Here is a 60,948-nt window from a genome sequence, read left to right as displayed (position 1 = left end):
CTCTAAACAAATAAGCTTTCTGTGCCACTGTCAGTCATTATGTTAATTCACTAATGCAGATTAAAAAGTAATTGTTAACAATGTTTACACATAATAATCTGCCTTGGCTGACTGCTGTGGAGCAGATAAGAATAGGCTGTAAAGATGTCCAGTGTAGGGCTTTATATGCTTCATTACACACTTTTGTTCCCAGTGAGTTAATTTAAATAGATTCTGTGGGCACAAAACCAACTGTAACCTTATTTTCCCCTTTCATTTTCTCTCACCCGCTCCACACTCACCTTGTGTTCAGTAATGAGGTGTCGGTTTAACCTGCAACTTTTTGTGGAAGTTGACTTTGTGTTGATCAGAGAAAAACCTGAAAGTTTTCTGTGAATGCTCACACAAGCTGTATGTTGCTCAAATATACAGTCTTAGAAAATACTAGCATTCAGAGCAAAGCTTCACTTTACCTTGGCTCGATAAAACTCAAAAACCACACACGACTGTTGTAGAAAGCTTGGGAAAAACGGCAGCCTCAAAAATAATCATGCATTATGAAAGTTTTACGTTTTGTTCCAGAGGTAAGAAAACCTATTACACAACCCAAATGAAATTTGTTATGCTAATAACTAAAAATCCAACCACTGAACTGAAGTTCCTCATTAGTATGTCACACAGTGCACTTGGCTAAGTGTTCATTTTATTTACTTATTTAATATTTTTCAGCTTAGATGCCTCCACTCAACAATTTTCCTCATAACCTCTGGATGTTCAGTGGATAAATGTCACGACGCAAGAGTCGTGCCCACGAACTAACGGAGAGAAGAGAAATCTGTTGAAGGTTTTAGATTAACGATTATGGGTGTTGTGTTGTCTTAAAGTCAAGCGCAAGGACAGGCTTCATTTTTCAATACTGACAAAGGAAATGCTACATTAGATACTGCATTGAGTTGCAGATACTCGTGGAGTCCATCCCTGGATAGACGTGACATTACGACTTCCACTCTCTTCACGTCCTTTCATTCAATAGTGACTTGAGGATAAATGACGCTTCAAAGAACTTAAAGGACACTTTGCTCACAATTTATTCAAGGGACATATTTGTGGTACTGACTCTCGACAAACCTCAGAGCAGTTCACGCTCCAACAAAGAGAGGTTGAGTAAAAATGGAAGGTGAAACAAAAGCTTAGTCTATTTTGTAATCTCAGAAATTCCTGCTCTCCCTCAAAGATTGGCACTGACAAGCTGATACTAGTCAATACTAGTGTTCGACTTTATGACTGAATGTGGTAAATTTGACTTCTAATCTCTGAACGAAATAATCAATTGGCCTAATCATCGTTTCTCCTTAAGAATGAGTCAAAACTGAAACCAGATGCAGTGACTTTACAATGGCAGTCAAATGAGGCGTTTTCAGAAGTGGGATTTATTAACATTGCAAGAGAAGCACTTTTGTCATAAATGCTCACCTGGCAGTTGTTTCTGTATCTATATCACATTGCCTGCACCTTCTGCATCCCCATTTAAGTGATGATTTGTACTTCTCGAGTTACTTTAATGATGCCTAAAAATCTAGGGACAGCAATGCCGTTCTACAAGGAGACCACATCTGTTTCTTACATATGCCACGTGAAAGTACAGGCGACACAGCTGACAAAATGATATGAGAAATGTTTGTTATTCGGGTGGGCAACCAGTGAAATTAGTGATGAAATCCATCATAGAGCAGGAACAGCAGAACAGAACGAAACAGATCACTGTGGCGTCGATCCGTAAGCTGCCGACATTGTGTGGAGAAGGAAAACATCCATAAAGCTTTTCATAGTGTACAATGGTTTCTTTAGGATACCAGTAAAACACTGTTTTATTCTTTCCATTTATGTGCAAGGTATGAGTTCATGGCAGAAATTACAATATAAACACTTCGTGTGCGTATCGTAGTTGAAATAATCGGGGTTTACAGACACTGTAGGGGCATATCCACCTCCAGACTCAGGCTGCTCATCTCAATTTCGAGGCAGGGGGTAAGAGGTCAGCTGCCTTCTTACGCAACTTACAACATCTTCCTCTTCTCAAACTCCTGCAGAGATGGACAACACAGAGGAAGAAGAAAAGAAACAACGTGACATGAAGTGAGACAGACGTGAATGATTTATTCATGCAGAATTCACTCAGCTCTGTTTTGATCCCATGTATCAGATCTGCTGTTGAAGGGGGAAAACAAAGGCGGCTAGAGCTGTGGAGTGCCTGTTTTTTTTTTTTTCTTTCCTGGAGAGTGCAAATCATGTAGCACGCACATCTCACTAAGTTCCAGTTGCCAGCATTAAAACAGCACACTTCCTCTGATTGATAGGGACTACCCATCTGCAAAAATCTGATTTATGCGTGGTTATGGTTGTTCTGTTTATCAGCACGGTCCAACCATGTGACTATAAATGAGAAAGCATTATGTTAGCCATTAAAAAGGATGTTGCTATTTACATATTCAATTTGGGAAATATCACACAAATCATAGGATGATAGAATACGTCGTTCCCAGAGAATTTTCCATTCCACAGGAGGAAAGTAACTTAATGCAAAAGTCATTTATCAGGTCTACAGAACACACAAGTAGTCATGCACATGTTGGCCTATTCCTCTGTGGCGTCTGGATACCTGAAGGTCTACTGCCACCTTCAGGAGGAAACAGGCTTGTGTTTGAATAATGTAAAATGCTCGGTAGCCAACGCAAGCGCATTCTTTGAAGCAACAATTAGATGGAGTGGGAGGAGGGAATTGGGGAGCCATGATCTTGTTCACCAAGTTTGTGCTTTACAGATGAGGTACAATTAGAAGAGGGGAGGAGGTTAGGCTTTTGGCTAAAAAAAAGGAAAAAAAATAAAAAAAATTAGAGGACACAAAAAAAGGGTAATGGGTTGGAAAGAGTGGCAAGAAAGACAAGAGGGGGTGTTTGTGACAAGCAGACAGATGCTTTGTTGGTCCGTGTCAACAGACACTAACTCAAAGGTAGGAATCATAGCACTAAGGTAAGAAAGCAGAGCCGTCTGTGAGGGAGGGGGAGGAGAAAAAAAAAAAAGGAAGAAGAAAAAAAGAAGCCTTCTTTGTGAGACAGCGTCTAATGGTTGACAAGTCAAGAGCAAGAGGGGGAGTAAAAATGAGCAAAGTAGAGGTTGCCACTCAAAAGCGACAGGTGAGAACACGCCTGGATTGAAACTGGGGAGAGCAGACGAACATGTAATGTGAAAGAAAAGCAAAACCTTTACAAGCGAGCAATGACAGCTGTGACACTTGGGCGCGGATACATGAAGAAAGCAGGCATTGTAAATATGGTCAGCACGCCTGCTTTAACTTTTAAATATATTACAAAAACAAAATCCAGATTCGATATTTTTGTGTCTCCATAAACCTTTGCAGCTTTATCAGCGGGATAAGATAATACTGTGATTTTGTAAACAAGTAAAAGGTCATAATTATTCTTCCTTTGCATATAAATTAAGTTGTTCTCAGATAAATATAGGTTTACTGATTTCTTCTCCTTGCACCCAGCGCAACTAAATTTTGCCTTTGTTTATCATTGCGAGTGTGTTACTACTAATTTTTGGCTTTGTGTGGGACGTGGAAACCTACAGGAGCTTATTGTATTTTTTGCATTTCTTGCTGGTCTGCAGTGGGCAGAGATTGTTTTGAAATGGATGTCACACACATAGTTCAGCAACAAAGGAATCTCATGACATTTGTAAGGTTGTTTGCTTATAACTAATACTGCATGATAAAAACCACATCCATGCAGCTCTGTTGAAGATTTTTTTTGTAGTGGGGTGCACATAAGATTTTCTTTTCCCCCTTAATTTGGGCGTTTAATGTTATTTGGAGATTCAACAGTTTAGAAGTTGTACTGTAACAAAAACATACAGTACATGCAAAGAAAATGTTTTTAGTTAACTTGAATAAGAAATAAAAAGGGTGTCCTAGCACTGCTGAAACAATAAAAATGGCACAAACACTAAAAGGATGATCACAATCCTGAGATCTGTGGGAAAGAAGGTGCAGCAAACAAATTGTAAAGATGAATAAAATATTCCACAATAAATATCAGGAAAAAAGAGAAAACTTCAGGCTTTAAATCTTTTAAGGCTATGACTTTATATCTAGTTAAAAATGAGCCATGAACTGGTCGTTGTCTAATCTTCATCCTGTTACCCCCCGTCTGATAGAAAAAAAGCCGCTGATTCAGTGCGTTAGTGCAGCTTGATGCTGAAGATGTACACCTTGTTCAGTTTCATTTTCCTGTCTAACATGCATTAGACAACAAAGGACCAAAGTTACACCCGAGGAATAAATATTCCTCATTCTGCTGCATTTTATTATTAATATTATTTTTTTTACTTTTACTAAATTTTCAAATGGCTACACACAGAATGACAGAAGGAGGCACTATTAGTATACTGTGTCCTACTTACAAGTGAGCTCTCAGTCTGAACTTGATTATTCTTATGATGAACATGGTGCAAGGATTGGAGTGGGAACAAAAAGCAGTCATGTTCCATTAAGATGTTTAAGAGGTTAAATTATTATTAACACTTGGAATTAGAGATTTTACTGAAACCTTGGCCCTTCTGAAATGTCAAAGTTTTCTCGAGCTCACAAAATACTGTTATAACATCTGATTGCATTTGATGACGCATGTATAGATTTCTGCAGATGCACGTTTGGACTCCTGATGTTCAGGTTCATGCAGGTCAGCTGACACAGTAATTCCCCGGTTGTTGTTCCTGCCTGCGGAGATAGCATTATTTCTACTTTCTTCTCTTACATGTTATTACTCCGATTAAGGCGGTCAATGAGATTAACAGAGATGTATGAACACAACGTGCAGCAATATGAGCAACCACGCAGCACGTTTTTCATCATTACACGCAATGATTATGAATTAAACTTTGGGAAAGAAAGTCATGTAAATCTATATCTGCGTGCAGTTGTGCCAGCAGTGGTAATGAAAGTATAAGATGATGAATGGGTGTAATACATGCTTTCACTTTTTATACATCTTGTTAACAGTTCTTCCCTAGAGATAAACTGAAATAAAGAGGCAATGCCAGCAACTCTGCCACAGTAAACACACATTTATTAATTTCTGCCCTTCTCTTCTGCCTTTCTTTATAGCATATTAAAAGTTCAATCTCAGCCTTTGCTACTCAGAAGAGATAAATAACTAAATAAACCTCCTTACATGAGTACATTAACTGTGATAAGAGATACAAGTGAGCAGGATCACAAGATATTTTGGTCTGCAAACTAAAGAGAAGAATTATCACAATTTCACTTACATGTAATTATGCTTAAAATATGTTTATTCATTAGTTGATACATTGCATAAACTTTAAAAATAAAATAAATGCAAACAAGTATATTTTATAGTTCTACATTAAACAATGAACCACATATTTATGCATGGGGTAGATATCATAATTTTTTGCTTTCTATGCATTTCTTGTCCTAATTTTTAAATTGCATGTATCTGAAAAAACATAAGTGTGACATAAATTGTTTGGGATATAGTTAAATTAATAAGAATTCTGCTTGCTTCTGTTTAAAGCGAAGCATTTTTAACACCGTTCCCACCAATGACTAAATATTCCAGCAATAAGTATTTTCATATCATGCGATACTGTTAAATTTAACTATCAATCAGCTCTGATCCACACACAGACACATGGGGGGGATTAATTATTTATTGGATCACCTGCTGAATTTGTAACTTCGCCCATGACATTAATAGTCTCTAATTGTTTTGTTTTAATAGAGAGAGAACAACTAAAAAAAATGCATTTTTCACTCAATGAAATTCAAATAGATTTGTATATATGTATGCATGTACAGTATGTAGGTAAAGTATTTAAAACCCAGCCAGAATTCCCAAAGCAACGGATTGCAGTTTGTGTGCCTCATGGGGACACATGCCAATGAATTACAGATACCCCTGATCACAATTCAGTATGTTTAGAAATCACACTTGTTCACAGAATCTCTTCCTTCTATTCCAACCTTTCCACCACCACAGGTGAGACCAAAGAGCTGTCAAAAGACTGCAGAAGACTACTGGTTTAAGCCAGGGCCTCCTCGCGGTAGGATATCCCAGACCGGAAAACCTTACCCAAGAAGCAGCCGTCTCCCTTCGATGTGGAGGAGTAGCAGTTCTACTCTGAACCCCTCGCAAAGCACTGAACTCTTCACCCTATCGCTCAGGGAGAGACCATCCACCTTTCGGAGAAAGCTAGATTAACAGATTGATGGCTTTCTCATCAACAATGCGCCATTGGTGACAGACTGTTGCATAACATTTAAGACAGTTTACAGACATAAGCCATCAATTCAATTTTACCAATTAGATTAAACGTCAGCTAGTCGACTAATTACACACATACCTAGTCGTGGGTTTTCCAGTATGACAATGTCCCAAATCATATATAACAAAGACGCCAACAAAGGAGTGCCTAAAGAAGCACATTAAAGTCATGGAGGAACCTATCCAGTCTCCAGACCTCAGTCCTATTGAAATACTGTGAAGATTCAAGCTGCCAAGTATCATTTAGAGAGTGTCAGTAAAGAGGGGTGAACCAAAATCCCTCCTGTAATCTTGCAAACCTGGTGATCACCTTAGAAAGCATCTTACCACTGTGCTTTCCAACAAGGGTTTCTCCACCAACTACTAAGTCACATCAAATACTTATTTCAATCAATGACAAGCAAAATTAATTAAAAATAATTTTGCAGTGATTTTCTGTCTCCCTCCATTAAAACAAAGCTATAACAATAAGAATTTCTTTATGTGACCAAACTTAAAAATTCAGGAGGGATCAAAATTATATCCCTTACTATAGAGACTTTTTTTTTTCTTTTTCAGGGCTGTCAACACTAACGGGTAAACGCCATCATCACAATTAACGAGATTAAAAATTTTAACGCAATCAACCCATCTGGAGCGTAGAATGACTCTGAATGTCTCTGCCAACGCATTTTGGGCAGTTTATTCAAAGTTTGTCCGTTCTGCGGTCCAGATGCGCTCCAAAAATTTTAATCCCGATGACGGCGTAACACGTTAACGTTGGCAGCCCTAGTTTTTTTTTTTTCTTATAAGAATCTTACTGAATTTAGGTTTAAAAAAAAAAAAAAAAAAAAGAAAAAAGAAAAATGTGCTCCTTACACAAAATAAACCTTTTGCAAAAGTTAATGTACGTCACTGGACTCCCTGAGCATTTTACTGCTGTAGGTGGATGAAGCAGAACTTGTTGATCAATGGTTTAGCAGTTTAATATATAGCACTGAATCATAATTTTTCAGGCCAATTCAGGCCAACCAACAGCAGGGGAGCTGAGGGAGGTGAGAATAGAGCCGACGAGTTGAATCTGTTTTTCAATAGATTCGACACCACAGTGTCTGCTCCCACCCCCACAACCTCACCTGCAGTCAGCCTGGAATCCAGAGCCACACCACTGTGCCAGCCTCTCTCTTCACATGTTGCCTCCTGTGAGATTCCTGACACCCCTCCCCCACCCATCACCTTCACTCAATACCAGGTTGAGATGCAAATGAGGAGACTTCACTCAGGCAAGTCTGCTGGACCAGACGGAGTGAGTCCCCTTGTCCTCAAGGCCTGTGCCCCCCAGCTGTGTGGAGTCTTTCATAAACTGTTTATGCTGAGTCTGAGTCTGCAGAGGGTCCCGGTGATGTGGAAGACATCATGCCTCGTCCCTGTACCAAAGACGCCTCGTCCCAGTGGCCCCCAGGATTACAGGCCCGTGGCACTGACCTCCCACATCATGAAGACCCTGGAAAGGCTCATCCTGGACCAGCTGCGACCCATAGTAAGACCACATCTGGATCCCCTTCAGTTCGCTTATCAGCCTCGTCTCGGAACAGAGGACGCCATCATCTACCTGCTCAATCATGTCTACACCCATCTGGACCAGCCGGCGAGCACTGTGAGGGTCATGTTTTTTGACTTTTCCAGTGCTTTCAACACCATCAGGCCGACCCTCCTGGGTGATAAGTTAGCAGCGATGCAGGTGGATGCTTCTCTGGTGTCCTGGATTGTTGATTACCTGACAGGAAGACCACAATATGTACGTCTCCCACAGTGTGTGTCTGACAAGGTGATTAGCAACACAGGGGCACCACAGGGGACTGTCCTCTCCCCCTTCCTCTTCACCCTCTACACCACAGACTTCAGCCACTGCACAGAGACCTGCCATCTTCAGAAGTTTTCTGATGACTCTGCGGTGGTTGGATGCATCAGCAGGGATGATGAGACAGAGTACCGGGCTGTGGTCGACTCCTTTGTCACGTGGTGTGAGCAGAATCATCTGCAGCTCAACGTGGCAAAGACCAAGGAACTGATCGTGGACTTCAGGAAGACCAGGAAACACTTGACCCCTGTTTCAATCCAGGGGGTCAGTGTTGACATTGTGGAGGACTATAAATACCTTGGAGTACACATTGACAATAAACTGGACTGGGCTAAAAACACCACAGCACTTTACAGGAAGGGCCAGAGTCGTCTCTATTTTTTGAGGCAACTGAGGTCCTTCAACATCTGCCAGAAAATGCTGAGGATTTTCTATGAGTCTGTGGTGGCCAGTGCGATCCTCTATGCTGTTGCATGCTGGGGGAGCAGGCTGAGGGTCGCAGATGCCAACAGACTTAATAAACTGATCCGTAAGGCCAGCAATGTTGTGGGGATGGAGCTGGACTCCCTCAAGGTGGTGTCGGAGAGGCGGATTCTGTCCAAGATAAAGACAATGTTGGATAACACCTCCCACCCACTCCATGACATGTTGGTCAGTCACAGGAGCTCGTTCAGTGAGAGACTGAGATTACCGAAAAGCACCACTGAACGACACAGGAAATCATTCCTGCCTGTGGCCATCTCCCTGTACAACACATCCACTTAACACACTGTTTGCTGCTACAACTACACATGTTTCTTTTCCAAATATTTATTTATAAGTGACTTATGTATGTATGTATGTATATATATGTATATATTGTACTATTCTTAGTTAGCGTATTGTCTGTCTTGTCTTAATGTTGGTTTAAAATGGAGCACTGTAACAAAAAATAATTTCCCCCAGGGATCAATAAAGTATTCTGATTCTGATTCTGATTCTAATTTATGAACTCATCATACATTTCATTTAAAGTTTTTAATCTGAATAATACTGATAATGATAATAGATGCGGACAGATAATTTTTTTCTAAAAAAAGAAAGAAAGAAAGAAAGAATAACTATGGCTTTTTCTCTAAAACAGACTCTCATTAACCAACTAGTTTGCAAACACAGAACAGTAGAAAAATGTTTAAAATGTGGATTCATGATCAATTTAAAAAATAGAGATATAGATAAAGAGAAAACTCCAGACAGTCAAGAGAATTCGGTTTGAAATGTTTGTATATATAATGTGTGTATACGTGTTTGGAAGGTGTGTGTGTGTGTGTGTGTGTGTGTGTGTGCGCGCGCGCGCACGGGCAAACTATTGATGTGGTTTTTGCCCTTTATTGCAACTTAGAGACAACACTGTTAAACTAACTTCTTAAAGACTACAACCACAAAAACATGACAATGTAATTTCACCTTTCATTTTCAGCAAGACTGATTTTAGGCGACAAAATTGGGTTACTCTAACAAATACCAGCTCTGGATCAAGCTTAATTTCACCATGACAAAACCATGCAAATACACCCACCTGGGCATTTGTTATTTATGGCACTGCTAGCTAAAAAGCTTGCTGTTCTCAACTGATCTAAAGTTGCCTGCAGTCATTTCTGACAGTTATCAACCACTGACACATTGGAGCCGTACTTTCCATCACTGTTCATGATTACTAATCTTTGAGCCTTTGAATATTTACTGGTCCAAGTGACTCACCTTGAACATAGTGCTGCCCAACTGAGCAGGGGACATGCTGACTACAACTCCAGCTGACTGGAGGGCTGCAATCTTCTCTTTGGCTCCACCCTTTCCGCCAGCGATGATGGCACCAGCATGGCCCATTCTACGGCCAGGAGGAGCAGTTAGACCAGCGATGAAGGATACCACAGGCTTTGAATTATCACCCTGGAAAAGGAGGAAAAGGAAAATCGGAACATAAAAATGGGGTGAAGATGCACAGAAAAGGGGAAACTGCTCAAGAGAAAGTGTCAGATGCAAATAGCATCAGAAAGCACAAGAAGAGAAAAGTTGAATCCTCTTTCTGCACCTGCATTTTATTCATTCATTCATTAGAAATGAAACACCCCTTGTCCTCCTATTAGAGAATCCCATGATAACAGGCTTGTCTAACCTGCCATCTCTGTCTCAGTCTGCAATATTAAAACAAAAGGGTCAATCAAGCCATTTAATTGCATGGGTTGGTGTATGACCAGATAGGGGTTCAGGCTCCCGCCGTTTCATATCATCTCATTTCTAAAATGGTAATTAGTCATGTAGGCACTGATTAGCTCAGCACCCATCTATACTGCTTTCTCACTGATGGATGATACATTCAACAGTTAAGATCATTTCCAAGGTGAAGAGAGCTAATATTTCATCTTCACCAATAACACAACTAGCAAGGGGGACTGTGTGTGTGTGTGTGTGTGTGTGTGTGTGTGTGTGTGTGTGTGTGTGTGTGTGCGCGCGCGCGCTAATACAGCAGCTAATATTTCATACTTAGGAATAACAACATAATTGCAGAGGACTGCTTGGTGCGTGTGCGCATGCACAAATTTAAACTAGCGCACAAACAAACAAGTGCACGCACGCAGCCTTAGTCCTGTGCTTTCAACAGAGGCTGTGGCTCATCCGGTGAGCTGCTTTCAGAGGGTGAATGTAGCATGCTTTACAGCCTTTACAGCAATATAGTGAGGTCCTTCAAAGACACCCACTTCAAACTGCCATTTCAGCTTCAGATTCAAACCTGACACTGGCAGGAACAAAATGGCAGCTACTAATATATACTAGAGATGACTTCTGATAATTAAGACTCACAGGACATATACCAGCCGGGGAAATGCTGAGGACCTTGGCTCAGAAATGCACCACTAATGAGGCATTAACACTTGAATAGTTAACAGGGAAATGAAAATAGGGAGGGAACATCATTTTAAAGTGCTCTAAATATGTTGGAAGCATCTGCTCTATGCATCGAAAATGTATGCATAAAAACAAATTAGCACAAACAGCCCATTCAGTATTCAGGAGTCAAATCACGTTCTAAATAAACAAACCAACCTCGTGTGGATCAAGTCTTAAATCTAACTCAAACGCAAGAGGTTTAATTACTCCATTAATCCCTGCTTCCCCGGGCTCCAAGTAACAACTCATACAGGGAAGGGTGTCATATTACAATATCCCTTTACCCGTCTTTTGTCTTCCACTGTTAGCTGTACAGATTTATTACCTTAATTATGAGACCAATCGCATAATATAACGTTCTAACACCTCCTCTGTGCCAACATGACTGGAAAACGCCTTTGTTCTATAAACACAAAATACCCTGCTCTAAATTGAGGAATTGTTTTCATAAGCTTAAAAGTAAAACTGGGACACGCAGGTGGCCTCACCAACATGATGAGGGCGGGGTGTAAATAACATGTGCCAGCGCTTCAACTTCAGACTTCATCCAAACTACAGCCTTCCTTCATTTTCAGGGTTTTTTTTTTTTCCTCACAGAATAAAATGTTTATTTAAAAGGTCAGTGGAGATGGGGTGAGGACATTTTATTTATACATACCCACCACAGTAGTCGAGGCGCCAAATACTATGACGTATTTGGCATGCATGACCCAAATTTTAATATGGCGGGGAAAGCCTTTTTCTGTTAGAAAGCCTGTGAGACTCTTGTATTGATAAACCGCTGATACAGGTGATGTTATAAAACCACTTTTTACTTGGCAATAGAGGGCATCAACACCAATGAAGGCTTAATGCTGACATATGCCCTACATCATAAAATCTGACAGCAGAACCTAGTGGGAAGTATGAGTTTGTTTTCTTGCATTTCACTGAATTAAAGCAGCGGTAGACAAAATAGTGTGCAGTAACTCAGCTGTAACACTGATGGATACTGAAATCAATACTTTCTCCCCTTTTGGTCTAATATGTCGTTCGCACGTCAGGAGATCAATTTATTAAATGTTGCATAACATAAATCAATCATGACACTCAACCTTTAATTTCAATGGGCATTGAATACACAACGTGTCCAATGTGGCACAATTTGTCAAGCTAATGCGAAACGGGGCATTTAAGAAACAGTTTTGGGTTTAACGTCTTGAAATGAGTAATGTGGCCCTCTGTGAATACATACTGAAAAAGCTCAGCACAAAACTGTTTATTTCACATGAGATATTTTAATCTTTCCTGTACTGGCTGTGTTGTGCCAGGTTCAGCCAAGGCTCAGCTGGGAAAAATAATAATTTGCTAAAAATAAAACGCATCCCTTCAATAAAACCCAGTTATTATGGAGTATGAACCTGTTTTTGAAAGATGTCGAATCAGTTCGGAGGTCTGGTTATATAAAAAGAGAGTGGATGATGTAACCACGCTAAAAGACCAGAGAATAGTAGATTTGTGGTGGTGCTGGTGTGTCGAAATTTTAGCAAATAAAAAAAAAAAAAAAAAAAAAAACTGATCGATTTATACTGTAAAAAAACAAACAGAAACAAGAATGACCTCCATGATTTATGAAGTCTGCTACATGTGCTGCGCTCTAGGGACGGCCATATCGTTTTAATCTTTGAGCGTTTGTTGAATTACACAGAAGTTGATAGTTTATGTGACGACATGTTGGTCTGGTAGTGAGCATATCTACAGCTGCTGGTAGAAGGTGATGGCAAGGCACCGTTGATACTAAAAGATGGAAATCCAAAGACTATGCCAGCTCTGTGTTCAAATCCAAAATAAGATTAATAAAAATAAGAGCCTTTTTGAAAAATCACAAATCTATCAGAGGAGATCAAACCAAATACCAGAATATCAAACAATGACCATTAGAGAGATGTGTAAGATTAATGCTTAAATGTGGGATTTCGTTTGGAACAAGACATAAGGTGGGTTGATCGCTTATATCACTGCTGTCAATCAAATTTAATCAAATCACACCTACGCTACCCTGATGACGCACATTGCCTGTTTTATAATGTGCTTGACACTAAACAATAATATTTGATATGTTCTTTTTCCCTCCACTCACCTTAGACCTTATTTTAGATAAATCCAAGTTTCAAATCAAACTGAAAGTTTACTGGACCAGGTTTTGGAGTTTTCCACCCTGCGATTAAAACCAAGAAGATACTGACAGAAGCAAAACATACTTACGTGTATTAACATTTTATTTTAAGGTAGCCTACTGCTTATTCCAGACACTGCCATTTTCACTTATGGGAGCACACCGCTGGCAGTGCATCAGTGACTTGAATTTGAATGTATCCAAATCTAGAAAAGTTGAGTTAAAGTAAAAACAATGTCTTCAGATATCCTTCTACCCTTTTTCAACTATTACAGTTAAAGAATGCCATTTTATGTACGATGTTCTACACAACTAACTTTCAACATGAGATCTGCAGCTTACTCCCACGCTCTGCTGGGCTTTTTCTTGCATGTGTTTCATTTGAACTGTCCCTTCCTGTCAACACTCTGGGTGATTGGGTGGCGGGTGTTTGTACTTTATTTGTAGAGTGTGAGAAGTTATTCTCCTGAGACGCCAGGAGGAGATTTGCATGCATTAGAGAAGCTGAGGGCAAATCAAATTCATTTCTTAGCTCGAGAGCACCATAAGCGCGCACGTGGACACAGAAGCAAACACATGCACACGGAAAAATTAACAGGCTAAAAGTATTCAGACCCCGAACAAAAAATTATTTTTTAAATATATACAAGTTCACAGCCACTGGGATACACAAGTCAATCCTCACCCGACTCTTTATCATATGTGGTCTCACAAAAGGTTCACTGTTCATCAGCACTGCTGATTTCAGAACATGTCCTGTGAATCATACCTTCATCCCATCTGTCAGCTTATCTTGATCACACAAATCACACTGACACAGAGAAGTAAGAAAGCCAGCCTGAAGATACGATCACGCTCATAGCTCATATGATGGCTTCCAGTCTTCACTTGAGCTGACATATTTTGAAAGGGCATAACTGAGAGCTAATTCAGAAAAGGATACATTTTTTATAAGAACAGATATATGTGTTAAGGTGAAGCGCTGTGTGAGGGGATATTAGCAGGAGAGTGAAGTGAGATTATGGGTGTCCAGTGTGTCATTTCCTTACAGAGTTGTGCTGTTTCAGGTACTCTGCTGCATTCTCCTCTGCATTTCCTCCAATTTCTCCAATAAGAATAATGCCCTCCGTCTTGGGATCCTGCAGGAACACCTCCAGACAGTCTATGAAGTTTGTGCCATTAAATGGATCCCCGCCAATACCTTGCAGGAGACAAAGCAAACACTTGATAATGATAATGCCTGTGAAGGAGGATCACATGGCTGTTCAGGCTTCATCAAATAAGCAGCCGCTGGAAGCCAGCTTCACGTCAACAACATCCGATAACCACTACCAAGATAATCTGGGGATGCTTTGCCCGGACTGTTTCACACAACAATTAATATTAACTGATTTAATTTCCCTGTAAATCTGGTCTCATTTTCATTGAGCAGTGCCTTGATTAGCAAATGATGTACAATATACTGTATATCAAGTGACTTTTAAGCTCTAGTTTAGCATTTCAGCAGGGCAAAATTGACTCTGCACAACAAATAAACATTGGACACAGATCCTTTAAATGTCCTACTACTTGCAATGCCAGTGCTGACCAGTGACAGAGAGCTAAAGCAATGAGCTGGAAACGCTGTACAGCTCTATAAAATTAACTGCAGAGTCATTTCTGAGACATTTTGTTAGGGGAGAAAAAAAAAAGTTCAACTGGACAGAGTCAAAAAAACCAAACATTCTCAATCATTTTTCAGTTTTACCTCAATTGTCCCAAATCATCTGCATCTCTGCGTGGTACTTTAATGTCTTTTGTTTCATATCCAGGAAACAAAAATTACAAAGCTTTTGAAAACCACAAGGGTGCAATAATCATTTTTAACAATACTTTCCATCAGGATCTACAAAAGCATGGGCAAATATCCACAAGACAAATCTCCACAGACTCAATGTCTTCTTAATTTATATTCGCACCATTAGAAAACCTGGCAACACCAAGAAAAAAAAATTACATGCATACTAATCAAAGCGCACCCACATTAACAGCAACAAAGATGACAGTGATATTAAATATTGCATTAACTGTAATTTGTTGTAGCCCCTAGGTCATACTCAAACTTCAGAAGTCACGAGCAGACCCACCAATAAACTCCGTTTAATGAACTCTACAATATTTAATACTGTTGCGGCACTAGCTTTATGAAGTCTGGCTAGAGGACACTCCATAATTAAAATGTCTAAATAATGATGAAGCCAAGTTGTTTTTCATTTAATTCCAGAGTCCAAGTAGCTCTTTGATATGGATTTTCTGGTGGCACACAAGTTGGCCAAAAGAATTTGTTTTTGTAAAACAGTTAATCTTTTGATGTTTTGCCAAGATGTAACAGAGCTGGATGTGATTGTGTCGTTACTGAATGTCAAGATGTTCTAATAAAATCTAAACAGATATTCTGAGCTGCCTCCTAGAAAGCAAACATGCTGATGCTCATACTGTGAATAACAATAGGGAGCGATACAAAATTGACGAATGAATACACTGGGTTTTTAAACAGCGGGAAACAGAGTTTGGGAAAATGTCACAGGTTGTGCTATCAAGCAGCATGTGTTGTTAATCCATGCTGTAAATCAATGAATTATTAAAACAAGGCTATGAGACACTGTAGAGAAAGTAGGGTAATAAACAGATGGGTGGGTTAATGGAAAGTCCCACATAAACATGTGAGATATGCAGAAAATATGATATTACCTGCAATCCTTTATCTGCTTTTATTTACCAGCTACATTTGTAATAAATGTGCCATTATTTTACAGAATGTGTAAAAGCTAGTATTGTCTTTTTTGAGATGTACCTAAAAAAAACAAAAGAAGCATGAATTTAAGAGAAAAAAGGATATATTTAAGATATATGGTACACAATCACATTTTATGTACGGCTATAGATGAGCGAGTGAGATGAAAAACACTATCCTTAAGATTTTCAGGACAAAGACTTTTGAAAGTAAGTTTCTATATCCATCTGAGCCACTCAATGGATCTGTCCGATCTCAATAGGGCTCTTCAAAGATAGCAGCACCTTTAATGCTCAGATCTGAGAGGAATATTCTGAGCACTGATCAGAAAAGTGCCTTTTTATTAGAAAACGTCTGAGCTATTTGCTGAAATGTATTAGCATCTGATGAGTTTTAGAGCAAGGTGATCTTCCAAGTTCACCTTCCTATTTCTACAGAGTCCTGTAAAATATTCTTTTTTTTTTTAAATTTAATCTCTGGAGTAATTATTAAAGATGAAAGTCTAATATCTTATCACGTCTAAGGTCCTGCCAACATTCACAGTGAGGTTTAAATTAAATATAAGGCTGTGATGTTGAGTGCTTGGTAATAAGTGACCAGCATGTCTTCAAACCAAATGCAGCACATACTAATATAAAATTCTCTCTGTTCATGCCTACAAAATCTCCCTGGCATCTACTTCGAGCAGTTAAAAGCTTGTTTTATGTTGCACAGATATAAAAATGCATTCAACAGCACTGCGTGTTCAATTTAAACTTAATATGCCAAAAGTCATTGGTAGCTTACCAACACAGAGTGACTGGCCCAGGCCTACTTGCGTAGTTTGATGCACAGCTTCATATGTCAGGGTACCCGATCTAGAAACAATGCCTGAAAGAAAGAACTTCTTAGGTTTCTTTGCTTACAGTTAAACATCATTAAAAGAAATATTGGTCAAAGGTGATATAATAAAATAAAATGCAGCTGCCATTTTTTTGTCAACATCTTTTCACCAAGACATAAAATACAAAACGGATCACCATCATAACAGCTGCTCCCTCTATGCTGCGGTAAAAAAATAAAAATATAATAATAAATGGCAGGCGATTTACTACATATATAACAGACTTCCTGTAAAGGTTCACTAGCCGGGAGCACATGCTGCACGTCAAGCTGTCAACAGCAGGAGCTCGATGTAAGATCTAAATAGTGCTGTGTTTAAAAATAAAAAAAAAGGAAAAAAATTTCAACCTGGAAAGAAAGGCAGCGTGTTTTTCTTCAGCCATTTAATGACTGTGGTTGGAGAAGCCTGAACCAACAGGTGAGTGTTATTCATTTTGAATTTTGACCCCTTTATTGAGTGTCCCTGTTCAACTACTAGTTAGCACCAGAGATGGGCAATAACGCGTTACTTGAAAAAAGTAATCAGATTACAGTAACGAGTAAAGTAAGGGATTACTATTGCAAAATCAGTAATTAGATTACCGTTACTTTCCCATAGGAACGCTGCGTTACTGCAACCATGATTTTTTTGCGAGAATGTCTCATGACAGTGACGTAAGCGAGTGCGACGTTCGTGACAACAGCTGTGTGCAGATCAACAATGGATCATATATCGAGTGCGGGAGAGAGTATGAGCGTGCAGCGTTTAAAGCGTGGAAGTACTGACCTTACTTTGAGTTTGATTCCATAAAAAGTGACAAAAACATTAGTGTCCGTTGTGCGTAGGAAGAAAACTTTTTACAGCGAAAAAACCCCCTAAACTTCCAAGCAAGCACCGAGTGCGCAACGACGTAATGGGAAACTCACAGAGAAACTCGCGGATTCATCAACTGACCGCAGCACACCTGCACCAGGGTAAACCTCCGCCTACCCCCAGTCCTGCTTTACAGGTGAAAATAGAGCAACAGGACCGCTAGTCTTTGACTTTATTTATTTTCTGCTGTGTTTTACTTGCATCTGTTTGAAAGAGTGAGTGTAAACACAAAAAATATTTTATTTTATGTGCTGGAATGTGCAGAAAATAGGTTTAAATGTTAAACTAATTTATTCAAGTCAGAGAATGTTGCAGATAATTACATTTTTGCTTGATGCATAAAGTTAAAAGATTAAAACTAATAAAACAAGTAAAAAAAAAAGAGACTTTTCCATTTGATTACATTTTGTATGATGGATTATGCAGAAAAAGTAGAATTGGGCTGAAAGATCTATTGCTTTATCACCTCTTCAGGTTGTAAATCGTGTTTTTAAAAACTAACTAAGTAACTAAGTAATTAATTACTTTTTAAAATAAGTAATCAGTAAAGTAATGTGATTACTTTTTGGGGGAAGTAATCAGTAATTAGTTACTGATTACTTTTTTCAAGTAACTTGACCAACACTGGTTAGCACAAATATCTAGTGAGCCAATCACACGGCAGCAACTCAGTCATTAGAATGAGAAAAGAAAGGTGATTTTAAGTATCTGAGCGATCCATGGTTTTTAAATAGCCTGATGTACTGACCTGAGTATTAAAAAAAAAAAAAAAAAAAAAAAAAAAGCTGTTGATCTGCTGGGATTCCCATCTTTAGGGCTTACAAAGAATGGTGTAAAAAAGAGAGAATATCCAATGACAGGCAGGTCTCCAGGTGAAAATGCCTTGTTGATGTCAGAGGAGAATGGCCAGACTGCCTTAGGTTAATAGGAAGGCAACAGTAACTCAAATTACCACTCGTTACAACCAAGGTATGCAGAAGAGTATCTCTTACACAACTCTTCAAACGTTGAAGCAAAAGGGCTACAGCAGCAGCAGATACCACTCATGAACAGAAAAAAGGAAACTGTGGTGACAATTTGCACTGGACCACAGAAGACTGGGGAAAAAAGGTTGACTGGTCTGAGAAGTCTTGACTTCTGTTACAGCAGTCGAATCTCTAAGAAATGTTTCTAGCATCTTGTTAAATTTGTGCCATGAAGAATTAAGAAGGTTCTGAAGTTGAAAGGGAGTCCAACCTGATACTGGCAAGGTGTGCCCATTTAAAGTAGCCAGTGAGGGCATACAACACCATGTAAGCTCTCTAGATTTCACACATTCTTAAATACATTAACTTTTGGCATTTTAAAGTTATATTCAATTATGCTTAATGTTTAAAGCTTTTGCCTGTGTGACCTTAGACACATCACCACTCACCGATTCTTCCTTTCTTGTGAATGTGGCCTGGCATGATGCCAATCTTACATTCCCCAGGCTGAGAAAACAAATAAAACCCACATATTTCAGTGTATATCTAAAACAAAACACATTGTTTTTTGCAGTTCACATTTGCAGTTCATTATTACTTCATTGTAATTTTTTACAATTTAAAAACCTGTTTTTAAACTCTTTCTTCTATAACAATAAGTAATAATAATATAATAAATAACAATTTTTAAAAAGACAGTCATTTGTCATTTTCTCCATTTTATCTACTGGATAAACTCCCATGATATTAAAAAGGAAAAAAATCACTGTTATTATTAATGCATTAAATCTCAGGGAGTCCATGAGAAGGAATTTGGGCTTTCAACCCTCTCAGCCACCCCCACTCACAAAAAAAAAAAAAGGAAATAGAAGTAAGTATATTTGTCCTCCGCTGTGTATTTATGTATGCACTTACATTAATGACTCCTGGGCAGTTTGGGCCTATGAGGCGAGTAGCGCTCTGGCGCAGAAGCTTATGTTTGACTTTAACCATGTCCTGCTGGGGGATGCCCTCAGTGATGCACACCACCAGAGGTATCTCTGCGTCAATGGCCTCAATGATGGCTGCTGCCGCGAATGGAGGAGGTACATAAATCACAGAGGCGTCTGCCCCTGTGCCCTGCTTTGCCTGAAGCAAAGAATAAAAGGCATTGGCATTGCATCAAAAAAAAAAAAAAAAAAAAAAAAAAAGGGACATTCTCAAGTTATGAAACAGTGCCACCTAATGTTACGTTACAAAAATCCATCTGCAAAGGATCACAGTAGGAAGAATACAAACTACATATTTTAGTTCTTGTTTTTAAAAAAGAATTACAACAGCAATAAGCACAATTACAACACAATTAGACAAGGAGTCACACACACCTCCTTCACAGAGTTAAAAACTGGCAGGCCAAGGTGGGTCTTGCCACCCTTGCCAGGGGAAACTCCTCCAACTAACTGGGAGCCATAGTCGAGAGACTGCTGACTGTGAAACGTCCCCTACAAGTGAAGAGGAAGAGAGCGCAATCAGTTTGTGTACACATGTGTAATGAAATGGGTACAGCCACTTCTACTGCACCAACATTGAGATATCATTGCAGACAGAGTGGAAGTAGGAAATATGATGCCATCCAAGATTAATCACCGGTGCTGCTGAGAAAAAGGATAAATACAGAAACTAGGCTGGATTCTAGCAGGGGGTGAAGGCACCGGTAAATATATTCAATGAGAAGGAATCTAAATGATCTTGACAAATAAGTAATGATGTAAGCTAAGTTTAATCTCCTAGCAGAACATTTGAAAAACAAATCAAAAGCAGCGTTGGATAGTCGCCAGCGCAGAGTGTGAAATATCTCCCAAGAAAGTTAGTTTACAAAATATTTCACACACTGTCACTTCCATGTGGGCCACGGAGAACATGTCGTGCTGCACTGCCAAGGTTTGTGCATTTTATTCTAGACACGCAGGAAAGCGATTCACCACTTTGCTTCAACCCTGCCCATAGAAACGCGTAAAATATGATAATCTCAGACATCCTAGCTCAAGCATCGGGTTAAGCATAGTTAAATCTCAAGAGTATACACATTATGATGCACTAATACTTGATCTGCAAACACAAATGGGCTGTTTATAACAGTCTGTGAATGCTGTAACTTTAGTAAGACACTTAACTTCCACGCCTACACGTAAACAGAACATTTAGAATATTTCACATGATCAAACTACAGTTTCAATAAAGAGCTGAAAGCAACTGGCAAACAATATATGTGCCGTACACATGCTTTAAGACTTACTTCAATGAACAGGATACAGCCGCAGTAACACTAAGGGATCACAATGCATTTTGTAGATCTGTGAAAGAATAATTTAACTGAACCTCAGTTGCACCTTCGCAGAAAATGAGCTCATGAATTCAGACCGAACTGATTTTCTGCTGAACGAATCCTATCTGCGTGCAGTCAGTTAATTATCACTCGAGAGGCTGAAACAATGTAGATGGAGCAGCACAGACCGTAACTACAAGCGCAAATAAATGACCTTAATGTAAAAATTATAACCAGCCTATTAAGAGGAATTAGAAGCTATGAATCAGCATTTTCCCGCCCATTTGTAATATAGTTCTTCACCCTGCTAACTTTGCTGTTTTTGCCGGTCATTATTATCGCAAATGTTGGTACAATAATTTTGAAAAATGACTTGCTTATCAAGCCAGGAAGACACGGCAATGTGCACTCAATAGCACTTGCTTCATTTCTCATCCTTTTCTAATTACCCAGAGTGTTCACTAGAACTATATTTAACAACCTTTTATTATGTTGAAGAGAAAATGGAAGATGAAAAATGAAATGTGAGGAAGGACGCGGGGCGGGGGGAATATAAATCTGTGAAGTCCACGTTTCTGGCTTGTTGAACACACTTGCCAAGAAGATTGTAATTCTCCTTCACTGCCACTTTTCAAAGCAAATCACATAAGGTTTTTCATGCACGGAAAAAATAATAAATGAATCAAAGGCTCAACAATCTGCCAAGCAGAGTTAAGCTTGGTTAAAACCATGATAAAGGGTAGTTGTTGGGGGGAGGGGGGAGGGGGGGAGACAAGTCAAATTAAAAATGAAAATTATTTTCTATTTAAGAATAAGCTGGAAAAATTAAAGGATCAAACTTGATTTATAAGGCTGAAACAAATCCACAAAATCCACAGCAAACAGCAGAATCACAGCAGTATCAAGTGTTCCAGCATTTACACAAACTTAGCATCAGGGACTTTTTACCAAACACTTTTACATTTTGCTAACTTTAACTATTTAAATTATTACAGTGCCGCAAAGCCTTGAGCCACCCCTTATTTCTTTGTACTTTACTTCAAAGGAGCCAGGCTTTCTTGTATTTTTAAGGTGCTCTTGAACAATACTTCTCTGAGCTTTTTGAAGGTCTTTCAAAGCTGTTCTTTGGACACTGAATGTTTTTTCACTCATTTATAGCCCAGTTCTTGACACTGACCTATGAACAAAGCTCAAGGGACAAACCAGCGTTGTGTTTACATAGCATTGAAAAAAAAGGTTTTTAAAAAACTGTTTTAAATTGTAGTGATGGCAAAGCTTAAAGCTCTACAGCATATGAAGAGTATCCGAAAGTCTGGATGTAAAAAATCCAGGAAAGACATGCACCAGCCCTTCAGCTGATCCTCAACTGATCACTGATGCCTCATCAGAAATAGACTCGCTGGAAGTCATGTCCCACAGGTACACAAGAATTGGATTGAAAGTCAAATGTAAAAGAGTCCTATGGAGTGATGAATCCACGTGTGAAATTTTTGGTTTAAGGCAGGTGCAGGCTGTGTCATGGTTTGGGGCTGCATTTCAGCCAGTGGTGTTGGAAATCTTGCCAACAATTCATAAGTGTTGGACTTATGAACACAGGAAAATCCTCAGAGTCTGGACCTTAACTCTATTAAGAACAGAACAAAAAGCAGTTAACATCAGAAGGTCATTCAAAACAGCTTTGAATAACCTTCGAGAAGCCTGGAGAACTATTCCTGATTATTCCCTGAATGTTTGCACATGTTTTAATAAAGCTCTGCACTTACTTTCCGTTTTCCCAACAAAACAAAACAAAATGACCAGCAGACCAAGGCTTTTGCACAGTACAGTATTTGATTCCATTTTAAACCTTTTAAACAACTTTCAAATTGTTAGTGAAATTATGATTCTCTGTTTTGACATGAGTATGTGCCCTGAGAGAATAGAGTAAGGACTATGTTTGGGTTGTTAAGGAGTAATAAAGGATTCTGCTCTCCTTGGGACAATGCAGGAGCTTTTCTTCATCTTAGCCAAGGTTTTAATGCTAAAAGGTCTGAGACAAATCTCTAAGACACAACAGACTTATTAGGCTGTAAACATAAAATTAACTTGAACTACACTGACATAACTTGTGCCATTAAAACAAAACTGAATTTAGGCAGAAATAAAGAATGAGATTTTTACAGCTGATGGAGATGCACTTTTAAAATGTCCTTCTGGTAATCTTACTCATACAGAAAGTCTTTGACATACAAAAATGAGGAATTGTGTGTGCAGTAAGGAAAACCTGAGATTTCACAACAAGATTGCAGTAACTTAAACTGATGTGAAGCAAAAACAACGAGAGGTTTTCAGTCCAAACCTGCTTCCCCGTGAAACCTTGGCAGATGACCTTCGTGTTCTTGTCGATGTACAGGTTCTTTCTTGTGCCTGTGTAGCAGTGTCTGACTCCACTGTGCTGCACTAATGGACGGGGGAAAAGGGAACAACAGAGTTTTTTTGTTATTTGTGAGAACTTAACATAGAGGCAAGACTACACATTAAACCTGTTTTGTTCAAAGGAGACATGTTTTGCAACAAGTAAACTGCAGTTTCTCTCAAATCTGAACCGATCCTAAACCACTCTTCTCACAGTGGACAGCAAAGTGTTTAATCAAATATTTACCTTTCAGGAGAAACCTAAGCTCCACACTGTTTTTGGCAACAATCTTTTACCCTCCAACTATCCTTCAAAGTTGCTGAGCAACATTTAAAACTTTCTTTTAAGACTTACAGAGATATGTTTTACAGAAAATGTTACCAAAAAAAACCCCACTCAATTTTTAAGACTTCTGTTCAGTTTTATGATAATTTTAGTTAACCTACGGAGGCATTACAAGTTAGTTAGTGTTTGGTGTAACAATGTGTCCAGCAGCTGCAGGTCACGACTCAGTTGAAGAACTTTAATCAAGGTTTATGCATGCTGCGAGGCATCTGATAAGACAAAGACTGTAGGTATTACATAATCTCACCTAACAGGTAAAATGAGAAATATGCTGCACTACTCACAACATGGCTATGAGACACTTTTACTACTATACTACTGCATTAATGTCAAAAGACTATGTAGTTAAACTCCCCTCACAGCAGAAAATTACCATGGAAATCAATAAAGAATCAAATATAAGAAGAACTGATAGTGACATTGACGACATTAATATAAATTAAAGCTCATCAGTCTCCAAGCAGCAAATGGGTAGCTAGGTGTTTCATATTTTACAATTCACATCCAACTGCAAGAAAAAGAACAATGTATTTTCTCATTGTGCGTACACACAGTTCGAAATGCGTTTTCTATACAAATATTAATTATATTAAAACTGCATCTGTCTGACTAATAACAATTATTATTTCAGTTCTTGCAGTCCCTTCAATGTCATGTGAGACTCGAGCTTGTCTTGTGGTGATCCTTTCTTCCCTCTTACTCACTTTGTGAAGCTACTATTCAAAAATAAAGGTGCAGCCTATTTACTAAGAGGACACTGCCAAAATAAATAATATGACACCGCGATCTCTACAGGCTAAAACAAATAAACTCACAGGCTTCTTTTGCCGAACACACTGTCCTGTAGCCCAAATGCCCCAAAATCATTCCTGTTTTTCTTTTTCAGTTCAGCCCTAACGCGTGTTTGTGACTGGGCTAATATTAACCAGCAGCCTGACTAACTGAACTTTGGCCCGCTTTCAAACCTCCCAACAAGACACAATTTATCAGTGAGATAAGCAAAGTTCATCTTAGCTAAAGTCTCAAGAAAGGCGTACTAAATTAAAGTTATGTCGCCCTCTAAAATCTAACGCAAACTTATTTTTACATTTTTTTAACTGTCAGAAAGTAACATGCAAATAAACTGCCTCAAAAAGTTCATTTAGCTGCTTTCAGTTACTGCTCGATAACATGGGCTGATGAACCTGCTGTCACACACAGCCGTTGTAGTTCACAAGACATGCAAGGTCAAAGATCAACGATCAACAATTAACACTTGTACGGAAGCAGGCTGGTAGGTGCTTAAAGTTAGCCTTACGCTAAATAAAATCTAAGGTCCTGCTAACTGTCAGTGAGTTTTCCCTGCATTCCTCTACGGTCTCCAGGCTAACGTGGCTAACTAACGTGTAAGCCCCCTGACAGCCAACCCACAGGAGCCTTGCTAGCCGGTGCAAAACTATACGTGCCTGCAAAGCTAATGTAGAGCACACAGACGGTAAGTATACGTGCGATACCGAAAGCAAACTGTCAAACAATTTGTATGACTAAACTATTGTTTGCTACAATACTTACAAAGCAGCCTAGCAAACAATCTGCTGTGAGACATCTTCGGTCATTCACCAATGACACTGGAGACTGAGGACCTCTCACAGGGATCTTAGTTGACCATAAATATCCCGGTGGAATCGAGAGTTTTAAAGAAAAGCACTATAACAAGTCGTTAATTTGCACTGAATTTATAATTGTCAGTATTAACTCAAATAAATTACTATTATTTATTTTTAGTAAGCGGTGAGCTTGACAGTTGCTACACAAACGCCGGGGTTAAAAAAAAAAACAGGCGAAAAGTAGGATACTTGAACCCACAATGAACTATGGGTAATGAAGTTCTGACACAGTACTTGAAAGACAGCACCAGTGCCATAATGGCACTAGAGGGCGCATAGATCATGTTGATGTGGATAATGCCGCTGAATGTCACTTTACAGGACCCTGAGCCAGAAATAAATATTGTATATTGTGTTTAAGATGTTTGTTTCTTGACCTTGGAACAGCAGTAATTTGAAAGGGTTCTAGTTCACCAAGGTCCTGGCAGTCTTAGGAGCTTGAAAATAGGGCAACTGAACTTATTTAAGTTTGTTGAAGAAGTTTTGCCTCTCATCCAAGAGGCTTCTTCAGTTATAAAACCAAAAGGTGGAGAGTGCTGGGTATTTAAACTCTAGTGGGGATTGTCTCTTAGGAGGTGGTCGTTGACCCACTATTAATCATGTGTGTAAACACATGAGCCAAGGTATGAAAAAAGGCGTGGATCATTACTAACAGTAACAGTAATGATTCAGGTGAAACCATCGTTTTTGGAGTCCATATTTCGAAACACATTGAGGCGATTGATGTTTGAACTAGCACAATATAAATACATCTGAGGCTTTAGGATATTTTTAACTGCAGGACACAGGTAGGACACACACACAGATTATTGCCATTTTGTGAGATTTTATTTGTTTATCACAGGTACAGTAAAAACAAAGGTATTTAAACTTTTATATAGTAAAATGATACATAACAGTGAATATTACCGATACATCCAGAATACAATGCACAGCTGTAATCAACAAAACCAGACCACCTTAAATATATATATATATAAAAATATTAATATTAAACAGCCGTTAAATAATCTACAGACATCTTCAGCTATTAAAACTGCCGAGGTTTTCTTTCTTTGGAAATCCCATTCTAAAGCAAAGATAATGTGTACTGTTGCAGACTTACGTGTAACTCCTACTAAGAAAAAGGAGCTTATCCTACGTGAGTTTACCATGATTGGTGGGTTTCTAAAAATGAAGGCAGGTTTCTTTAAATTTTGAATTCACTGTGAAATGACAGTGCTCTTATAACTGCTGCTAATTTACAGTTCCACAAGTGTGAAACACGAAAAAAAGACTTTAAAAAAGGGGGAACTACTTAGGCTTAGGGGTGGACCGCGACAGTTACTAAAAGCGTGCAATAATTTTGAATCAGAATCATCAGAATCAGAATACTTTATTGATCCCTGGGGGAAATTATTTTTTGTTACAGTGCTCCATTTTAAACCAACATTAAGACAAGACAGACAATACACTAACTAAGAATAGTACAATATATACATACATACATACATAAGTCACTCATAAATAAATAGTTGGAAAAGAAACATGTGTAGTTGTAGCAGCAAACAGTGTGTTAAGTGGATGCGTTGTACAGGGAGATGGCCACAGGCAGGAATGATTTCCTGTGTCGTTCAGTGGTGCTTTTCGGTAATCTCAGTCTCTCACTGAACGTGCTCCTGTGACTGACCAGCATGTCATGGAGTGGGTGGGAGGTGTTATCCAACATTGTCTTTATCTTGGACAGCATCCGCCTCTCCGACACCACCTTGAGGGAGTCCAGCTCCATCCCCACAACATTGCTGGCCTTACGGATTAGTTTATTAAGTCTGTTGGCATCTGCGACCCTCAGCCTGCTCCCCCAGCATGCAACAGCATAGAGGATTGCACTGGCCACAACAGACTCATAGAAAATCCTCAGCATTTTCTGGCAGATGTTGAAGGACCTCAGTTGCCTCAAAAAATAGAGACGACTCTGGCCCTTCCTGTAAAGTGCTGTGGTGTTTTTAGCCCAGTCCAGTTTATTGTCAATGTGTACTCCAAGGTATTTATAGTCCTCCACAATGTCAACACTGACCCCCTGATGGTATCAGATTAAAAAATAGACTTCAGACTATAGTGCTTCTGTGCTGACTCTCTGACGAACACACACACACACACCTTTTTTTTTTTTAGAAAGTGCACATGAAATTGCAGAAGAAGAAACCCTCACGCAAAATTCAAGTTGTCCAATCGTAGACGACCAGGTCCTCGGACGCTGATTGGTCTGACGCCACCGTCACGTGCCATCGTTACGTGTATTCACAGAGACGTCTACGCTTCTTCTCGGTTCTTTCTACTTTTCATCAGAAGGGGCTTACGTACCGGCAAAAAAAAACTGCGCTTAGTAATGAACGCCGTGACATAAACGAAGCTCAGGAACTATTCAAGTCAAACACAAAAGCTCCTCAACCGAGCAATTCACAATGGTTTTAGAGACGATAGCAAAAATAATAAAAGTCCAGCTTCCAGCCTACCTCAAGAGGCTACCGCTGCCGGAGACCATCGGCGGATTTGCGAGGTTAACAGGTAATTAGCAGCTGCTGTGTTGAACTTCAGACAGTCCTGGGGTGATGAGTAGTAAACTCGTGGGAGACAGAGTTTTTTTACTCTAGCTAGCTGCTTTAGTAGTGTCGTGAAGAGCAGTCCTACAAAAACAGGGATTATGTCCCAGAGTGCTTCTTTGAGTCATGAAACAGCTAAGCGTAAATCTTTTGTGCTCGTCTGTGTGTGTGTCAAAGACAAAGTAATGACCTTACGGTCGTGCTTGTTGGTTGTTTGCGTCTGTTTGAATGTGCAAACACTCGTGATAATAACCACGAATTCGTTATAACTTTACAAACATTGTCTTTTTGTAAGTGAAGTCCTGTGAATGGTGTGATGCTAATTACCTGCATATCGCTTGTGTAAAAACGATTTTTCTTAATTGTCCTGCTCATTCGAGCACTGGCCAAACTGTAATTTTGTGAAAAGCAAGTTTTAAACACATTTGTTTTATTTTGCACCATATGATCATCTGGTGGCGCTCCTGCAGAAGTTTTTAAATTATTTTGAATAAATCATACAAATGCGTCTGAGACTCTCTCGGGGCCCGTTTTGCATACTAACCTACTACCCTGTGGTCCCAGCTGCGCTGACTCTTTCAGACTGTTCTGTGAACTCTTAACATCACACGTAGTATCTGCTGAACCAGTTTAACTGAGAACCGAAATGCTGAACTTTGGCAAGTCTTGCGCAGTTTAAATATAGGAACGGAAGAAGTAAACCAGGGCTTCGTGAAGTCAATTCAAAACTTGATCTTTTGAGCCAGCATAGATCATTGAAAAGTTTTGGATTTGTGGATGAGGACGTTTAAAGCAAGGCATGTGTAGTTATAATACTCCTGAGTCTGCCTGAAGGAAGCATGTGCAGTTGATACTCTTTGTAGTATCATGATAGCTTGACCACAACACAATGAAAGGCACACAGTGTCACATGCACCCTTTGGTAATGGCATTTACATCACTAGCTAACCCTTGTGGAGAAAGTAAAACATTAATGCCCATCTGAGAAGGCCTTCAACCAAAACCAACACTCTTCTTTTGGGAGATGGCGTTGGTTAATACTCACTGACAGGCATAATATTAGTGGTTTTAAGTTAAAGCCTAGTTATGAAGGCCCTGCTAACTGTCAGTTTGTCCTAAGCAGCAAAGTGGGTCAGTTCATATTAGATGACGGTGCATAGCCATTCTCCCACATGCAAAGACATCCCTTTTGAACTGTGTACAATTTGTTAAAAGGATTAAGGATTAGAAATGTCCCATTAGGCATCAGAATCCTTTTAACCCGCATAAAGGTATTATCAAAAGCTGGGGTCTGACACAGTGCTAATAGTGAAATTACACAGCTGTCTTTAATCCCGATTGTGTCTTCACCATGTATAATTTCCCCCAGGGATCAATAAAGTATTCTGATTCTGATGTATGGTGGAGCATAAGGCGGGTTTTCCCAGAGCACTTTTAAGGTCTCGGTGTGGCATTTCCCCTGGTAGCTGTTGGTGTGATATGACACTCGAGTTGGATCGAGTGTAATAATACATTAGTAATGCAGATCAGACACAAGCTATACAAGAAATGTGGATCCGAGAATCCACATTTTGATCCACATTTTTAGCGTGCATAAATCACTAAGATTTCTCTTATGCATTATTTATGCAAAATTATGCTTATAACTCCATACTGGTACTCAGGTTGTTGCACTCTGCTTATCGTGTTGTTTTATTACTTGTTATTCTTTTTCGTTAAACAAACCTATTCATTGATTACTTTTTAAAAACATTTGTTTGTTTTTTGTTTTTGTTTTTTTTTTCATTATTCTGTCTCTTCGCTCCGGGACCGTGTGTACATAATTTCGTTCCACCTCATGTTAACATGTGATGCAAATGACAATAAAGCTCCTTGAATAAATTACATATATGAGGCTTGACTGGCTCACTAATGAGTTAATCAGAATGAGGAAGAGTGTACGGAAATGCACACAGCACTGTTGAAGATGTGTTTTTGTCACACTTGACAGACAGTGCGAAATTTAGTTGAGGTCAGTTGATTAATATAACCCCAAATCACAATAGTAGTATAATTGTGTATTATGGCGTAAAGACCCCATAATGAAAGAAAGAAACCCAGACAATCACCCCTCCCCTCTCCACGAGCAAGCACTTGGTGATGGTGGGAAGGAGAAACCCTCTAAACAGGAAGAAACCCCCAGCAGAACCAGAAACACACTTGAAACGGTAGTGATAGAGTAAAAACGTTTCTTATGTATACATTGCATATGAGTACTAGTACTGGCTCATCAACATATATGATACATTTCCTGTCAGTTGGTTTCATCTCTAATCTGAATGGCCAGTAGTAAATGCCAGTTTTAGGACCATAGAATCCAGTTCAACATTGTATGCGTGTTTTTCTTCTTTAGCTAATGTGTGTATGTTGTTTATGCTATAATATCTATAGTGTCTGAGTGGCTCCGGTTGCTTCCTCTTCTGGGCATCTTGGCTTTGCTCGGTTATCTCACCATTCGCCCCTTTCTGCCTAAGAAGAAAAAGCAGAGGGACAGCCTGATCAATCTGAAGATCCAGAAAGAGAACCCAAAAGTGGTCAATGAGATAGACATTGAGGACCTGAACAGCGCAAATGTGTGTTACTGTCGCTGCTGGCGTTCCAAAACTGTAAGTCTGTTAGTATTTTCTGAAGTATACTGTTAGTAAATCTAAATATTGTTCACACAGACTGCAGGATACATTTCTGTATTATCCACATTATTATTATTATTATTATTATTATTATTATTGCTTGTGATTTATTGATAAACCCCTCTAGTTAAGCTGGGACAAGTGTTTGGGCATTTTACGTCTTGCTGATCAGTTAATATTGTTTCCTGTTTTAGTTTCCTGTATGCGACAAGTCACACTTAAAGCACAACGAGCTGACTGGAGACAACGTGGGACCGCTCATACTTAAAAAGAAGATACTATAATTGACCACTGATCGGATTTTTTTCTCTAAACAGTTTTTCTTGCTCTTGTCTTGGTGTTATATTTACTTAAAAATAGAAACCACACTCTGTTTGAAAGCTACATTTGGGATACTTTAATGATAGTTTGCAATAAGGGAAGTTTTTAAAAAATAAAAAAAGAGTAACTTCGTTTTTGTGTGGGCCTTTTTGTTCATTGTTCACGTTTGTTGTTTAACAGAGGAGCAGTTTTATTTGACTGGGACCACTTTGAGGGGGAAACTTGAAACATAACTGCATAATTGCAGTGACTTTATGATGCATTTATCTAATGTGAGGCCATCAGGCGAGAGGTTTTGCAGATAAATGTCTGTTTAAATGGAGTCCTCAAAACTAGTCTGACCTTCCTTCATTTTGGATGATATTGGACAGCTTTTTTTTCCTTCTTTTTTCTTTAATTCCTTTATTTTGTTTGCTTCAGATATGTGTGCCAAATACTAACATTTCCATACTTAATGGATGTGACATATTTTAAGTTATTGTGTGTATGGGAAGCTACTTATTCTTTAAATCTGTTCTACTCATAGCCTTTAAATGTTGAGTTTTACATTTTGTATTCTGTTCTGTTGCCTTAATACATTTCAAACCACACAAGTAATTTCAAGATAAATCGTGTTTCACTAAACTTTCAAGGTTTGAAAATGTCTGTTTCCTTTGGCTTTTGTCATATCTGTATGAAGTTGTCTTGGAAAATTTTCTTCATTAATGACTATCAATAACAAATCTGCATTTTGTTTGTTTGTTTTTTACAGTATAACTGTTCATGAGCTTTGCAAGATAATGGTGTGAATTTATTCATGCTAGATGTAGAAATAAAGAGAATTTTGGCATCTTTAATGTTAAATTAATGAGATGTGTCTGCTTGTCACCTTTGGAAATAAAATGTCTGTAAGGTTGTACTTAGAGAATGCTTTTTTTTTTTTTTTTTTTTTTTTTTTTTTTTAAGCGGTTATGTTTATCATTTTAATATATATATATAATTTTTTTTAAAGTCAGTTTTTCAGGCAATGGTGGTAATGGAAGGGAGCTACAAGAGTGTGTGACTTTTCAGAGGTGGACTTCATGCCAGTCCAACAAACATTGAGCTGTTAGTATTCAGAACAAGTCTTTTTATTGGCACTTGAGGGTTGAAGTTACCATAGTCAAAAATGATGTGGAAAAACCATCAGATTCACTAGACAACTGATAATTTTGGCCTTTTGGAAGCATAAATGTTGTTGGATCACCATTGATCTTCTCATATCATGAATGTCTACTAATTTTACAGCAGTCTAGTAGAGGCATTTGTTCCAGGCCCACACTGATGGCCTTACCCACAGATCCTCACTAGAAGCGCACCGCTAGTGTGACCAGAAAGGAAACTGCTCACACAACACTTTTGAATAATTTAAGCTTTTACTGCAGCAATGTTAAAGATGGACAATAAATTTACTTTTACATAGTATTTGGGTAAAATGGAAAAAAAATTTCATAAATAGCTGCTATTATGAAATCTTTTAAGTGAGGTCATATAAATTAAAGCAAAAGACATTTCATGTTACACCAGATACATTCTGCAATTTAAAAAAAAAAAAAAAAAACTAAGAATACTGAATATGTCTGAAGGTTCTCAGTCATCCAGGTCATCGTAGATGGTCGCTCACAGTGGACATAGATGTCCACTGTGAGCGACCATCTTTGAACAGAGGCGGGGTTTACGACACCAACTCTCTGCCATCTATAATCCAGTTTTGGACTGAACTGAAGAAGCTTCTCGGATGAGAGGTGAAACGTCTTCAAGCAACTTAAAGAAGTCCAGACGCTTTTCTTTGCAAGCTCCTTTGACTAAGAATACTGAAAAATCTATATTTCTTCTTCAATTATAAAATGTTGGATTCATACAGTTTTGCAGATATGGACATGATCACACTGGCTGACATTTATCAGCATCGTACTTAAACTAAAATATTATCAATTACACAAATCCTTCCCTGACTCTTTGCAAACTACGCAACTGATCTCACCATACTGACAGAGGGCTAATATGCATACACAAATCAAAGTAAACAAACACAGCATGAAGATGTAGGATGCCTAAAACTTGCATGTGGTTTTACAGTGTAGTCTACTCATAGCAATAAAAATTGCTTATCAACAACATCCCAAAACGTTCTCCGTCCCCCACGAAGAAAGCTGCTTTACTTTGACCTTTCAAGTCAAAGTAAAGTGCTTTCTTACTGGTAATCCAATCAAGAACAGTGGAAAAATTCTGGATTTAGTGAATATGACAAGATCCTTTTAAAAGTATAAACCATTTCTATACCTTGAAAACAATATTTTTTTTTTTCCAGACAGTGCAATGTGGGTCATTTGTTTGCAGTGTTAGGCCTGGAAATCACCAGATGCTATAAATACAAAATGATTCACGTGTTCCTGCAGGACTGCGAACACAGAGAGCTGAACAACAGAGACACAGCGAGGGCCACTCGGTGGCCAAAGAGAAGTTCAAATATCTGAGGTGTGAGGAGTTTCTTTAATTCTCCTCTCTCACACTTGACATCAGAGTGTACTTTCATAGGTGACGGGAGTTTCATTGTCATCTTGATCTCCTGCTGCAGTGCCTAAGAAAGAGGAAGAAGAGACAGGGAGGAAAAAAATAATAAGAGTGAGAAAATGAAAGATTTAAAAAATGAAACTAGCTGCACTTTTTGCACTGTGAATAAATGTATTTACATGAACACAATACCACTGTTGTGTGCCTGTAAAAAATCGTGAAGCTGCTGAATGACACAGTGGCCCAAGCTATGCAAATCTTTATGTCATAAGGGTGTAGCAGGAAAAATATTAGGAAAGGAAAGGATACTCACTACTCAAACACACCTAGTTAGGTTAGCAAAGGTTGCTGAGCCGAGCTTGAATTTTCAAAAGAAAGACTTTACATACCTAGGAAGAAAGCTGATAAACTGGGTTTGACTCGCTCACCGCTGACTGGGTTCTCTGGCTTTTGCAGCAGGCGAGGGCCACACAGCCCTATGATAAGTGCACCTACAGGGGCTGTGAGAAGGATGGCGAGCACAGCCACAGTCAGCACGTCCATGCCGTATTTCTGCAGCTGCTTGTCATCCTTTGTCCTCGCCATGTCCAAAGCTGTGGATCCTATAGCTGCCTGACAGAGACAAGCCAAGATGCGGCACAACCCCACAGACTTCAAAGACATTTAATGCATATGCTTTTCATTCAAAGATTTGCTAAGGAGACATACCTGCACTGTTGCTTTAGGCATCCATGCTAGGGCTATGAACACTTTTTCCTTTATGCTAAAGCCCGCAAACAACACACAGACGAAGGTGAACCCCACTCTAACCAGCAGACCAATGAGGAGAGAGACGATACCCAGACCTAGAGACATGTAGAGGCAAAAGTCATACAAGGACAACAATATTATATGTACACCATATAAATCCCCCCCCCAAAAAAAAAATTACTGCAAGAAAATTATGTGCAGTGTCATTTCAGCTGCACTGACTCATGCAAAACAAACATGTCATAAGTTATTTAGTAAACTGCTATAGCTGTAAAGTGCTAACAAAGACAGAGGGATTAGTATTTACAGGACGGGAAGAAGCATCATATCTCTCACATTGCCTCTTTTTTTGGGTTATGCAAATATATTTTCATACACAGAGTAATATTTGAATTTTTCACAGTGATAACAGCCATCTTGCTGTGGGTTATTTTGAAGGCTGTTTGTGTGTGTGTGTGTCTGTTTATCTCACCAACTGTGTGTCCCTCCAACTCAGAGACTCGAATCTCAGCTCCTATCAGTCCAAAGAGAAGAGGCTGAAACACATCCCACGCCCACCCTATCACTTCTTCCACACGTGCCTAAGGACAAAGAATGCAGGACATGTTCACTGTTCACATTTAATTATAATATATAACAACCAAGAAGTTTAAGAGAAATTAGGTCTAAGATTTTGGACAGTTAGCCTCGTTCAAATTCACCTCCAAAGTCAGAAAACTGCAAACAGACGTACTGATGTACTGTAGTTATTAGATGCATTATTTTTACCTTTTCTGTCCCCCAGCCGAGGCCAGCCAGGAATGCCAGCACCAAGGTGCACAGGCCTCCGGAGCCAGGAAAGCCTGCCACACCGCTGCCAAACACAGCAAAAACAGACAGACCCAGCACCAAGAAGGAACGCTTCATCACCAAGTGTTTCTAGAAGAAATAGTTAACAGTAGGTTTCTAGATAGCGAAAAGGATTACAATATGCATTATTTAACAAATAATAGCTCTAAGGTCTATAAGAAATCATTTGCAAAGAAGCTAGGACGTGTTGGTTCACAGCACTTTCACTTTTGATGAAAAAATAAATCCAATATGTAATCTAAAGCTACATAGTATCGAGGTTTTTAAACAACACATGCTGCCATTGAGATGACAGTAAGAGTCCTTGGGCTAAACTGGCCTGCTTAGTCCAAATATGTCCCCAGTAAAAACATGTGGCACATTCTGATGTAAAAAGGGCAAAATGAGCACATTAAAAATAAAACCTTTCACATCTGATACTTTTTCAGTTCACTTTTTCAGTTAACAGGGTTAAAATCTGCAGTTTTATTCTTATTATGTTTCCTATTCACACACTACCCCAAACTTTTTTATGGAAAAAGGGTTATACTTTTGTGGAGATATCATCTGAATTTCAGGAGCGGGACCACTCCTCCTTCATGCCCCCTCTGGCCTCAGGCTATAAAAGCCCCCCTTCTCCAACACCCACTGTTCTCATTTTCATGCTCCACCCTGCCCCCCCCCCCCCCCCTTTTTTTTCTCTTTACTCTCTTCTCCTGTCCTCTCCTCTCTTCCTTTCCTCCCTTTATTTCTCGTTAGTACAGAGAGCCGTCGCCAGTCCCCTTCAAGGCCTTCCCCAAACCGCAGCACTAGTCACACTCCCTCATCCCTCATTGCTCATCGTTACCAAGGGAGTGGTCCCTGCTAGTGAATTATCCATACAAGCTTTTCCTGGCTGTTACTTTACCTGGTCAACACTAGGGAAGTACTGGATGAGAAAACCAAGAAGAATCCCAGCAACCATCCCTCCTGCCACCTCCAGCACCCCCCTGAGGAGGTTGTACCAAGTTGAACCTAGAAGAATCAATCAAAACAAACATTTGTGAAATTGTGAATTTCTAAAATATTTTAATTTGCCAGTTCAGAAACAAGTCTCTCTAACTAATGCAGCTTAATACAGAAGCCAGCAAACACTCAAAGTATATACTTTACACTTTCTTACACTTTATTTAGTGTAAGGAAGGCTTAACATGTTGGACATTTTGGCATCTACAGTTTGAGTGCTGTTGAATTACACCACAATAGAAAGAGTGTTGCAGCAATACAAAGGTAACCCTGTAAAAAATTCAGATTCTGCCATATATAATGAACTGGTGCCAGAACTCTGTATTAAGAGTAATCAGCACGCTCACACCCTCTGGTGACATCTTTACAAACTACAGCAAAAAGTTATTTTCTTCTATGTGTTTCTCTTCGGGAGATAAGGTGCTGTTGTGTGTCAAAGGCAAAACAAAGCGATAAATCCATCAATTCTTGTTTTCCTCTCACGGCTCCACACATGTAAACGCACAGAGCAGAGATTACCTGTGGCAAAGGCCATGCCCAAGCATGTTGTGAATCCTGTGATCGCAAGAATGTCATCAAAGCTGCCTGCAGCCATCAGCAGGGTGGGGATGCCCTTCTCTACACCGTAACCGTCCTTCTGCAGCAGGAGCATGGAGGGAACCACCACTGCTGGAGACACAGCTCCTAGCACGAAGCTGCAACGTGGAGAAGATAGAGGGTTCATTTATTCACTGATAAATGAAAAACTGAGCAAGCTTTACAAACATTTGGTAAGAATTTATTATATCATAGTTAATAAATAGTAAATCAGTTTTTAAGCAAACAAATAGTTATTGTATTGTGAAGAAGATGACATTATAATAGATTGTTTTTTGTCTGCTAATCATTAACAATTTAAAACTTGCCTGTATGTCATTAGTTTGTGTAATAATTATTTATTTTAAGAAACATATTCTGTTCTTGTATCAATGCTCATAAAATGCATTTAAACCACACGATGATACTAAACATGTTAAATAATATAATAATTGATCATGATAATCAGACATTACTTTACTTTTATAGTAATTGTGTTACTGTTCAATTGAGAAACATATTGCCTAACATTTATTTAGCTATACATTTACCATTTAACAATGTTTATTATGACGTCTTACCATTTGGGTAGAAGCAAAAGGAAAAGTTTGAGCTGACTAATGTAAAGTGGAATTAGTAGAAAAAGATTTCTGTGGTTATGAACAGCTAACAGGGCCTTCTTTCTACTAAGTCATCCATTAACCACAACATGCAACACAAGAAGAACAAGCTATCTAGATGTAAAACCAGAGCTTCTTGTTTTTTTACAAATACTAATGCTCCACTTAATACCCTCAATGCTGATGAAGCAGATATGCATCTTATTTAAATTTCAGTTTTTGTGCTGTTCTTCATGTAAACATGTTCCTTATAACTGCAGTGTTTTGGTTTCTTTTTTGGTTTTTTTTGCAGTGTTAGGTTTAATTTTTCACAAAGTAAGATTTGACCTTCACTCAGCTCTCTAATTTCTCATGGACCCAGAGAGCTAAGTGGTCACATAATCCAAATATGAATATAACACAAAGTTAAGTTGCAGGTAAAATCCAGACAAAAACAGGACAAAGTCTGGTTCATTGGGCCCTAGTCACACAGGCCTTGACACCAATCAAGGACTTCCTAGCAGCTACCAGTCGCTGGGATTAAAATGTCTATTCCCTGACTAAGAAGATTTAAAAGTTGTGCCTTTTGAAATGTGATGGTCTCAGTAGCAATGGACAATCATCCTCCCTTTCTGGTTTGTTCCAGGCTTTTTTTAATGTTTCACTACCACTTGGCAAGTAGTTTGCAGCAATGTCAACATCTTTCATGCCAGTTACAGGTAGCCATGTCAATCTGCTAGCGATCACAGCAATTTCTGGGGCAGCACCTTCTTTGCGACCGATTTCACCCAGCGAGTCACCAAATACAAATTTTGTGTTTGTGACACACCTGGGGATCACGAATGAAACAGTAATTTTAAAGTATGTGTATAGATTTGCCATAGACATCAATCAATGGTGATTTTGGTTATGAAGTGAGAGTAGTGTTGTATTTACCCAAGGATGAAGGCCCACACCCAGGGCAAGCCCATGAGGAAGTGAGAGATCACAGCTACGGTGCAAGCCTCTATCAAGCACGGCCCAGCTGCCACACGTATACACACAGCTTTTAGTTTCCTTAGAGCCTGATAACAGACACACACATCAAACAAGTTATTAGGTTCTGCACATCACTACAAAAAGCTTTAACAAGCATATTTAGTAGTACTGAATGATGAGGTAAATAACTGACTAAAACATGAACAGATTCTTCCTGTCATTTCTTAACCTCCGAGGACCTGGCATCCACATATGTGGACATCACATTTTGGGTTCTCTAGACCAAAATACTAAATTTTGCTGTACAAGGGCCTGATATCCACTTACGAGGACATTATACTACCACCGTTTTATCGAAATTTAAAGCGAATGTCCTCATATGTGGATCTCATTTTTCTCAGAAACAAAAATTAGGTAAAAAAAAAAAAAATCTTTTTATTCTTTGTTTTTACGTTCATCAGGTCCCAATCAGCCCAAATGGCAAAGAGAAATTAAAAATGCATGCCATGAAAGAGTTTAGGCCTTAGAAGGTTTAATTAACTCTTCTTTTAACTACTTTAACCACTTCAACCAATGAATTGCACCAATTCAAACCAGTGAGAATTTGCACCAGTATAACAATGGCATGTGAAAAGAGATGAGATTAACATATAATTACTGTATTTCTACCTCTCAATGCCGATGTTAAGCTTCTATAGTATCTAGCATACCGTGGGATCCAACCCTAGACCAGCTCTGGCCAGAATGACAGCCAGAGCAATGTTCCTGAGAGATGCAGACCATTTGAAGTCAATGTACACCCCATCTGTAACAACTGGAATGTTCCTCAGCAGGAAGCCCATGAGCAGCATACCTGCAGCAAAGCACAAGTGAGGGTGAGAAAGAGGAAAGCTGATCCTTATTACCATTAAGGTTTGTTTATTCTTTGAAGCTTTCTTTCATGTTGCTACAGAGAAAAAAAAAAAACACAAGCTCACCAGTTGCTTTTTGAACACAGGGTGTTAGAATCAGATACTCTGCAAACTGTGAATGTTGAAACCCTAACACCAGAGGTTTCAACAATCCACAACCTCTTCTAAAACTTCTTGACTCGGATAATTGTTCGAGTCAAACAATGCAACATTAGTATTAATTAATTATCTATCTAAAAAAGCAGTAGAAAGGTTAGATTTCGGATCTACAGAGAAAGTCTTATGCTATAATAAGTGGGGAAAAAAACATATGATGCACATATTCTAATGGGTTGCCAGACAAATATTCTACCATGGAAGCTAAGCACCATCCTCTAAATTTTATAACAGCATTCTAGTTAGTGGTTTATTGAAAGACTAGACAAACCAGAAACCTCAAAAATTAACACCTAACTGTTAAGCAAAGCTCCTTTTTGAAGACTTACTGAAAATGAAAATGAAAAAACATGAACGAGATGTTTAGAGATGCAAACTTCTACCCCTCCCTATAATGTTATCAACTAAACAAGGAGTGGTTACAGTTTCCTTGATATTTATCAAGGAAATTGATCAAATGAGAGAGTCACATCACATCATGACAATGCACAGTGCAAATAACACTTCTGATGATCAGCACGTTTTCACCCCCTGAAAACTAGCAGCACAATTGGCATATCTTTTCAAGCCAAAGGTGCCACAATAATCTTTGCTGTGTAAAAATACAACAAAGAGATGCAAAACACAAAAAATCCAGAACATCAACGGATAACATGATTTTTAACTTTTCACATGGATAAACTTACAGTAACTTGACAAGCTCATGCAAATTAAAAGTTTCTCAAAGAAATTCAACCTTAGTCCTAGATGATGGAGAACAGAGGTGGGGAACTCCAGGCCTCAAGGACCAGTGTCCTGCAGGTTTTAGATATCAACCTGGGTCAACACACCTAAATCAATGACTAGTTCATTACCAGGCCTCTGGAGAACTTCAAGACATGCTGAGGAGGTAATTTAGCCATTTAAATCAGCTGTGTTGGATGAAGGACACATCTAAAACCTGTGGGACACCAGCCCTTGAGGCCTGGAGTTCTCCACCCCTGATGTAGAACGTTACGTATAATAAGAAGTATTCCGTTTTCAATTTAAAGGTTCAGGTTTTTTGGTATTGTTTTGTTTTTTTCTAAACACGCAGAAATATATACCGTCACCTGACTTCCCTCTCACCCACAGCAGGGATCATCACTCATCAGTTGACCTCGCTGTTGCCAACATACAAACAACGACAAAGCTTTAACACAGGACTTTTTTTCAAAAAGCTTCTAGATAAAAATATACAGACAGCACTGCAGCACTACTAGGTCTTACTCCCCAGCAAGAGCTCAGTTCAGAGAGTGAAGCAAACCTCTTTTTGTATAGTTCAGTGAGCTGCAGGATGAGTTGCCCAGATTGAGAATGAGCACCATGTGAGATAAGAACATGAAGTTATTACAGGAACAGCCATACTGCCACCTTGCATTGCATAATCATGTATGAGTGTCCTTGGAAATGCGGTTTTTAGAAACTTTACCTGCATGCTGACATAACTGCCAACAGTTTAACAAATACTGATGTCTATCATGCACAAAAAAAACAAAAAACAAAGACAAATAACAAGGTTAATACCCATTTGTAGGCATCAAGAATCCATTAAGGCAGCCTGTTAGCAAATGCTCATGGCATGTATGCACTTTTATGTCATAAATGACACAGTGCTCCCATCATTATCAATAAGTGAACCCATCATTAAAACTGTATGTGCTTTACAAATATGGAAGTTTAACAATCACAAATCTAACAACTAGGCATGCACCAATGTTTAAAATGACAATCTTTTTTTCAGTTCAATTTTATTTTATTTATATACATTGAAATAACAACAACAGTCCTTATATTCTAAGGTAAAGACCCCAACAAGACAAAAACCTCAACAACGACAAACGCCTATGAGCAAGCATTTGGAAACAGTGGGAAGGGAAAAACCCCTTTTAACAGGAAGAAACCAGGACCATGACTGGGGTTGAGGTTTCACTTTCTTTTATGTTAACCCCTATTGTTTGAGAGAAACAAAAAACAGTGTGATAAAAAGCGTTTAGCTGCATGAGGAAGAACACCGGATGCCCTTCACGATCCAGTCCCAATGGGATTTGTGTTTGATTCTAGTTTTCAAAGTCGTTATCTTTTACTTCTTGGGCAAATCTGTACACCACTACACTATGGAGCAATGCCAATGTCAGTTAACATGGCTAATGTCAGTTAGAACTATATATCACTCTGATGGATAAATCTGTGTAGATATATATGGACTAAATACTTAGATTAACATGCCAGTGTCACCATAAAAAGTCAAAGCACCAGATTTTCTCTCTTACCAAGGAGTGGTGGGAAAGGTGGAAGTTTGGGCAGACGAATGAGAGACACCAATTTTCCACCAACAACTGCACAGATGAAGAGTATTGTAATGCCAAAGAGGTTTCCTCCTGGGAGACATTCGTCCTCTGTGATTGACCAAACCACTCCAAAGAGCACAACTGCCAAAAGAACTAGAGAGAACAGGGAATTATGGGGCTGCATTTCTCAGGTAGTTCAATAACTACTGTATACTCATGATCTGCAGTTTTTACACATTCTTGGATGGAAACATACAACAAATGTGCTTTGGAGGACAAATCAGCCTCCTTTTTTACCTTTGGTAATAAGGGAGGCGAGAAAGCCTCTTGGCGGACAGGGGCAAAATCTTCGCAGCAAAGGACAACAGACCACTGGTGGATCTGTGTTGGTACCGGCGTCCACTACGGGGTTACGAGGAATAAAATAAGTGGTCTCCTCTGTTACATTTGGACTTGAGCAGCGACGTACCACCACCTGGATCTGGTTCACATTTAGGTGCTTTAAAAGAAGGATCACGACATGGAGTAGAGCAGGTCAGTGTTCACACAAACTGTTCTGCTAGATGACATAGCATATTTCTAAAGGCAGTGCATAACAGATGACAAATAAATATGAAATGTGCAGATTAGTGTGCAAATTCAAATTTACTGCTCAACTCCACAACTCGTCATAACATATAGTATAATAACATAAGCATAAATACAGCATTAACATAACTAGCTAAATAGCGGCACGTGTTTCTGGATTATATTTACTATGTCTTATTTTGCACATCTTCAGTCAGAAGGATACCAGCAGTTTTACAGAGGCATGCCATATCCTAAGTTTACAGACTGCTATACACTTGTGAAATGAACGCCAAAGTGATATGCCCTATAAACTGATAACAATTTCACAGAGTTGCTCAAGGGGTTATGTTGGCTCAAAGTTGGGAGAATTCCTTGAACTGGTTTACAATTCTTTCTCAGAGGAAAAATTAAAAGAAAAAAAAAAACATCAATAAGGCGACGGTATTAATTTTAATGAACAATATATACAACATAGAATCATTAAACAGAACAACAGGTGCAAAAAATTATTAGCAGTAAAATACTAAACCTCCACATGGTTTGGCACAGGCAAAGGAATTCTGTCCAATAGTGGGCTGGGAGCTGGACTAGGCACTGGACTGGGTGCAGGACTCAGGTCCGGGTTTGCAGGTTTCTGCTGGGTGTCCTCCATGGCGGTTGCCTACAATCTTTCTGGTCCACTCTTGTATCACAAGACATCAAGCTGAGGGGTGGGGTTAGCCATCAGTGGGCTGTTCTTTTACTTTTCTTTTGGCATATCCACCTCTATCCACAGGTTTCCATTCATACAATAGGTTTTTTTTCAGTAAGAAAAAACAAACAGTATCAGTGGTGCTGGTACAAATATTGACATAATGTGAAATGATATGGTTAAATCTCCTACATGCGCATAATTGACTAAACACACGAGTGTTTGGTGTTTAAAAGAAATGGATTTCATTACATTTCACAAATACTGCATAGTACAAGCTATAACGTGTGCAAGCAGCGATTTATCAGGCTAATACACAGGTGGACACATGGGACTGTTGAGGAGAGCTGCTGTAACCTCCACATCAGTCCCAGTCTCTCGCTCTGTGTGCTTAGGGTTGCCAACTCCCTGAAAAATAAATAAGGGACACCTCGTGGCCAGGGCCGGGCGACCCAGTTGTCTTCACCCTTCCCAGTGTGGTGAATTTTCTAGCTCTTTTTTTGTGTGTGAAATTATTTTTTTAACCATTTGACTTGAAGTTGATTTAAGTAGATGCATATTCTATTCTTTGTGATATGAACACATGTGAAACAAATGATCATTTAGCCATTTATTTTTAGCTCAAAATGACAACATTAACACAGTAAAACAGGTCTCTTTCTTAAACAGAAGCCTGTCATGCTTAACTTTTGAGAATATAAGTAAATCTTTCTTTAAAAGCACTCTGTCCTGCTTAACTTAAAATAATAGAAAACAATAGAAAGAAAAATATTCTTGTAACAGTGCACATTTAGTGCATTTAGTACAATTGGCTTCAGTTGAGGTATTATTTCAGCTTTTCTAAAGCTAATCAGCTGCTCCTGTTTGTAAACCCGCTTGTTCCCATGATTACGCATCATAACTCATCAGCATTATTCATCTATGTATTACTTTTATGTATTAGTCATCAATTTGTTGTAATCATCTATCCTTGCAGTTGTTTATTACACAAAATAAATTATATTATCACACTTCTGGCCACATAGCGCTGATATTCACTGCACATGCCCATATTAACGTTTTCCAGCCAGGTGTTTTCCTTTTCCCATTCTTCCCTTTCTCTGAGGGGAACAAACATTGCTGCTCTAACGCTGGGCTCACACTGTGCGATTTTTGGCCCATTTTGAGCCGATTTTTTGAGTGATCGGACCGATTTTGGCCTTCATTGTGCGTCGTGTAGTATACGTGGGGTAACGAGAAGTGATTAACACCTCACGACCAGCTCCCGATCATCAATCGCTCATGAGGGTCTCACCACAGCCGCTCACACTGCTCACGCGCAAACGTAAACGTTGGTGAAAAAGACGGCGCAGCACGGCTGTGCAGCGTGTGATCTGGACACAAGCGATGGAGGCACAACTTGTAGAACTTTGGAAAGCTCATCCGAGCCTTTTCGATGTGGCATCACAAAATTATCACGACCACAACAACCGTGAAAATAGTTGGATTTACACTGCTGCTCAATCACAGCTGCCTGATCAATGTTTTTCATTAGCAATTTAGCAAAGTTGATGGTAGTGGTGTGTCTGTGTGAGTGAAAGACAGAGAGAGCGAGCGACAGATTTTCTGTTATAACCTTCATTTTATGGAGGCACAGTGTGAGCACTCAGGTCGCATCAGAGCATCGGGCCGTATAGTGTGAAACCCTGCATCGTGACCTATGAACGTCTACCCCCTGTGAGTCAATCGTGCAGTTTGAGCAGGAGCTGAATAACGTGACTGAAAAAATCGCACAGTGTTTGCCCAGCTTTAGGTGTACTGTCATCCGAGACTTGCACCGCAGTGTCGGCGTTTGTTTCCCTGTTGGCCATGCTTCTTGTTGTGGTCATCTGTTGTCTTCCGGTATTTTCTCCGCAAGCGACCTTTCCTCGACCAATGAGATGAGCGGTAATCTGAATTGTCATACTCGAATTGTCATAAGTGTGCTGTCAGCTCATTGGTCACAAAGCAGGAGAGGGGCTGGGAATTATGTTTTCAAACAAAGTGTTAATTCCATAAACATTTATAGACTACTTTTGATTCTCACTGTATTACGGGACAAAGTGCGTCCCTTATTAGCTCAATACGGGACGTGTACTTTTGTTTCGAAATACGGGACGATTCCGTATTTTAAGGGACGGTTGGCAACCCTATGTGTGCTGTATGTACTATAAAAATGTGAGTGACTTGTCAACGTTTGTGTATAACAGTGTATAACATTAATATGGTGTTTTGGTGGTTACAAGTACCACATACACAGGAACGCCAAACAGACGCTACTACAATGTTTTGAAACTTGCTTTTAGCGAGCGACAGACGTCCTGTTAATCCAATTGTAAGCAAACCCCGCTAATCAATGCTTACAGCTACACCATATGGCACAGTAGCTAGCGTTAGCTCAAGTAGGTAGGTTACAGAGCGCGGATGCTAAAGCAAGTAGGTTAACGTGCAGCTGTCAACGGCAACAACCCGCTCGCACTGGTATCACTAAACCTAGTTTGTCAACTATCGCCAGCAAATCTTCGAGATATAGGGGTGTATCCATGTTTCATTCACTGTAAACACGTGTATGGCCAAAGCACAGAAGAAACTTTTGGCCATACTATTCAATTGGTTTCACTAGCTGTGGTTCCATTATCAGACATGACCCACTCCTGGGTGTGCACTATCGCCAGCTACCACCGCTCCTTCCGCCACTAGCTATTTTTTCGTTTAATATGGGAGCGTTTCGCAAATATCTGTGGATTACAGCGTTTAGGCTGTGTACAATGTCCTACTGCTAAAGTCAAACAACGACCCTAATTTCTTTAAACGTTAAATTGACGGCCGAGGTTTTCTAACTTCGGTTTATACAATCAAGCTGGATTTTACTTTTCAGTCAACTGGACCAGCAAGTATGGGGGCTAGTTTAATCTCCACCACCCTGACAGCTGGTTCTTGTCCGATATTTGATGTCCTACTGTCCAGTAGCTGCTTATGCCTGTGTACCGCCAACTAAAAGCTGACAGTGCACCCAACCTTTTATGCAGATAGCTAGCAAGCGACCGCCTCTGACAAAAATTACCTATAATTATAGAAGAAAAAACGCGCTCACCTCATATCGTAAACACCAGAGCATGCGGGCTGTCTGTGGCAGCTTTTCTCGTAGGCCTGCAGCAGATGCACCAGCTGGTACATGAGGAATGAGGCGGATTAGTGACTGCCAAGCAAGTATGTAGCGTCCACAACGGTGCATGGAGAACTTGGGTTACTTGGAAAACTGGTTTGCTTAACATCTTGCACATAGCTTTTGTTTCACTATTATGCACAGAGTAATGCACAGTAATGGAAAACGGGAAAGGTTTAAAGTTGATTACACACTTCTGTACATTATTTATATTTTGAATTTAGGATGACAAATATATTTGCAGCATAGGTTTCAGTTGCAAAACAAGACATTTTTCCATAAAATATGCAATATTACTGATATTTTTTTCTTATTTTATAATAATAATTTAAAAAAATTATCCATTTATGACAACTTTATTTGAATTCAAGGTTTGGATTCCACTTCTGTAATGATGTAGTCCTTCCAGTTTCCTCACAGTCTCCAACCTCCATCGATGATGTGCTCTGTCCCAGTCACATAGGCTGACTGTGGAGGGCCCAGACAGTTTAAAACCACTGGTAAATTACTTTACTGACAAAAATATCTACAGCTTTCTCTAGGTATGTGTATTCCTATGATACCTACACTCTATTCATACTATTATTATACCTCCTGAATTACATCTGTGCAAGCACTCACCTCATCTGAGGCCAGGTATACGCACAGGTGTGCAACCTCTTCGGCTGTGCACAGCCTGCCAGTTTTCTGTCTTGCCATAAAGTCTTTATAAGCCTGTAAATGAGTTATAATTGGATCATTCATTATCTTCATCATCCAGTCATCATTATTTAACATTGTGTAAATAAAGATAACATATGACACATAGTATATGAATCACGCAGGCATTACTGTCAGGTTGGCGAAAATGTACATCAAAGCCTGCAATACCTGTTCTGGGTCGGGCTGAGCCTGGATCCTACCCCTCAGTGATGGAGTATCAACAGTCCCTACAGAAATAGAAAGAGAGCAAGCCTAATGAAATGTTTATCAAAAGACAAGAGTTAGTTAAGAAATTATGGTCTTTGGCTAAATGAACATTTTTCTATTAATAAGTATCAAATACGATTGGGTTGGACTTGGATGTGATGTATATAAATAATCAAAATAAAAGTATACACAGCATCTTTTTAGACTGGCTCTTAAGCCAGTGTGCCCTAACATGAAACAACCTTCAGCTAAAACACCCCATCAATTTAGTTTAATTTCAAGGACGTTTACAGTATACTTTGAGTATCACTGAGGAAGACTAAAAACACATGGTGATATGGTGATTTGTTGCACTGTGTTCTAACCTTACCAGGACAAACACAGTTACAGCGAATGCCTTGCTCAATGAAATCCGCAGCTATGGACTTGGTGAGCCCAATCACTGCAGCCTTGGAGGTACTATAGACACACCGCTTAACAACGCCTGTGTTGAGGAAACACATCTGTCACTCACACACAGCCATACGCAGGCAAAGCATTTATCTGAGATAAGAGGATTGCAAAGACTGGCCAAACTTCAAAGACATCGTGTCCCTTTAAGTAGGAATAGTTCTACAAGCAACTGCAATAATAAAAAAAAAAAGATCTGAGGAAGATCGTTTACCTTTTATGCTTGATGCAACAGATGCCATGTTAATAATGTTTCCCGACTTCTTTGCCAACATCTAGAATGACAAATGGCATATTAACAGAATTGTTTTTGTTGAATCCAGATTAAAACTACACAAACAAAGCAATAAAAAGTGCCGAGATCTGCGCTAAAGGTACAGTTTGGCAGTTTGGTTAGTTTGCAGCTAAAGCAGGATTAGTAGCTGAGCAGTCCTCACCCATCATGTCATGGGTTCACAGTGGTACAGTTAATGCAGCTAATCCAACAACGGATGAGAACAAAATTAAAGGCATATGTCACACTATTATCAGTAGCACCTATTACATTCACGGGATAAATGGTGTTAAGAGTTTGGTGAAGTGGCCAAAAGTCACCTTAGGCAAGAAAGCCTTGCTCATCAGGTACATGCTCCGCACATTGACATTCATTGTGAAGTCCCAGTCATCCTCTTCACAATCCAAGATGGTGCCATGATGCACAAATCTGTGTACGAGCACAGACATTTAGTGGAAAAATAGCCTCATCTAATAACTTTAGACAGCATTAATATGACAATTTGGACAAACAGTGAGACACAAGTGACAATATCTGTACCTAATAACTTAATCAAAACCAGAGTGGTAAACTACTGCCATTTCAAGATAAAACTCAAAGGTGATAATGTAGAAGAAACCTGTTAATAAAATTGAGAAAAGGGGAGAGGGGGTTATGTATGTATGTTATGGGGTTTTGGAAATGTAATTAAGTAGTAAGCAGGAGACAGATGGGTGAATTAGAAAAGTGTAACTTCAATTTTATCTTTTTTTCTCCTTTTGCGGTCACCACAGCAGATCATCCAACTGACATCACATCTTATTCCTAGCTTCCACCTATGTCACACCAACACTGCATGTCCTCCTTGACTTCATCCGAGAACCTCATCTGTGTCTTTTTTCCTCCTTGCTGGCAACATCCTCTGTCCACTGTCCCTCCTCTGCACATCTCCAAACCATCTCAGCCTAGACTTTCTAACTCTGTCTCCAAACCGTTCGACCTGAGCTGTCCCTCTGATGTACTCAGTTCTAATATTACCCATCCTGTTCACTCAAAAATCTGAGCATCTTTATTACCATCTTTTGAACCTTTTCTTTCACTCTTGTTGCTATCCTTCTGTCACAAATTATCCCTGACACTTGTCTCCAGCCACTCCATGCTCCTGCAATCTCTTCTTCACCTCTCTTGTGCACTGTCCATTGGTTTTGATGGTTGAACGCAGGTATTTAAACTGATCTACCTTCACTACCTTCACTTGCATGTTCACCTTTCGACCTGTGTCCATCTAATTCACATGTATTCTGTCTTTAAATAATCATAGTGCACAGTATCTCCTGTCTGACCTCATCTGTCATCCTGTCCATCACCACTGCAAACAAGAAGGGGCTCAGAGCTGATCCCTAATGTAATCCCACCCTTACCCTGAACCCATCTGTCACTCCTACTGCACACCTTACCGCTGTCTCGCTGTCCTCTTACATGTCCTGCACCACCCTCACATACTTCTCTGTCTCTCCTGACTTCCTCATGGTTAAAAAGAATAACTTAACGTTTATTTGAAACTACAAGTAAAATGCACAGTGACTGCTGATTTAGGAATTCTGGTTTTGACATATTTTTTTCAGTTTTCTACTTTAATCTGTTGTCAACAATAACTCACATGAATTTACTTCCAAAAATGGTGCAAATTACAGCTTTATTTGTTTTACTTGATGTGGAACTTCTAAATACCATACATTTTGTTTTTCCAAGAATTATGTAAGGTTTTTGTTTCTTCAGTAAATCAGAGAAATAAAAACTAATTTAAAAAGTACCCAGCAACGTTGAACAGAACATCTACATGGTCATGTTCCTTGGCCAGGGCTTCTACTTGGTCCTTCTTGGTCACGTCCACCACTTTGGTCCTGATCCCTGACACCAAAAACAAAAACAAGGACAGTTTAGATTATACTTGCACTGCTTTTGTCTTCATAACAGCTGGCTTTATTTTAGTGCATGAAATAATTCAAGGTATAGCAGCTTCATTTATCAATCATTTTCACAGTTACACAGCAAAACAATGGTCCTGGCTGCTATCTTCTTCAACATACATCTTTTCCTACTGACCGCTCAATGGCTCTGCAGAAAGCCAGTTAAGAGGGTGAAGTGCTCAGGCGTGAAGAAGAATGTTGCTCATGTCCTATTTATTCAAACTCATTTACTGCAGAGACCAGAATAAATAGAGATATGGTTCTCTTCTCACAGTCTTGAAGAAAAGACAATTAAAACCCATATAAAGCCTTTTACAACTAATATATGATATGCACACCAGAAATGAGATAATCTGGTTTTTTTTTCTTTTTAAAATGACCACAGTGCAATTTCAATTTCTCTAATAGAGATACGTTAAATGGCTCTTGTAGAAAAAACAACTTCACTCTGGGGAAAGCATAGGTGTTATGCATTTATACTAATTAGCTGCTTTGGCCAAAATGAGAGAAATTAGTAGAATGCATGCATTGCTTCTTCCACTTATCTGGTGCCGGTAACCTAAGCAGAGAACCTAGGTCCTAGGCTTTATAGGCTAAAACCTCCTCTCAGTCAGACAATCCCAGAAAACCTCCCTCACGGTGCACCCAGGAGGCATCCTTGTCAGATACCCGAACCATCTCAACTGGCTCCTTTCGATGTGGAGGAACCACGGTTTTAATCTAAGCCCCTCTTGAATAACTGAACTTCCCACCCTATCTCTAAGTACAAGCTATTTCAAAGTAATCAAAATTTTAAAACTTTGCATCAAATAATTAAGTTGTGAAAGAACTTGAATGAAGGGATAGGAGTAAACTGGCATCCCTTTTGCAATGCCTCAAATAGCCAGAAGATGGCAGTCATAGATCAGCAGAGATGAAACTTGCCTTGAATACCATCCAGCTCCTTCAGCTTTTCTCCATTTATGTCTGTGGCTGTGACCTGAGCTCCCTCCTTAGCAAATGCCTACAGTTTAAAAAAAAATAATCAGTGTTCAGTTCCAAGTGGTTCCTCAATGTTCTACATGCTGTGCTATAAAATTTAAGGAAAAATTTGCAATTATGATGATTGGTTATGACACAAAACCGAAAAGAGAAGGACACCGAGCCACAGACACAACTGAGCAGGAATCTAAATTGCTGTACGAATGGACGAGGGCACTCCAACTACAGGGAATAATTCAGATCATCAATACCAATCAATATCTCATTATCAAGCATCTGAAAGCAGACTGTCAATATCCATCCACAGTTCCACAACTCTTCTGAAATCCATTCAACTTCCCATCAATAAGGCAGGTTTTTAAAGTGCAAATGGATTTGCTCAAAAGACCCCTTATAACATTTGCATCTTTTAACTTTTAGGTTGAATTCCTCCAATAAAAACCCAGTTCACTGTAATACAAGGCACCTTTGCACACTTTAAGATCACTTGGAGGGAACAGATGTAGCGATGGTCCAATCCAGTGTGTGAGATTTTCAAGTGTGTTGTTATCTCTTTGGCAAGAATATCCCTAAAGGACGGTCCTGAACCTTTGCCTCCATTAACTCAGGAATCACTATTACAGCAGTCATTTACAGGACATTAGGTGACATGCTTAAGTGTTTCTATACATAAGGAAGTTGGAAGAAACATGTTTTAAATTACATTAAGAAAAATTACATCACGGGACTTCTTAAAATCTTTAACTCTAAGCAGTATATCCTATATTAGTTAATCTATATTTAATACTTATCAAAATGTAAAGAGCACTGAATAAGTGCAATATTTAACTACTAAATAAACATTTTCTGCTGTGATTTAGAAGCCACTAAATCAGTGAGATGTTAAGAAGAAGATATGAAATGTTTTTACCATTGCTGCAGCACGTCCAATCCCCTGAGCAGCAGCGGACAGAACAATCACTTTCCCATCCAGGCGACCCATAGTTTACCTTTCACTGCTGCTGTGAACAAAACAAACAAAAGATTGGAGAATAACAGCACATTTATTTAGATAAATGCTTTCAGTCTTAATTTAAAAAGGTATATCAAGCATGTTTTTTACACAAATGTACAAATTTCTATACTTTAATTCGTGGTTTTCAGCAGTCCAGACATGCAAAGACATACATTCACTGCTAATCTCTGAAAAGTGTGGTGCAATTAGTAATTTGGTTAGATAACTGTGCAATCATTGACCATTGGCAAAATGGTCTTTCGGTAAACTGCAGCATTTGATGGCCTACAGCTAAGAGAGAACTCTTAAGTGACCCCACAAAACCACTTACGAAGAGGACTTGAATTCATTAGAAGCTTGCTGTAGTGTTAGGTTTAGCGCATTCAGTCACTAATAGTGACAAAGTCAGGCATTATAAATATTAATGTAAATTTTATTACTTGGCTCAAAATGATTGTAGCTTATGGTAAAAAGGCCCTATTAACAAATGTGCTTTATCAGTGAGTCTGTCTTCCGCTTCCAGTACCAGCTTAAATTCAGTTCACAGAGTGCTGGTCCTTATTTACAATAATGTCACCCAATTCACCGGACAATTATATCCATGCTCTTTGGTTCTGTCCACCAGTTCAGAAGTTTTGGCGCGAGATATGTGAAGACTTATCAAAGTACCTGAAATATAACATTCCAACTTCCCCCTTAGTGTGTTTGTTGGGCAGCTTAGATAATGTCACTTCAGAAAAGAATATAGCCCATATGGTTTTCACTGCCCTATGCATAGCCAAGAAAACTGTCCTCATGAACTGGAAAAATAAAAATAATCTTAATTCTAACCAATATAGAAATTATCTATTAGATTACATTAGTCTTGATACAGCCTCTGCCACCACATCAGATCAATTGCTCTGGGCTCCTTTGATCAGCTCCATCACCTAGTGGGGGTGGAGGGTCATAGTTTGGTCCCGCCTTCACTGTTGTGATTGGTGTGGGGGTAGGGACAGGCTTAGGGCGTCGGGGGGTTCCCCGGAGGCATCTTCCTTGGGGGGCTCAACCCGGGGTAGCGGTCATGTCCAGTTAGGGGCTCTGTTGGCTCTCAGGTGACTGTTTCCTCGTGGCTGCGTGCAGCAAGGCTAGGGGAGGGTCTGTGCTGACGGACGTGGGTTACTGACCTGGTAGCCTGGCTGCCCCTGGGTGGGTCCAGGATGGGCGTGAGGTTCTGGGGGCGCTCAGTCTCTGGGCTGGGGCCCTGGCCGGGCCTCGGGGGCTTGGGTCCTGGTTGGTGTGTTGCCGGGGTTGTGGGCGGGTGCGTGCATGGGGGCCCAGCCCTGGCGCAGGGTGCCGCTGGTGCGTCGAGCCACCTGGGGGGCTCTTCAACTGGTGGGGGAGATTGTCACACCTTGCAGGAGCTTTCCTCTCTTCAGGAACTCTCTCTGCAGGAGGGGGAGATACAGAAGAGGTGGAGGAAGATCTCAGCCTGGGCGTCTATTGTCTTATGTAGTCTGGAAGATGAGTGGATGGTGGGGTGGGTGCAGTTTTTTCTGTGGTGGGGTTGTGTGGACTGTCCCGGGCTCTGTGGGGCCGGGAGGCGCTGCTGCACTGGGCCCCGGTCCGGATGGGCCTGGGCCCCCTTTCCCTGGCGGGTCGCGGAGTATGGGGGTGCCTACTGGGGTCAGCGGGGGAGCTGGCCCCAGGGAGGGGTCACTTGGCCCTCCCTTCTTTCCCTCCCCATCTCCAGCTGCCTCCCTCTTCCCGCTCCACCACAACCACCCACACATGCAGGGCCTTGGAGTAGGGGTGTGTCACCAGGGTGCAGAGGAGGCTACCCCCCCCTCTGTCCCCTTCTGGCTGCCTCTGCCTCAATTTTATCCCACAACTTAGACATTCACATTACTCACACTCTCATTACACATACATATAGGATCTTGGGGGTGGGCACGATACACGGAATCCAAAGTACCATCAGGGTGTACACCTCACCCCTGGCGTCGTTGCCCACCTCTCAATTTTAAATACACGTAGACATTGAGGGCCAGCAGGAGGGACTATGCGCTTACCTGCTGCTCTCTGGCAGGTAGCTCCATGCCCTCCTGGGTTTTAAATGCACCTTAGAACACATATGCATCAACACTACAATGAGCGGGTGGAGGGAGGTTTGGAGTCTTCTCTCACCCCCATTCTCTGCGGCCTGCTGGAGCGGGGGGGCTAGGAGGAGGAGTTGGCCGTCCGACTGCGGTCTGGAGTGTGGGGCCTCCCTGCTGCTGCGGAGTCGGGGCGGTCTGCCTCTCCCCACCGCAGGGAAAAGGGTAACACCACCTGGGTCTGGGTGCAGTTCCCCCCTCCAGGGGCAAGGGTACCTAGACCCGGTTCGTAGAGTACCTTTGGGGAGTGTGATCGTGTGTACAGCGTCTCTTTATGTCTGTCTCCACGTTGGTTGAGTGTGGAGTAAGTGCATATGAGAGCATGAGGGTGGGAATGGATGTTTGTATCTGTGTGTGCCTGTATGCCTGTCTCTATATGTCAGGTTGGGTATCAGACGCCACCTCTCTGGGGACATCTCAGGCCCTCCAAGGTTTGGAGGCCTATCTCCCCCCACCACCACTTCCCCTGCCAGTGGCGGACTCCCTCAGACATCGGTGCGTTGGAGGTTCTTTGTGTCCGGGGATGGGCGTCCAGGTACACACCGGCTCACTCCTTGGCGGCCGCTTATCGGTAGGGATGGGTATCGTTTAGGTTTTATCCGATACCAGTGCCAAATCGGTACTTTTGGAACGGTGCCGGTGCTCAAACGGTGCTCAAACCGGTGCTTAAAGAATGGAGAACACAAAATTGGTCCAAAAACCTCTCATGTTCAGCTGTTTTTTGTAAAAAGATAACAATGTTAGCCTTTTCTGCAGCTATGGGGCATATATGGTATCACTCATGGCTGGAAGCAGTGCTTAAACAATGGAAAAAACACAAACTTTGTCCAAAAACCTCTCATGTTTAACTGTTTTCCACTTTTTCTTTGGTCATTTTAGCCTTTTTGGCCAGGGTGAAGGGAGTATCTGCCATCAAACAAGAAGACAGCCGCATGTAGCTATGATGATGTTTGCTAGTTCACCTTACATGCATTAATGTAATAACGTGGTTAGCCTACTCAACGTAAATTACACTCGAACAACATGAAGCTACGCACGCAGAAAAGAACGGCTGCTGCTGCATCATCATCCATCATCATTTCTGCTACACTGGCAGGGCTAGGGGCCGGGACTCTCCTCTTCGTGTTTTTGGGGGATGTTGCATAACAGCCAACCCACCCGCAGTAGATGCGCTCGGTGTGAGGTCTCACAGCAAGCTATCAAATACGGCGCATTTCTGGGCTTTTAAAAAAAACGCTATGCATCGCCAGGTGTTTCATCGGATTCGAGGTGTTACTTCCTTTGACAGTATCACAGTATCAGCTTAAAGCACTTGTTGCAGGCTGCTGAGTTTGCATATTTTGCTGTGAAGTACAGCCAGACTTTTGACCGCTTCGCCTTGGACATTTTTAATCTGTAGCTCTGCTCTAAAAGAACGTACGTACCTGGACCCGCCTACTATTCTCGGAAACGTAAAATGATTGGCTAGAAGTGTATCACAGCTCAGGAAAAAAAGCACCGAAATAAAGCACCGAAATGTGCGCTGCTTTTCGGTCTGGTTACTACCGTTTATGTCAGAACCGGTCCCATCCCTACTTATCGGGGCCTGGAGCCTGGGGCTCGCTCGGGCCACTTCGGAGGTGGGGTGCCCCCGGCCTCTCGGCCTGGGGCTCGGTCACTCAGGCACAGCTGGCTGCCAGCGGAGCTCACGAGCGCGTCACTGCAACTCCCCCTGGCATCTGCTCCGCGACTGCTGAGTGAGCCCTCATCTGGGACTCTCCTCAGCTCTTCTGGGACAGTGGCGCGGCTGCCCCTCTGTTGGTCTTCCTTGGTCTCTTGTGTTCTGGGGGCCTCTGGATGTCTGGAGTTTTGATCTCCTCCATACCTGCTTCATGCGCTGGAGGACAGGGCTGTGGCCCCCCCACACCCTCTAGCAGATCATTACATGAAGGAACCTTTTAAAAAAACAAGCGTGTCCATGCTCACAGGTGTACACACGGGTGATCACACCCACAAACTACACCCTTTTTGGCTCCTACCTCAAAGCACACTGTGTTCTGTTGATCTTATGTGCTGCACAATAATGTTTAATATTTAGTATTTACTGTCATATTCCCATATATCATTGTGATGTTGTTTATTCTATTACTCTTGTTCTCTTCTGCTTGTTTTCTTTTTTCTTTCTCAACAGGTGATCCAGGTGATCGATAGATGCATTTTTTTTCCTGCCCATTCTGTTGGTTTTTGTTTTTTGCCCTTCTCCCCCGTCCCTCTTCTCAGCTGTTTCTCTTTCCCTCTTTCTTTCTCCCCTTCTTTCCTCCAGTCAAGTCTGTCCCGTATTCAGCAAGTGAAAATAAAATAAACAATAAAAGGTGAATCAAATGGACCATTATGGCAAGGCTGGGATGGTCAATTTGGTAAAGTAAATCCGTTGGGCATCTTTCTTTGCCTTTAGGCAATAATTCTGATGGCAAAAGAGCCAAACGGGACAGGCAAAAAGACAAAAAAAAAAAAAAAAAAAAATACAATAATGTCACCCAACAAATCAGACAAGATCAGTACCATGAAACTTGTAGTGAAAGTTAGTAATTAGACCAAATATGACGTGACACAGCCCAGAAATAATGCAATATGGCAGTTTCTCAGTCAAGGACTTAAAGATATAGAATAACATACAGGAATCACATCTGTCTATACAAAGTTCAGAGCACAAAAGTTCTTCTTATCATTTCATCAATATTACCAACATGAAGATGATATATTTATGAAGATTATTGTGGGCTCTTTTACGTTAGAATATAAAGCACCACAAAGCAACTGTTGCTGTGATTTTGCTCTATATAATTTAAATTTAATTCACTTGAGTTGTAAAGCATAACTATCTATATTTTATAACTCTCATCTTACTGAACATGTGTACTTACTTACCTCTGAATCTAGAGAACCATTAAACAGACCCCCATTGGGTCCTACCCTCTAAGAATAAGGTGTTTATGAGAGAGTATATGTATATGTAATAGTATAATAAATTGCTTGTTCTTTATAATTGTGACTCCCAAGAAAATTGTCTGAATAGAGTTCAGGTCGTCCTGACTCGGGAAGGCCTGGTTTGAAAATGTTATCTGACCCTATCTCAACCTTGAGCACAGTACTGCATGTCCCTCAATTAAGTTCAAGTTCAAATTTTATTCGCCACTTGCAGTGGCAGGTTGCCCTGCAGTGGAATGAACCCGCCCCCGACCTTACACACACAACACAGACATCACATGGGGATACAAGTCAGAGAACGGTTGCATTGCAGAAAAACCACTGAAATGTACACTACAATGGGAAAGTACAAGAGGAAAAAAGAGACCTCTACTCATGCTGGGCTATAGGAGGACAGCATGAGAACAGGAAACAAAAAAACTCCTCTGCACAGAAAGCACATAAATGTCCACAGTACAACATTATAGAGCATGTGACCAGCAACAGGGTTGGGTAGGGGATGAGGAGTAATCCCAGGCAACACAGCAGCCTTCCTGCCACTGCGCCAACTCTCCAGCCCGGGCCCAGACCCGCCTCGTATTCCCAGGAGGCAACAAGCATCGAAGGCTTTGGAAGGGGAGGCGGGCTAGTATACTGACACATGGTTTTTGTCACCCTTAAGAACGGCAACGTGCGCCAAAAGTGACGTCACAACTCTTGGTACCAGTTCCACTCTTTACTTTTGTTTCAACTTTTCGTGCAGGCCTTGTTTTTTGTAACCTGGCGTGCACAAGATGGTCATTGTTGAATACACAAGTTTGCAAGAAGTTCAGAGCTCAGAGATGCCCAGGGTTTACACAGAGCTTAACAACTTGAAAATATTAAACTGTTCTGAGGAAAACTCTGCAATAGCTGTGTTTACTGTTTGGACTTCTCCTTTTGTATTAACAAAAGGAGAACAATAATATAAAATAATCCTCAATAGCAACATCTATAGTTCAAAAGCAGACATTGGTGAGTCCGGTAAACGGGCTCTTGTGAGGTTGCAGTTCATACAAAACACAACCAAAACCTGGCCAAAAACAAGGCTTAAGGTTCTATAGAAGCTGCCAGAACAACTATGCAGTCCTGGTCTGACAAACTAAACCTGACAGCCAGACCTGGTTGTTTGCCTCAATCATGGAGGCCACGAACTATCCCGAAGCCTGGGCATGTACACTTGTCCTGCAGATTTATAATTCAGGCCTGCAGAAGCCAAATTCTGCAGCAGGCCCTGAAAAGTAAGCCAACAAGAGGGAATTGATGCACACCAGTCTTGTGGCCAAGGATTAAGCATTGTAGGCCCCACAGAGCTAATTAACAGTTCCTACAGTGCCTGTAAGGATGGATCCAATCCTAGTTAGCACTTGCCAAAGAATTCTTCATTTATATTTAATTCATAAAGACATGGCACTCCTTCTCTTGTGAGTGGTAACAGTCGATGCTGGGGCCTAACAGTTCTGGAGACTCCTACGTTTTATCAATTTTTCCAGGAGAAGTTTAAAATTTTTGAAAATACTGGGTTTATTACTGAGCTAATACCATTGCCACAGGCAAATGAGGTGTATACCTTTTCAAATGTCCATGGCCTTGGTGAAGCTATAGAACAAAAACACTTCACACCACTCTGGTACCTCCAGGAAAAAAAAATAACTTTTTTCTTTTAAATAACCACAAAATGGCACACCATACCATGTGGGCTGCTGGGCACTGGTGGACTGACCTGTCATAGGGCCAGTTTAGCATTTGAATGAAGATTTCAACCATTCAGTGCAGGATTTCCACATTTTGCACTTCTGCATTGTCTTAAAGCAAACTGTAAAACTTTAACTTACCTATCAGTCTGCTGTTGCTCATTAAGTATTAACTCGTGTGTAAATCCTCACATGAGATAATGAAACACAATGTGACTCAAATGAGAAATGACATTTTAAGCTTCACTGCTTACTGCTTGTGCCTGTTCTCAGTTCATTAGTCTTAGAAACAGTGCAGATTTTCAGTTACTGTGGCCATCTCAGACAAAGAAGAAAAAGTGGCACCAGTACAACTATGGTGAATTTGCAGTGTATCTAAGGATGTGCAGACAGGTATTACTAGAAACCATAATTTCCATAATTCCGTTGTACATGTACAATGGCAATTAAGAGCTATTCTATTCTATTTGATTTTAAACTGAGATAACATTAAGAAAAGATACAAAGGTGAGTGGTATTGCTAGAATCTCCTGTCTTCTAAGTAGATTTGGATGGTTTAAAAAAACCCTCTAAATACAGTCCAGAAAATGTAACAATTCAAAGTAGCATTGGACTGTAATCGCTTTTCAAACACGTTAACCTGTAACTGCAGAAATGTCATTGATTCCTATTGTTGCATAACAGATTTTTTTCAAACGTGTGTAACCTACAAAAACTTTACTTGCATCAGCTGCTCAAGCGCGATCAACCACACAGTAATGACTTTAACTGATGAGCATGTGCAGATGCTTTCTGTAGGTTGGACTGTTAGCTAACGTAAAGATTTTAGAAACTCACCCCTCTGCTCAGCTCCGACTTCGACAAGACGCACTCAACGTCAGAGTTCAGCGAGGCTGGACACGTGACACGCAGCTAGAACTCCTGTTGGTTCGAGACCAGGAAGTTCACACGAAGGGGCAGGGTGCAATTTGAGAAGACTAGAAAGCAAGGGAGCACACCAACAAGGCTTTCTACTTTCAGACGTTTTTTTTCACCCTTTAAAAAATTAAAGACATTAAGCTTTGTACGAACTTTTTAAATTGTTAAAATAAGTTCTCTTTTGAGTGTCCTGTATAAGAAAGTACATTTGATACAAATATTTTATTTGTAAGGACCAAGAAAAAAACAATATAAGAAAGAATTTTTCAATTATTCATTTTGAGAGTAAATATGAAATTTCACAACAAAAGTTGAAATAAATAGTATGTAATGCATAATGCACATGACTGACATACTCCTTAAGGTGAAATTATATTTTGAGTTTAATCTTAAAATAGTATTTCAAGTTTATTGTCAAAGTGAACAATAATAATAATAATAATGATAAAAAAAGATCACTCTAAACTGTCTTTTTTCTTAATCTAGCCCTTATACTCTGTTATTGTTATTATGAGTTGGAAAATTTCACTGTCTTTGTAAATCATCTTGACTTGTAATTGGAAGGACTTTGGAAGGAAAATGACCTTTGCCCCTCCTTTGTCAGGTCTTTTCAGTGTTTATTGTTAATGGTTAAAGAGCTTAAAAGTAGGATAAATCTGTTGGCATTTTAAGAATGTCAAGATTGTAATTCAAATGAAACATTTGGGGAAAAAACATTTATTCTTGTAAAATAAGAAAATAAACAAATAAATCTTCTATTTGCCTGAAACAGAAGTTGGTTTTCACGATATAATAAGATTTTGAAGGCACTTTCACATGTGACCAAATAAAAAATAACCTCATGCAGACATTCACAAGGGGCGATCGTGGCTCAAGAGTTGGGAGGTCATCTTGTAATCGGAAGGTTGCCGGTTTGAGCCCCGGCTCCGACAGTCTCGGTCGTTGTGTCCTTGGGCAAGACACTTCACCCGTTGCCTACTGGTGGTGGTCAGAGGGCCCAGTGGCGCCAGTGTCCGGCAGCCTCTCCTCTGTCAGTGCGCCCCAGGGCGGCTGTGGCTACAATGTAGCTTGCCATCACCAGGGTGTGAATGGGTGGATGATTGTGTATAGTGTAAAGCGCTTTGGGGTCCTTAGGACCAAGTAAAGCACTATACAAATACAGACCATTTTATTCATATTATTTTTATAAAACGTAGCTTTCATACATATTAAAAGCACAAATTTTCAAATCAGTTTTTCTAGTAATTAAGGCATCAGAAGTGTGGCAAGTCCATCTGGTGACAAAGACCATGCATAACTCAAAGCTCAAAGAACATAACTGCTACCCTCAAGATGAGGCGGATTTCTCAGCTGCTATTTCCAGGGTCATAAATAAATTTTTATTTTACGCTCAAGTGAAGCATATTATTTATTAAATCAAATCTAATTTTCATTTTTATTGGTTCATTCTTGCTCTTTCAAGATACCACACTGTTACACATATTGCATTTTGAGTTCTGGGCTCTCAGCTGAATATGAAAACAGTCTGTCATTGTTCTCCATCATCATATTTCTTTTTAATGTTTTATCAAACTGCTTTATA

At 40.0% G+C, this 60,948-nt stretch overlaps 4 protein-coding genes across 10 annotated transcripts; 1 reads left to right on the top strand and 3 right to left on the bottom strand.

The window, feature by feature from the left end:
- Positions 1 to 1,386: 1,386 nt before the first annotated feature.
- suclg1 (succinate-CoA ligase GDP/ADP-forming subunit alph) lies at positions 1,387 to 25,477 on the bottom strand. Of its 2 annotated transcripts, none has more exons than XM_086295699.1 (9): positions 25,322 to 25,477; positions 23,369 to 23,469; positions 20,090 to 20,206; positions 19,641 to 19,853; positions 19,175 to 19,232; positions 16,812 to 16,895; positions 14,302 to 14,453; positions 9,910 to 10,098; positions 1,387 to 2,063 (listed from the first exon to the last, which is right to left on the bottom strand). In XM_086295699.1, the coding sequence occupies exons 1-9, from the start codon at positions 25,353 to 25,355 to the stop codon at positions 2,037 to 2,039; spliced, it is 975 nt and encodes a 324-aa protein (XP_086151825.1). In that variant the 5' UTR covers positions 25,356 to 25,477; the 3' UTR covers positions 1,387 to 2,036. The 2 variants fall into 2 exon arrangements, with proteins under 2 accessions (XP_086151825.1, XP_086151824.1); XM_086295698.1 differs by lacking the exon at positions 25,322 to 25,477 and adding an exon at positions 24,586 to 24,846.
- A 2,261-nt stretch (positions 25,478 to 27,738) lies between these two features.
- Positions 27,739 to 31,883, top strand: cisd2 (CDGSH iron sulfur domain 2). Its single transcript, XM_086295697.1, has 3 exons — positions 27,739 to 27,963; positions 30,429 to 30,643; positions 30,862 to 31,883. Exons 1-3 carry the CDS (start codon positions 27,861 to 27,863, stop codon positions 30,949 to 30,951), a joined length of 408 nt encoding a protein of 135 aa, XP_086151823.1. The 5' UTR covers positions 27,739 to 27,860; the 3' UTR covers positions 30,952 to 31,883.
- A 478-nt stretch (positions 31,884 to 32,361) lies between these two features.
- LOC147327807 (sodium/hydrogen exchanger 9B2) lies at positions 32,362 to 46,265 on the bottom strand. Of its 5 annotated transcripts, none has more exons than XM_086295691.1 (13): positions 46,006 to 46,265; positions 42,732 to 42,967; positions 41,930 to 42,131; positions 41,615 to 41,785; positions 38,967 to 39,109; positions 38,215 to 38,342; positions 36,623 to 36,798; positions 36,006 to 36,112; positions 35,039 to 35,188; positions 34,743 to 34,851; positions 34,229 to 34,365; positions 33,910 to 34,132; positions 32,362 to 33,587 (listed from the first exon to the last, which is right to left on the bottom strand). In XM_086295691.1, exons 2-13 carry the CDS (start codon positions 42,852 to 42,854, stop codon positions 33,526 to 33,528), a joined length of 1,731 nt encoding a protein of 576 aa, XP_086151817.1. In that variant the 5' UTR covers positions 42,855 to 42,967; positions 46,006 to 46,265; the 3' UTR covers positions 32,362 to 33,525. The 5 variants fall into 5 exon arrangements, with proteins under 5 accessions (XP_086151817.1, XP_086151818.1, XP_086151815.1 ...); XM_086295692.1 differs by having other exon boundaries at positions 42,732 to 42,905; XM_086295689.1 differs by having other exon boundaries at positions 42,732 to 46,265.
- Positions 46,266 to 46,410: 145 nt separating this feature from the next.
- Positions 46,411 to 59,370, bottom strand: bdh2 (3-hydroxybutyrate dehydrogenase, type 2). Of its 2 annotated transcripts, none has more exons than XM_086295696.1 (10): positions 59,286 to 59,370; positions 51,551 to 51,641; positions 50,584 to 50,662; positions 49,504 to 49,600; positions 48,031 to 48,139; positions 47,651 to 47,711; positions 47,357 to 47,470; positions 46,948 to 47,006; positions 46,699 to 46,791; positions 46,411 to 46,545 (listed from the first exon to the last, which is right to left on the bottom strand). In XM_086295696.1, the coding sequence occupies exons 2-10, from the start codon at positions 51,620 to 51,622 to the stop codon at positions 46,492 to 46,494; spliced, it is 738 nt and encodes a 245-aa protein (XP_086151822.1). In that variant the 5' UTR covers positions 51,623 to 51,641; positions 59,286 to 59,370; the 3' UTR covers positions 46,411 to 46,491. The 2 variants fall into 2 exon arrangements, with proteins under 2 accessions (XP_086151822.1, XP_086151821.1); XM_086295695.1 differs by having other exon boundaries at positions 51,551 to 51,638; positions 59,286 to 59,363.
- Positions 59,371 to 60,948: the final 1,578 nt, after the last annotated feature.

Source organism: Aulonocara sp. 'chitande type north' Nkhata Bay, linkage group LG6, assembly GCF_057382095.1.
Source record: "Aulonocara sp. 'chitande type north' Nkhata Bay isolate Kocher_YH1m ecotype deep benthic linkage group LG6, A_spYH_male_GT1.1, whole genome shotgun sequence".
Classification (NCBI taxonomy): Eukaryota; Metazoa; Chordata; class Actinopteri; order Cichliformes; family Cichlidae; genus Aulonocara; species Aulonocara sp. 'chitande type north' Nkhata Bay.
Note: the sequence above shows the minus strand (reverse complement) of the source record. Positions and strands in the feature narration are given on the sequence as shown.

Bases quoted from the DNA above. Each gene is read 5' to 3' on its own strand.
- suclg1 (XM_086295698.1), bottom strand. From the start codon at position 24,637: ATGATTTTGGGGCATTTGGGCTACAGGACAGTGTGTTCGGCAAAAGAA. The intron at 20,207-23,368 runs GTTTGGACTGAA...CTTCACTTGTAG, and splicing joins AAGGTTTCACGGGGAAGCAG to GGGACGTTTCACAGTCAGCA. The intron at 19,854-20,089 runs GTGTGTGTGACT...TCTTTGCTTCAG, and splicing joins TTTTTAACTCTGTGAAGGAG to GCAAAGCAGGGCACAGGGGC.
- cisd2 (XM_086295697.1), top strand. From the start codon at position 27,861: ATGGTTTTAGAGACGATAGCAAAAATAATAAAAGTCCAGCTTCCAGCC. The intron at 27,964-30,428 runs GTAATTAGCAGC...TAATATCTATAG, and splicing joins CGGATTTGCGAGGTTAACAG to TGTCTGAGTGGCTCCGGTTG. The intron at 30,644-30,861 runs GTAAGTCTGTTA...TTCCTGTTTTAG, and splicing joins GCTGCTGGCGTTCCAAAACT to TTTCCTGTATGCGACAAGTC.
- LOC147327807 (XM_086295689.1), bottom strand. From the start codon at position 42,854: ATGGAGGACACCCAGCAGAAACCTGCAAACCCGGACCTGAGTCCTGCA. The intron at 41,786-41,929 runs GTAAAAAAGGAG...TGTTCTCTCTAG, and splicing joins CGCCTCCCTTATTACCAAAG to TTCTTTTGGCAGTTGTGCTC. The intron at 36,113-36,622 runs GTAATCTCTGCT...TGATTCTTCTAG, and splicing joins GGGCATGGCCTTTGCCACAG to GTTCAACTTGGTACAACCTC.
- bdh2 (XM_086295696.1), bottom strand. From the start codon at position 51,622: ATGGGTCGCCTGGATGGGAAAGTGATTGTTCTGTCCGCTGCTGCTCAG. The intron at 47,712-48,030 runs GTGACTTTTGGC...TTGTCATTCTAG, and splicing joins GCAAGGCTTTCTTGCCTAAG to ATGTTGGCAAAGAAGTCGGG. The intron at 47,471-47,650 runs GTAAACGATCTT...TCCTCAACACAG, and splicing joins TGTTGCATCAAGCATAAAAG to GCGTTGTTAAGCGGTGTGTC.